The sequence below is a fragment of the Psittacula echo genome (assembly GCF_963264785.1).
Source record: "Psittacula echo genome assembly, chromosome: 3".
Classification (NCBI taxonomy): Eukaryota; Metazoa; Chordata; class Aves; order Psittaciformes; family Psittacidae; genus Psittacula; species Psittacula echo.
Genome location: NC_137736.1, coordinates 60962898 through 61034986, shown reverse-complemented (window position 1 = coordinate 61034986; position 72089 = coordinate 60962898). Strand labels below are relative to the sequence as shown.

The 72089-nt window shown below is 41.1% G+C and overlaps 2 protein-coding genes across 2 annotated transcripts; both read right to left on the bottom strand.

Moving 5' to 3' along the window:
- Positions 1–20548: 20548 nt before the first annotated feature.
- On the bottom strand, positions 20549–34649 carry LOC308218728 (interleukin-1 receptor type 1-like; the record flags this gene model as incomplete). The annotated part of the gene is made up of 11 exons (XM_080613091.1): positions 34106–34649; positions 31604–31673; positions 29016–29259; positions 28514–28700; positions 27584–27746; positions 26071–26136; positions 25420–25540; positions 23213–23361; positions 22769–22912; positions 21429–21590; positions 20549–20940 (listed from the first exon to the last, which is right to left on the bottom strand). The coding sequence occupies exons 1-11, from the start codon at positions 34151–34153 to the stop codon at positions 20549–20551; spliced, it is 1746 nt and encodes a 581-aa protein (XP_080469217.1). The 5' UTR covers positions 34154–34649.
- Positions 34650–46319: 11670 nt separating this feature from the next.
- Positions 46320–64152, bottom strand: LOC308218727 (interleukin-1 receptor type 1-like). Its single transcript, XM_080613090.1, has 12 exons — positions 64090–64152; positions 63212–63278; positions 62535–62766; positions 60723–60912; positions 59491–59665; positions 58236–58301; positions 55383–55503; positions 52263–52408; positions 50658–50801; positions 49431–49595; positions 47811–48546; positions 46320–46714 (listed from the first exon to the last, which is right to left on the bottom strand). Exons 2-11 carry the CDS (start codon positions 63270–63272, stop codon positions 48170–48172), a joined length of 1677 nt encoding a protein of 558 aa, XP_080469216.1. The 5' UTR covers positions 63273–63278; positions 64090–64152; the 3' UTR covers positions 46320–46714; positions 47811–48169.
- Between the last annotated feature and the right edge of the window lie 7937 nt (positions 64153–72089).

Sequence of the window (72089 nt, the reverse complement as noted above, 5' to 3'; positions counted from 1 at the left end):
AGCTGAATTCCAGAGGACAAATCAGCCTGTATATCTTAGCAGAATAACCCCTAAAGATGTTTTGGGAATCAACTCTTCATTCTCCCTTTAACAAAAACAGATTTTGTACTATAATCATTCTAACTTTTATTTTTCCCTGGCAGAGTTATGAATATCGTTTATCACTTCCAGTATTCATGGAACTCTGCTGTCAGCATGCAGCAACTCCACAACAATACACAAAGATGTAGCAATTATATGCCAGTATGCAAAAATCTTACTGATGTCACACCCATGCTTTCCCCAGTTCTTGGTACAGCTTTTCCTCTGAAGTGGTCTGGGGGCAGCACTTTACACATGACACAGAAAATGCAAAATCAAACCACACAACAATGAAATCTCACAATATTTTTGGCAACCAGTCAGTGTCAGCTCAGATCCCTCCCTTGAAAAGCTCACAAACCACTGAAGTTTTGTCTCAGGTAAGAAGTCTGGAGCAAGTGTCTACATTCACTGGTAGATGCAGCATCATCTCACAATGACATCTTCCTTACTTTAGGGAAAGGTTAAATATATTCAGGTCAAGCTAACTCCCATTGCCTGGACACACAATAAGTTCTTCTGTCATAAAGCCCACTGAAACTTAAATCAGAGACAGTCATTGTGCTGCTCCATAATTCAGCAGATCCCCTTCATCCTGTAGTCTGTTCCCCATGGCCAGGTTGTTTCCAGATCATAATGCGGGTGGGAAGCTGAGCTCCTGGCTAAAGGGGACAGTTTCCAGCTAAGCAAAAGCCATCTGCAGCTTTCTTAAGAAACTACAGTCAATGTAGAATACTTCTTAATTTTTAGCCCAGCTTCTAAATAATTTCTATTTGATAAGTATATGAAAAAATGTGCTAATGGAAATATGTCAAGAAATGTCTTTGATGAATTAGATGCTGCTTCCTTGGCAGCCCGCATGCATAATACTTCAGAAAACAGGAGAAACATGTTCTTCAAGCAAAAAGGTCAAGTATTAATGGGTTTAAACTGAAGTACAGAATAGTTAGACAAGATAGCAGGTAAAATCTTTTAACAAGAAAGGTAGTGAAGCGCTAGACGAGTTTTCTGGGAACTTAGTGGAGCTGCCACTAAGTGTTAGACCTTCAAGAATAATCCAGGATTGGCATCAAGAGGCTGTAGTTAGCCCCTCAGGTCCTTACCAGCACGAGGAGTCAATGGCCCAGAGACTCAGCTGCCTGTGTTGATGTGTCTGTGATGGCTGGTTTTGGTGCCGCACGGCTGTATGAACTTAACTCAGTTGTGCTGACAAAATGATTTCTGAACTGTGAAAAGTATGCAAGTTAAAGCCATGCAAAAAGACATAGATACAAAACCTGAAACCCCAGATTAAATGAAGTTATTTATAACAAGAGTTAGGAGTTCAAGCACTGAAGAGTAAAACTGATGACACAAAAAAGATAAAATCCTGAGATGAAAAGCAGAGATAGGAAAACAGCAGCTCAGCAACATCAGGGTTCACTCTAGTCCAAAAAACAGTGCTTAGCCTAGCAGAGTGTTAGTCCTGGCTGTCTAATACCTGCCTTTATTAGCCAGGAAATATTTGCTGTGTGCATTTTTTTGCACCCTGGTTGCAGACTGTCACTGCACACTATAGGGGACACCTGGACCAAAGCGATCCTGGCAGGAAAGGTTTCACTATCTACATTTGTTGAGGCCAACACTAGTGGAGCACTAGTGGAGTTAGCAGATGGTGGGATGGTGGGGGAAGCTGTTGCTGGGTGTACCCATAGGCATGGTAGGTCTAATGTTTCTTATCTGGTGGAGATCCACCCTACTGAGGTTGCAGTGCCCTTCCTGTTCCTCTGTGTTGTGATGCCTTACTTGTGGCTATCATAGGCACCTCTTGCTTTGTGCAAAATAAAAATCAAAAAAGTTTTTCAAGGGTTATAATGGGGATGGACTCCTCTTCCCTCAAGGTAAGAGTTGCCCCTGATTTTTAACATTAATCATGCAGTCCTATTACCACCCACATTGTGATAAAGACAAATTAGAAGGTCCCTAAATAGCTTTCTTGGTTCTTTTTATTGAGAAATTAGAGACAGTCATCGCAAGAAGAAACTGTTGAGGGGTATATGCCTAACCAGAGTTTACGGGGTCAATGCGGCAAGATCTGGGTTGGGGGCTACTGTAAGAAGAAGGAGCTGCCCCATGTTGGATTTAGCCAGTTTCAGCTGGCTCCAAGGCAGACTGCTGTCCAAAGTGGAGAGAGTAAAAGCTGCTGCACAGCAATTGTGACAGACAACTGAGAATAAGTGAGAGAAACAGCCCTGCAGACACTAGGTCAGTGCAGAAGGAGGAGAAGAGGTGCTCCAAGCACCAGAGCAGAGATTCCCCTGCAGCCCATGGTGCAGACCACGGTGAGGCAGGCTGTTTCCCTGGAGGGCTGTAGAAGAGTTGGGAATGAAGTTGAGCCTGGGGAAAAGGGAAGGGTGGGTGGAAGGCTGCTGGATCTGGGATTTGCCCTTGACTGTAATTGGTGAATCAGTGCCCTTACCTCAACCCGCACACTTTTCATAGTATTTCCTCTCCAGGTCCTGTTAAGGAGGGGGAGTGATAGAGCAGCTTGTTGGGCCCCTGGCAGCCAGCCAAAGTCAATTGGCATGACAGGGTCCCGCATAAGAGTAAATGAAAACATGCATGTGGACAGAAAAAGATAAACAAGAATTTTTAAGTGTTACAAAACCATCAATATTTTTGTTACACTCACCTTTCTCCTTCATTCCACCAAGGCAGAGATATTAAGTCTCTTATAGGTTTTCAGCTCCACTACAGTTGCCAGCTAGCACGCTAAAGTTCAGAGGATGCAAAATGGAGATGAGAACATCATGAAGGAAGAAATTGGCTAAAGTAACAGTAATTATATCTGCTCTTTTTAGTGTGGCTGTCATGTACTTTCCTTTGGGTTGCACATTGATATGTTGCTTGGAAAGCTATTTGATCACCAACAGTTTATAAAAGATCTTAACAATGATAGTTATGCTTCTCAGGCCAAGGCCAGTATTCAAATAAAAATCTTAATGTCATCACCAAAGTTGTTGTATCTTAAAATCAGATTCTCTTTCTAAAGAAATTCTCAATTTCTCTGCTCCATGCCATGCCCCAAAAGGAAAGCAGCTGCATTACCATCCCACAGAGGTTGGATACAGCCATCCAGAAGCAAAATAACAGCAGCTGCTCTGAATGTCACTGGGTCGACAGCAGGATCCCTATGGGGAGACCACAAAGCCCACCAGAGAGGGGACTGGTGCAGTACATCTGTTGCTGTTATGGAAATAAATACTCCACTGACTCTCCAGGACCTTCCAATCCCACAGGTGGTCCTGTCCTCAGACGCCAGAATCCCTTACAATACAGAGATGAGAATGAGTCCGAGCAGGCAAATGTCTTTGGGCAAGAAACCTATCCAAAGTTTATGCACAAAAGAAAAGCTGAATAAACCAGTCCTCCTGTGTCCAGCTTCAGGGCACAGATAAGATATGTCTAAGTGTAATGTTCCAAATTTTAATTCAAAGATCATTAGATCCAAGAGGTCACTGCATGGTGCAACAGCATAGACTAATTGCAAAAGTCCCAGCCCCTTACATTCAACCCTCCACTCATAGTGCACAGAAAGCTAACCTCCTCCTGTGCAGCAGCCACTCTATTTCCCATTACTGTGGAAACAGAAGATTATTTAGCACATCATTGTTATTCCTATCTGACCTCTTCCCTGAGAATTATGAGTTTCTTTTATAGGGTTTCTTAGGAATAAGCTTCTACAAGCACATGGCATTCTGGAAATCATAACTCAGACGTGAAAGACACAGTTCTTGTTAATTTACAAAACTAAAATGAATTGGGATTCTCCGAAAATTCATTGAAGAAAGTTAGCTGACAAAAGATGTTGTTTATAATGACTTCTTACTAAATAGTCTTGTTTGTTCCTTAATGGATATGAATTACGGGAAGTTAATATCTTACTGATTAAAGAGGGTCATGACATAGTGACAGCATGCAGGAGCACAGCTTTAGCTGCAAAAATTATTTATATTTTTGATAATATCACTATTTAAGAAAAAAATCTTGGTTTTTTCTATACTGGGTTTTTAGAATAACATTTTTTATGATAATTATCTCATTGTATTTACCATCAGATCTGGCTGCAACTTGGAGCTTGCATTCCCTGAAAGTTAAAAATATTTGGGGAAAAAATCAAGGCTTGTCATGAAAACTAGAATTTCTGAGCATTCTCCTATGAATGCCACTCAACTTATTTTTTCTAGAATAATAAAAAATATAATCTTTTTGTTAGTTTTTCTATAGCTGAATCAGACAGATGCCCCAAGGAGCCCCCTGCTAGAGTTCAGAAATCCTTACAGTGCCTAATCCTCAGACTTCAAAGCAGGGAAGGCTACCAGCATGAAAACCTTCTCTGGCCCTGAGTCCCAGCAGCTAGTTACATGGAAACAACGACAGAGGATGTCAGTAATTGGGGTATTTATTGTAGAATTATATGTATCCAGTTTGGCTACCTGCAAGAAATGTTGGGAATAGACACAGTTGCCTAACTGTAAGCTGCAGAGATACCAAATGGCATGCAAAGGTCCTATCAGCACCTACTACGTGATGCTTCGGACATGTTTCTTTCATCATGGAAATATAAACTCGACATAACTTTTTTCCTGTCTTCTCACTAACCAGTACTCTTCTATGGAAAACCTTGCAGCTCTACATATGATTTCCAGGAATCAAGCTTCGTTTCCCATCAATCTGAAATGAGCTATTTGTTCTTATCCCCCTGCATAACACAGTATTGATGTATTGATTGCTCACCCTTCTATTGTCCCCCAGGTCAAAGTCCTCATTTTTGTAGGATTCTACATGGAAAACAAACCTCTATATAACAATCGCCCACTGCAAACCCAGGCAGGTCTTCACTAGGGCTACTTCACATCTGAGAGGGTTTTGCGTCCAAATATTTGGCATGCCAGGCATTATTAAGAAGTAGCAGCTGCTGGGAAGACACAGAGAAGCTCTGCCTCATCTGCTTTCCCTGCAGGATGTGGGCAGTATAAGAGCAACCCACTACTACACAGGAATTCAGTGCTGAATGGTGGAGTCACTCCAAATTAGGCAAACATTTTTTAAAGGCATTTCTTCTTTGGAATTTGGATGACTTCTGGGAGGCAGCTCTCTGAGGTAGCGGAGCACAAGCTTCCCCAGTGCCCCCATGAAAAGTTTAACCCACAGCTAATCAATGCCTACACTAGAAATATGAGTCCTCAGCATGGATTCAGCCAGAAATTGAGGTCAGTTCATGTGTGGGTTTTTTACCCAAAAGCATTTGATTAGGAATATCTCTGTTCTACCTTATTTCCATGGCCAGCAGCAGAGCTTGCACATTCTGCTAGCAGCTCCTGAGGACCTGAGTGCATTCAAGAGCTACAGGCTTCAAGCACTCCTGCCCAATTGCTCTGAGTCCATGACCATAGCCCAAACTGTTCCTTGACCTATGCTCTGCAGCTAACAGGCTGCAGAAGCAAGCCTCTCCAAGACCTTCCACATTAGCAGTGAAGAGTCTGCTATGCATTGTACATCATGACCAAGTACATCTCCCTGTCCTCTCACCACATCACAGCCTTGCACACTAGAGCCCAACAGCCGGACTGCCTGTGGCTCCCAGACACACCAGTCCAGGACTGAGGCTCTAGGAAAGGACCCAAACGTTGGAAGCTTCCTAGACCACATGAAACTAATTGAAAAGCAAAGGCCACTCTGTAGCAGAATGATTGCTATTGGACAGTGGCTACCTTTTTGCAGGAAATCCCATGAGATCAGCTGTCCTCCAGCTTTCACTAGTTATTGTTAGCCATTGATCTACACAAAGCACTGTTCTTGGAGAAATAATCTTACCAACACACAGAAAGCGATCAGCTTTCATTACCTGGGAAAAATATCTTATGGTCATTTTTTATTTTCTCTGAAAGCAGCCTAATCTTCAGCAGCTGCCAAGGGGGCAAATAGATTGTGAGAAGTTATTAGCAAAAGAACAGAGAACAAAACAGGAAATGTTATTCTACTGATGCGACATACCCTTATCTTGAGCTCTGGGTACAATTCTGCTCACTGTTACTAAAAAGAGCAGAAAGGATATCAGAGGTACAGAGAGCTTTTGCTATAAGGATAAACCAAATTGACTGGCACTCTGCAGCTGAGGAAAGGGAGGACTTTAAGCACTAGGAAAAATTACATAGGGAACAGTTTTTCAGTACCAGTTAGGATAAAAGAAACAAGGAAACTAAATGATCAGGCACATGGTTAAAGCAAGGAACACCAATCTTTTGCATAAATAAAACCAGAAGCTAATTCCCACATGAAGGTGTCTAAAGTAGATGCAGAGTTGGGTTCAAAAGGCATGACACAAATTTAAGGAGAGATACATTGATCATCATTTTTGAAGCTGTTGGAAAAGCTGCTTTAAACTAAAGAATGTCCATCCCACATGATTGACACAGGCAGGGTTCATTATCCTCAGTTTTGCCTGGTTTTGATGGCTCATGCTTTTGGTTAGTCACAGGATAAAAAGCTGGGAATGTGGCATGGGGGAGGTTGTGCAAGCTGGTATGACAGTTCTTATTTTTTTTACATTAATAGGGAAACAGAGGAAACACAGAAGTGGAGGCAACTCTTATTTGAGTTTACATTTAGTCAGTCATTTCATTTCATCTCACAAGTATTATGATTGATAATTCTGCTAAATGTCAAAAGAGCAATTTTCTTTCCCTGAAAAAAGGAATTCCTGCAGAGCCTGGAGATCTGTTCACATAAGGTATCTAGTTGTGCTTTTTGAAAAGGTTCATTCCTTTTTTTTTTCCAAATCTGCTGGGGGGAAAAAACAGTCTTTGTGGCTCAGAAATAGAGAGAAAAGCAGATATATGGAAAAATGCTTCTCCAGAGAGGAAGCAATGAAACTGATGGATTTTGAGAATAAATGTAAGGTGTCAAATTTCATATTTCTAAGCAGAGAAACCCATTGTTTTATGCCAAGAGATGGTTTCCTGTTCTCTAAATCCCAGTTACAGTGACGTGTCAAAGCCCTTTTGGGAAGCAGACTTCCTGGTACTGTCTCTTCTATGGTGTTTCTTACTAACCGCTGAAATACCATAGCACTGAGCTCTGCTGAAACCTTACCTAGTTCACTCACGTGAGCATCCTGCTCAGCAGCACATGAGCTACAGTTCTGGAGCCATACTATAGCAGTCATGTATTTCCAGCAAAATACTGCCTGAATTGGGATTTAGAAAATAGGATTGACCCATACCTCAGGCAAAAATATCATACACATAATGTCCAGCACTGCCTGAATTCATCAAGATCTCTTCTGTGCTTAAGATAGGAACTCTACACACTCAGAACACCGTCCTCTGGAAAGGACAGGGAATTATTTCCAATATAAAATCATTTACAGCTTGGACTAAAGACAATCTGCAATGCCCAGAGAGCACTCATCCAGCAACCAGAAAACACAACTTATAAGGTCTCTAGAGGATTCTACAGCATGGGAAGAGCCCTCCACCCTGCCCACTGAAACTGGGATGCTACGTCTTGGGGTTTATAAATCATGGGGAAGCCAGAGAACACCCAAGAGTGAATTTGGCTCTAGCCAAATGTCCATGGGGTGGACATTAATAAGAAATTTGTATTCTGAGGCTCTTAACTCCTCTGAAGTGGAGGGCTCCCTGACATTTGCTTTCAACAAATAAAACTGTACTAGCAGGTGTAGATTGCCCCAGGTACCTCAGAAGCAGCAGAAAGTGTTCTAGGCAGAGTTGAAGGAACACGTTCTCTTATAGGACAAGAGAGGTCAGCAGTTTCCTGCTAACTGCTTTAACCACAAGGCCAGTGGGAGAATGAAGAGCTGAGAGGGGGTGTACTATGCACTCTCATTTTTTGTGCCATCAGAGCCTTTTCTGCTCCATTAGCATCTATTCTCAGAAGACAGCCAGCCAGCTTACACTATGACTGGGGGCGGAAGTAAGCATTTCTTATCAGTTTTCTCTACAGTAAGGGTCAAGAGTAGCCGATTTAGGGAGCAGAGCTCCCTCTGAAGGTCTTGGAGATTCCAGCTTTCTGCCCCTAACCAGATTAGACCATCCCTTTCCCTTTGGGTGTGTGTGTGTCTGAATTCCGGCAAAGACAGCGCCTATAGGAACTGACATTTCTAGCTCTGCAGGATATCACAGAAGCAATACAACATTCATGCAAATTAATCTGTCTTCATTTTCTGACACAGACAGAAGTTTTCTGAATGAGAGTGCATGTGTGAAGCGCTCTTTCCACAGACTGTTCCCCTGCTGCTATCACAAAGCTTACTGATACTGTAAAGTCAGCAGAAAGTTTCTGTCAGGTTGGTTTTCTGCCCCAGCAAAACCTCAGCTGTAAGATCTGACCTTTGGGTAACCACAAAGTTTGAATTTTCAGAGCTCAGCAGAAATGGCAGTCTATCATATAAAATAAACACATAAAATCAGTTTAATCTCTCTCCACATCACTAGCAAAAGCACTCTTTTTCTATGAATTCATATACTAAAGGATGGAAAGACAGTTTTAATGTAGTCATAAGTAGAAGAGCAATTCTGTCTGATAAGAAACATATCTGTAGAACAACTGCTACATTATATACTTTTTGAAAAATAGCTGGGAGATACTGAAGTCCTTGAGTTCTTATTAAAAATATTCAGTTCATCTTGTGAGGTCTGTCTGGAGTAGTTTATTATGAAGTTTCAGAAAGTACTGAAAGTACTGAATTACACAACAAGAATGTGTCTGACGCGAAAATCTGAATCCAAAAAAGAAAAACTAATTTTCTGCAAACACTTCTAATCTAGATGGAAACTACAGGCACTGAGCAAAAGAAATAGAAAATTAACAAGACTGTAACACGTTTTTTAGCATATTCATCACAACAGAAGATGAGCATAAAAGCACACACCTCAACTACATTTTTAAGAAACAGCATGAGGAAAGCAGAGGCACATCTCTAGATTTCAGAAGCAGCAGCTTTCAAATGAACAACTAAGTATTGTAGCAAATGTTACTGTAACCTCTTCTAGCTAACACGAAGAGGCATGAGATGATGTGCAAAAAACCCCTGAGACTGTACACTTCAGGGGTCATACCTCTCAGTTATGTTTCCTTTCAGTCAGTCAGCTTCCCACCTGTAGCCGTATTTTCCATCAACTTCACCTTTAACTCCTTTCTGAAAATTCCATTTGTCAGTAAATATTTCCGATGTTCCAGCTAAAGTGAAAATGAGTAATTCTGATTATCTGCATTTTATTTTTTGTCTTTTCCTTGTTGTTTCCTTTTTGAGCTGGAGAATAGAAAGCCTAGAATGGAACCTACTTAAATAACATCTGTGCATCACTGTCAGCGAACATCTCCACCTACCATCATAGCTAAAAAGGAGGAATTTAAGGAGGTTGTAAGTAGTATTTGCCATATCTATTCCAAGGCTCATATTGACTCCAGAAGTTCAACTCCAAATATACTGTTATAACAGCATTTATGTCTAGTCTGTGCATCTCCCTGCACCGTGCCAACAGAAAAGTCTGGGAGGTTCCAGGTACAGGGATTTTTTCTGCCAAAGTCAGCTGAATTTACTGTGTACCAGTGTGCTCAATTGTATTTGATTATTACTACCACTTATTTCTTCTGGTTTGGTCATTTGAGTTAAACAATGTTTGGAAAGAAGGAGCTAACTTCTTATGACTGAAATTCTGGGAAAATTAATGAGAAGAAAGAAGCATCCAGCAGTTTCAGTCAAAATATAATATCCAATAGGAAGCAGTAAAATTACCATCTGCATTAAGACAAAATAAATATTTATGTTCTAAAGACTAAGACAATATGATAGCAACAACAAAAGTAGAACCTGCTCTACCAAAATATTTCCAGGTGGATTTTACAAACAGAGTCCCTTCAGATGGTCCATTAAAGCTTGAAAAGGCAAAAACCAAAATAAATTTACTGTGACAAACAATGGAAATACTAGATCTTGAACCAACAAATAGTTGCAATTACTGAAATTGTGGCAAAATGACAGATTCTCAGCAGGGTAAAAAGCAACTGTGGAGCCTATTGAGGCAACGGAATGGACAATGACAACAAACTTTGTTGACATGAAGGAACAGGCAATGACAGACAAAAGAAGCAGGCAATGATGAACTTTGAAGAGTCTACAATTCAGACAAAACGATTCTTTCCAAGACTTGCCATTTATGGAATTAAACCATCAGTAAAAGACATGAAAAAAGATGTGATAGAATGCTTGTCATCAGCAGTGGTAAGCAAACTGATGGAATAGCTCCATCCTTGTATTGCTTTTATAGTTAAAATAATAGAAACATGACAACAGCTCTGCTGATTCAGACCATATAGCTCAGTACTTCTGTTGTAAGGACTAATAAGAAAAGTAAAGAGTAAGATCATATCCAACATAAAACATAACTCCATAGCAGTAATATCTGAGCCTCCAATTGCTCTCAGCACCAGGCATTTCTTGAGCCTGTTATGTTTTGTCTTTTTATTCACCTCCTATTGGATCTCTCCTCCAAGCCTAGTTTCCCCAGGAACCCGTGTGGACTTCCTGCTTCTGCAGTGTTCTCAGACAAGGAGAAACACAGGGCTGCTATTTCTTTCCTGAAGATTCAACATCTTTTTCTTTTTAATCTGCTGCATAGCCAGCACTGAGATTGTGCTTGGTAAAGGAACGGGTCCAAACATTAGAAAAATTGTGTTGGTTGCTGAAAATACCTGTCATCAGAAGTTGGTGTGTCAGATTGTGCTGCTTACTATGGGATATAACCTTTTTCGCTCAACTCCTTCACCAAAGCAACTGAAATTGATAGAGAAAAAAAATCCTTAAAACCCAAATAGGTGGCCAGAGAAGAGAGACATTATCTCAATGTGCTCCTAACGTGTACTGTAATCTACAGAGGGGGCTCCAAGGGCCCATACATCAGTGCTGGAAACAGTATAGCCACAAGAACACAGACCATCAAACAGCTTGCATAACCCTACCAAGGGTGTGCTAGAGGAGCAGTGCTTCTCATACCGTCCTAATCATCCACCCTTGTCTTCCCTGCTTCTTCTGTGTTCCTGGATGGCAAACAGTCCAGAAAACAGATCAGCCTAAGAGATAACCAGCAAAAGCTCATTTTTTCAGCTGGTTTGTTTCTTGGGCAGGATTCACAGACAGGCAGCTGTGCTGGCAAGGTAGAAGGGGTAACTATAGAGAGGGTGAGGGCAGGGCACAGTGAGCAAGATGGTCCAAACTAGTGAGGACAGGGAATAAGCATCTGTGAAACCATGGCAGAACAATAGCAAAGAAGTGTCACAACTTTCATGATATCCAGCAGCAATGGATGGCTTGGATGGCTGCACCAGCATGGTGCTGGTAGACATTTCTCCGGTAACTTCATGCTGCATGGGTGCTTGCTAACCAAGAACCAATGAAGAATGCTGTTTCCTGTTGAAGGTTGACTGTTTTAATACCTCCTAGGGTCCAGAGTTGCCTTAATAAGGAAAGGCAGCTTTATGGTTTATCTGGGGAATGGATGTGGTTGTGTTATGCAATAACAACAGACCAACTCGGCATTATTATATCTGAATGGAAATAAGCTGCTTCCGCTTAGTTTTCAAGGCTTACAGAACAGTGTTTAGGTTCTTTAGTGTCCCCCAGGATACTTCATCCCAGTGATTTTCTTTCCTACCAATAGCAAGGAAAACCAAAAACCTCTTTTTCACTCTCAAGAGAGAAAGTCAACAGCCTGCCTGAGTCTAAATACTTGCCTAGTAAGCATTATAAAAGCATCTTATTGTAGATGCACAACTTCATCTGACACCTATTGCTACAGGCAGTGGCAAAATGCCATGAAATACTAGAATGACACAGACCAAACACAAAACCCAGCAGGTTTCACATGGGGGTTTGTTTGTTGCTACAGAGGTGAAAAGGAAGCAAAATACTAAAGAAACTTCACGGTTCAGACACCAGAATGTTATCCTGATCCCAGGGTTCCAGCAGAGCTCAGATTTCATATCTTCAGTGCTGAAGATAAAATCCATGTAGTCTGAGATAGCCATTGCCCAGCAGCTGCAGATGTGACCAGCTCCATGCTGGCATTTGTAGGCAAACAGGAAGATGGGAGACCAAAGCACACTGAAAGCAAAGAGTACCCCAAGATTTCCAGGAGAGTTTCTATGACAATGTCACTCACTTCTGATCAACCATCACTGTGTTCTGAAAGTTACAACACTAAAATACCCCAGCTATTGGGGACAAAACCCATTATCCTGCCAGCACAAGGTATCTGTACAGACAATGCTGCAGCTTGGTAAGAAGAGCGAGGAGCACCTCTGGCTCTGTGCTGGAGGGCAGTGAGGTGAGAAGGTAGCAGTAACCTACCTGGCTGCCTTGGCAACTGGAGAGCCAAGCCGGTGGGCTTAGGGCAGCTGTTGAGATATCAGCTGGATTTTCAGCAGCTCCTTTCACAGCTGTAGAAGACAGAATGCCTGGCTTAGTCAGCTGCTGGCCTCATTCTGCAGAGGATTTATCATGCTGTTCTCCACTATTTATTGTTCTTTTTTTTTTTTTTTTTTTTCCCCAGCAGCCTTCAGAAGTAAACTGGGTCCTTTGGCTGTAAGACAGCTCTTGGCCCAAGAAATTGGTCAGCTGGAGCTGATGCAGCCTGCACATCTCCTTCCAGACCTCACAAGCCCCCAACTGGAGGAACATGTAGACTCACAGCATCTGTAACCAAACTTGATCACAAGTCAAAAGCCTCATTTACCTCCCCAAGGCATCTAGGATCACTTGCAGGTAGGTACATCCCACACTCTGTTGTGAAATACAAGTGCAGGTTTTCAGTGTAGGTCAAAAATAACAGTTCTCTTCAAAATTGCTCTGTATTCACTGCCTGAAAACACTTCACTGACAACAAACTGGGAGCTTTTAGGGGAATTAAAAAACAGCTCTGTATCTAAGGCAAAGGAATTTCCACAGCACTGGGTCTTGTGAAGGGAACATTGTGATCCAGGAGATGGCTTCACTCAGGAAATCAAAAGAAGATCATCAGGTTGATTGGAGTTATCTTCAAAGAGAAAAGCCAGAGCAGTAAAATATGCCCACAGTAAGTACATTTGTGGCTAGAGGTACATTTAAAGATAAAATGGCACTTCACTGCTTCACATGTCCCACAAGTAGCCCAAATACTATATATGATCTTAATCAGTAAGCACGTAGGGTGCTACTGGCTTTATTCCTCCTCATCTCTTCCGTTCTCCCCCAGGAGACCCACGAAGACTTTAATAAATGCTGCCAGGTCTAGATCAAGTTTGCTAAACACTTGTAAAGTATTACAAGGATTTTTTGCTTTATTTTTTTTTTTCCAATGAGCCTCTTACTCAGTTGGGATGGTTTGCAGCTGCTAAAGAAGTCATAGGGTTATTTTTAAAAATGGCATGCTTTCTTCTGCAAAACATGCACTTGGATATAACGCCTATCACAATATGGCCGAGAATTCTAATATCTATTTCCAGTTGTTGTGGTTTAAGCCCAGTCAGCCACACAGCTCACCCGCTCACTCCCCGCCCCCCACCCCACCCTTCATTCTCCTGCTCCTGAAGGGATGGGGAGGAGAATGGAAAGAATGTAACTCACACGGGTTGAGATAAGAACAGTTCAGTAACTAAGGTATAACACAAACCACTGCTGCTAACACCAATAATAATAAGGGAAATAACAAGGGAAGAGAATACAGTCGCTCACCACCCGCTGACCAATACCCAGCCCGACCCCGGCAATCTTCTAGCCCTTCCGGGTAACTGCCCCCAGTTCTACATCCTGGGCATGACGTGCTGTGGTATGGAATACCTCTTTGGCTAGTTCGGGTCAGGTGTCCTGTCTCTGCTTCCTCCTGGCTTCCCCTCCTCCCTGGCAGAGCATGAGACTTAGAAAGTCCTTGGTCAGACTAAACATTACTGAGCAGCAACTAAAAACATCGGTGTTATCAGTGCTGTTCCCAGGCTTAAAGTTAAAAACTCAGCACTGCACCAGCTACTAACAATGAGAAAAATGACTGCTACTGCTGAACCCGGGACACCTGTGAAAGACCATCTCATATTATCCATCAGGACCCTACTGCATAAATAGAAATAGCCCTGTATTATTCACATCCTTGAGAGAAATGTACATAGTGACCCCCTTTCAAGCACTCGAGCCCAATTCCAGCTAGGACCTGTTGTAACTCACAAGTGCAGGCATGTAAATATGGTGGTGCTTTTTTGTGGGAAGCAGCTGTATACCACTGAGTATAAGGAGAGCAAGAGGCAGCCCTTTTTGGTGGGTTTCAAGGAAGAGATATACTGAAGAAAAAGAGAAACAAGTCCATGGCCTGACTGTCCTATAACTCCCAGCCTCCACAAGCATACCAATGGCTGCTCACAACCTCCCCACAGCTGGAGCAGAATATTTAAGCTTTGGCAGCACTATGCATTTAGAATCACAGAATCACAGAATGATTTGGGTTGGAAGGGACCTTAAGATCATCCAGTTCCAACCTCCTTGCCATGGGCACACTAGACCAGGTTGCTCAAGGCCCATCCAACCTGGCTTGAACACTGCCTACACATGAAGGCATGCCTGGGGCAGCTTTTGGACCTTTCAGTCATCAGATGACATTCACGTACCCTAATGCATGTACTACCATAACGCTTTAAGTGTTACCATCTGAGTGCACACTACATAATCCAGCTACTACTGGGAGTTCCTTGATTTGATGACAGCATTACAAACCGCTCTGCCCCGGCAATCCTGTGCTAATTGCTTTAGTCACTTTCTGCAAAGTCTCATATTCACCATCAGTTCTGGAACTCAGAATAATTTCGCCTGAGCCATGGAAGGATTTTTTATTTGGCTGCATTTACTATTACTATTAAAATTACTATTAATATTGCTATTAATACTATTAAGACAGGCATTAATCCAAGTACAAAATTTGGCTCCACAGAGATTTTAGTAAAGGCTTTAGATAGCCTTTGAAACACCCACTCACTTTCTTTTTGCAAACTCTCTTCAACTTACAAACCATATGGCTTTAGATTAATTTAAAAAAAAAATAGCATATATATATATATATATACACACACACAAGTAAGAAAAATAGAGTTTGCAAGGTCCCTTGGGACTGGACACACCATCCAAGGCGAGGGCTGAGCACTGATCATTTCATTTAGCAGCGACAATGCCTGTGAAATTGGACTCACAAATTTGTCAGAGCCAGGGAAACTGGTCAGTGCTTCCAGCTCCCAGGAACACTGTGATAATTCAGTCTGAGATGTTTTTCATGACACGCCTGGCTGCTCTTCTCTGAGGGCAGCTCTTCTTCAAGGACTCCAGGGCTACTGAATCTTGCCTGCTGTCCATCTGCAGACTGAGCTCCTACAAACACTTCAGCATCCCAGACTCCAAGATTTTCTCACCATCTGACCACTGAATCCATTTGTTACCAGCTCAGTGGGCTAGATAGTTAAATTAGGCACAAATTGTCCATACTTCACCACGCCAAGTGAGCTGTGGGACTCTCAATTGGCTGGGGAGTACATGGTCCTCCAGCTGTCATACATGGCTGATTTCCTGGAGGGCAGATCCCAGATGAAGTGGTCTCCATTCATAGTCTTTTTCTTGGAATAAGCAATAGGAAGTGCTATGCAACATAAAGCAGCCAGATCTGACATATGCTGGACACTGATAGAAACACAACTCTATGGAGGACCACTCCTTTCGCTTTCCCAATTAATTCTGAGGCAGTGAATTAAGAGATGTACGGTCTCAAACGGCAAACTTCTCATTCTCCACTAAATTCCCTGTTAGTTCCTCAAAGGATGGGGAAAGCACTAAAAGTAATAATTACAGTATAATTCAGAACAGCAGTCATCAGAATATCTACTTTTTGAACTCCCTCTTGGTGGCTGGAGATTTTTTTGTGTTGTGGCTTGGCATCATTAGCAACAGAACTTTGTTAGGATCTTATGTAAACAGAGTGGTCTTTTATAAAAGGGGAGAGCTCCAGCATTAGGCATCACTAGGTGGAGGCTTTGCATAGCTCAGCACCAGTGCTCACTGCTTCAGGGTTTGGGGATCCCCACAGCCCCTTCCTATGGCAGATGTTATTATTCCCTCACCAGCCCTCACTCTAGGACCCCTAATTCTCTTCCCATCCACAGTTGTCTGCTCTCTTGTACATGATCTTTTCCTCAAAGGTAAGTTCATCTCCTAATTTAGGTACCCAGCTAACTTCATGGCCCAACCCTCCAAAAATGTCAAACACACCAAAGTTCGTAACTTTTTAAAACTGACAGCAGACATTCCTGGCACATCCTTGGCTCATTTACACACACACATGAACCAAGCCATTCAGATCTAGGCTGCAGAGACATATTTTTATGAAAAACTTGGCTTTTCTTGCAGAAGTCAGCGTGTGGTCTATTCTCTTCAGTCTCAGAGGAGAATCAAGTCTCATTTACTCTAAAAATACAGGAATTGGAGCCAGCTACCAAAGCAGAACCAGATGTCACGACCCAGAAGAGAGCATACACAGATGGTAGAGGGACATATGGCACACAAGTTCTTTCCCACTGTGAGTGTCTCTGTCAAGATAGCTCTGTAGTTTTTTCACTGTTTTTTCCTGGATGCAATATGTAGAAAAGTTAACTGCCAAATATTTTTTTCCTGTTTTAAAGGGAGAGGTAAATCTGATTTTTTTTGTAACTCCCAAATACCCTGCTTATTCACTGCTTCAGAAGCGGGAGAATACAGGAGTATAGCCTTCTGTACCTGCCTGTAACTTCTTTACTCCTACAAAGATGCATTTGTCATGTCACTTCCCCTAAGCTCCCTTTGAAACGATGCAGCTGTGCCACACCTTACCCAGAAGGTACAGACCTAGTTGATACAGTCTGCCTGTGCTTCCCTAGGAGCGAGAGGTAAGAGTAGATAGCTTAGATTTCTTTCCAAATTCATCTTCTTGGCCAAGTCACTCACTTCCATGGCACAGAAGAAATAGCTAGCTCTGCATATTTGAAAAACAGAAACCAAACAACATGGGATTAGAAACAATGTGCTCAAAGAGATCAAAAATACCTTCTTAAGGACTTGAATGTGACCTTTCCCATCTTTCAGGGAACCTGTATGTATTCACAGTATATAAAGTGAGCAAAAAAAGTGCAAAAGATCAAAACCAGCATTAGAGATTGAAGGAGACATGAGGCAGCAGTGGGGTGTGTTTCCATGGACAATGCAAGAAAAGGAAGCACTCTCCTGATAAATATTGCTGGTGAGATAAGTGAAAGAGAGACCACAGATTTCAGTAATTGCCAACAGAAATAAAGTCCATCAGGGTAGCTACTTAGTGAAGTAAAAAAAAAAAATTAAACTAATGAGACAGTGTTCAAAATTCCCCTTCTACTCCAGCCACTATCGCTGCTGAAAACAAATTTAGGTCAAGATCAAATGAGTGGCTGGGGGCAAAAATGAACCAGAAGGAGAATTTAAATCACCCAATCTGTAGCAGCAATTAAAAACCAACCTTTCAGGAGCAGAAAATTCACCTTCATGACTTGGTGAACTTTCTGCTTTTCCTCAGGGTGATATACCAAACTCTGATAGTCGCCATCACTGCCAAGCTGAGCTCTAGCTCCAGCTGTAACGCCACATCTACCAAGGTGGTCTCTCAGAGACAGTCTACACATGAGCTGCACTTTTTAGCTATGCCCATTGATGCCCAGCGGACATCAGACTCCTTTTTCCAAATCAATTTCAACATGGAAAGCACTCCTAGAGGGTACTGAGGACACAAGTGGTTTGTACTACTTTCTAGCTCACTTTTAGTGACTTAAGTTCAGTTTGTCTCAACAAATGCATCAGGTCCTGGTTAATATTACCCCATCTTAAAAGAGAACAAGCATACACATCAAGTGGTGTACTTTGCCTTTAGTCTCAGGAATAATGAGTCTAGGGATGAGTGGAAGAAACTGTTACTGCTGCTGTCCTGTGTTGTAGCATCCATTGAGTAAACCAGAGATCTGGGGAGTTCTCTGGGGTAGAGCTGATAGCCACTGATTTTACCTAGTTGTATTCTGAAGCTCTACAATGTAACACATCCTAAAGTATTGCTAGCGAAAAAACATCTCTCCTTAGCCCAGATTTTGTAAACATTAACTATACTCTGCCTGCTTCACCTTCAAGCAAACTGCAACTATGGAAGGAGGTACAGCAGAAAAACTACCATAGCATCTGAACAAAAGACAGAATAGGCTCCCCCCTATAGTAGAAGCTCAAGGCACCAAGGGGAAATGTAAAATCACCTTTGTGTTCTTCTACCCTCTAGGATCCAATACAGAGGTAAATTAAAAGGACTAGTCTGGGGCCACCGTGCAGATTCCACAAGGTTGTAACAATTTGTTTTGGGTTTGGGCTCAAAGCACATGCTCTTTCCCATCATATAAGCCTCTATTCATGAACTAATACAGTCACCAGACGTGTACATCAGAACACAAAACAGGCCTAGCTGTCACAAGAGTAAGAAAGCAGGATATGGGAGGAAAATTATTAAAGGAGTAAAGTCTCCCAGAAAAAAACTGGCCTCATAATATGGATGGAAAGACATAGTGGAACGAGAAAACTTGAAACAAGTTAATCACAAGGCAAGAAAGGAAAGCCGTCATCCGGAGTGACAAATAAATTGACAAGGACAAGCCAACAGAAGTAATACCATACAGTTATGGTTGAAAAGTAAACAATGGTGCAAAGAATGTTTTCAATGTGTCCTCCACCACATACCATTCAGACTCTTTTCTCTGTCAGCATAGACAGACAATAAACTGAGATGTACCTACTGCATCGTGGTGAACAAATACTTCTCAATGGATTACAATGCATTTGCCTTTTCCTTTTGAAGCTATCAGGTTTCCAGAAGCAGACCTCTTGCCAACTAATTGTTTGTGGAGGTTTTTTTAATAAAGAGCATCTTTATCTGTCATCATCACATCTGTCTCTATGGGATTTTTTTAATCTACCACAAAAAGTAGTGTGTTTTCCTATGTGAATTGCAAAAAAAAAGTTTCCAAGGGGAGAAAACAGAGATAAAATTCAACTTTAAAATAAAGTCCCATGATAAAAGGATAAGCCACTTCATGTCATGCTACATTCAAGTAGTTAGCTAACAATTAACCACAGTAACTGAAACCTTTCTCCCACACTCATTTTCACACCAGAATACTAAAATGCCTACATAGTCATACTAAACCATAGACTCAGAGATGGTTTGCGTTGGAAAGGGGAAAAAAAAAAAAAAAAAAGAATGCACGCATTCAGATGATACTCTTGGAGAGACATCAATTTGATGGGTGGGCCACTCAGTGGATAAAGAACTGGCTGGATGGCCGCACGCAAAGAGTTGTGGTCCATGGCTCAATGTCCAGCTGGAGACCGGTAACGAGTGGTGTCCCTCAGGGATCGGTGTTGGGACCGGTCTTGTTCAACATCTTTGTCAGTGACATGGACAGTGGGATTGAGTGCGCCCTCAGCAAGTTTGCCGATGACACCAAGCCGTGTGGTTCGGTTGATACGCCGGAAGGAAGGGATGCCATCCAGAGGGACCTTGACACGCTTGTGAGGTGGGCTGATGCCAACCTTATGAAGTTTAACCATGCCAAGTGCAAGGTCCTACACCTGGGTTGGAGCAATCCCAGGCACAGCTACCATTTCAAGAGACTAAGTTTAGAAACAGCCCATAGACCAGATATCATAGAATTATTCAGCAAATGTCTAAAAAGCCATGGATACCATTCCATTTGCTAAACACATCCGGTACCAACTGTTCAGCTGAAACGCATTTAGTGTTGTGAGGAGTTTCAAATATACCTGCTATATCATGTAATCCCCCAGTACCTTCAAGAAGCAAGGATAAGGCCTATTGCTCAGGAGGGGACCTCGAAGCTTGCACAGTGAAGGTTCTTGCAGTTATGAAGAATTCAGACAGTCACAGAGAGGCAGCAAGAAAAGAAACAGAATAACTAGGAAAATGCTTACAGAAACAGATTATCAACTGCAGTTTCAATTTTAAATAATTGATTTTGCAGCTGCTTCGTCAGTGGCTCTTACATTTATGTAGGCCACAACTATTTAATAGTCTACCACTATCAGCAACCTTTGCTTCTCATACCTGCTTGGGAGTAACACAACAAATTCGTGTCACTACCCAAAACCCAGAAGAGCAATAGGGTTGTAGAGAGCTTTTCTTTTAGGATGTAATTTGGGGAAGAGATCTGTAGTTTTTACTCCCTGAAGAAAACCTTTGCTTTTTAATGTAAAGAATTTGTATAAAACAAAACCAAACCAAAGTCCCCAAACAAAATATGCATTCCAGAATTACCTTCTCAGTACTATTTTAACAAGTACATCTTAATTTCCCTTTGCTGCAGAATGGTTCAAAGTCATGGGCAACAAATACACTTCAGAGTGAGATATCTTTTTCTTAGATGGCATCTGATAGCGCACATTTTTCCAGAATCGTGAATTTGCTGAACAAGATTTCTCTGAGAAGTCCCCTTCCCATTGGATAGCCCCATGTTTTTGCTTAATGTATCTGATTGATTCTGGCATGCTTGTATAGTCCGGTATTTCATCCATTTCTATAAGAATCACTTGAATCCCATCACGGATGAGAGCACTATACATAGCTAGTTGTTGCTCAGTGGTATCTTCTAACAGGCAGCAACCAGATGTTTCTGATCCCAAAATAATCATCAGTCTTCTGCTTTGCTTAAGGATTTCATCAGCAACACTGACCGCAGCTGGAAGCAATGAAGGAACAATCAAAGTTTGCATTAGAAACTTTACAATTGCTGTAAATTATTTCTTAATTTTAAAATTGCATGTATGTGCAGCAGTGGCTAAATCAGAGGACTTGTATGTTTAAGCTCTCCACACTGTCATTCATGATTCATCATCCATTGCATGAAATTACTGATAAAAATGGTTTTCTTCAGTTCCCAGGAGCAGATGCCATTCAAAAAAACCTCAACAATGTTATTAATAATGCAGCTCAATCCTCATCTGTTCATCAATAAAAAGAAAGTGTAGACTCTCATAACAGCAGAATAGAATTTTCGGTAAGAAACCAAAAAACTTAAAAAAATTGCCCATCGGACAAATTATCCATTAAAAACAAATACAGCTTTGCTTTCCAAAATCAGGCATTTTTTAATTGCATATGTAACCTTCTAACCTGAGAACAATGTGTCAAAAGACCACTTATTAAACTCTACTTATTAAAGCATACCTTCTCCTGGTAAATCGTCCCTTCCTAATATAAAGAGATTATATCCACATTGTTGTTCTAAAATATCAGGAAGTATTCTATGAACGAAGGTTTCCAAGTGATAGAAACTTTCTCTTCCACTGCTTTTTGTGTACAGGACATATGCATCGTAGACTTTCCCATCTAAAACAAACACAAATGTTTCCATTAAAAAAAACCCAAACAACAAAAAAACAAAACAAACAAACAAAACCCCCCAAACTAAAAATCAGCAATATATCTTTATTGCAAGGTTTCATTTAGGGCTGTTAAAACTTAGCAAGGGAAGGGGGGAGATAATTCGTTTGACAGAATAGCACCAAAGCACTAAAACGCTCTACAAATCAAAAGGACAATCAGTCACAGAATGTGGCCTCTTTTCCCATCACAAGGACAGATGTGCCAGCAACTGAGATGGATGCAGGACCTGGGACCTGCAAGAAGCAGCCCCCAACCCCAGAGGTGCCAGGGCATTCGGAAAATGTCCTCTTGAAGGACTTTCTTCACCCTCTCCTGAAACAAATTCAAGAGGAGTCATTCTTTGCTTCTGATTAACCACAAGAGAAAATAGCAATTCTTTCTTGCAATAATTCTGTGGGGGAAAGGCAGGTAGAAGAAAAGGCCAGAAGGCAGTGGAGGTTTTGAGAGTTAAAATTGCATAATAAACAGAAATTAAAAAAACAAACCAAAATCAGATTTAATTCAACAAGTTTAGCTCAACAAGCTACAAAACATAGTTTCTTTGATTTTTCTTTTTCTTTTTTTCATAGCATTTTCTCTCTTTAGGATGTAAACATACTAACTGGCAGCATTTAGAAGGAAAGGAGAAAGAGAGAGAAGTTGGAAAAAAGAAAAAAACATTAAAAACAAAGCCAGAAAAATTAATCTCTGAGAAAATAAGTCTTATTTTTAATATAATATAAAATATAATGCATATCTTTAAACAGCTAGTTTACAGGATGTAGCTCTGCTGACACCTATTGATCATCATCAGAGTGACCAGAAAACTACATATAAAGAAACTACTTTACAGAAAAGCAAAAAGCAACATGCTAATTCAGGAATAACCTGGGGTTCCTTTTGACTTATCTCACCATGACTGCCCTCCACGTTACACAGTGTTTATTACCTCGACTATGATTATGTATTTTACTCCTATGAATGAAAAAACTCCCCCCCCCAAAATGTCTTTGTGCATATCTGAAAATTCCTCAAGGAAATTGCACATACATTCTACTAAATAATCACATTGCTTAGAAGTAATGGCATGTGAAAAAGTCAATAGGCTAGTTACACAAACATACCTGGTCATACTCACATACCTTCCTTACTTGTAAAAGCACAGGCAGAACTACGGTACCAAAGCACCAAGTCAATCTTGAAAATCTTGTAGATTATGAAAGTGATACATGTTAAAATTAATAGAGAGAGAAGGCCTCCAGTCAGCCACCTCTGTACGTCAGGAGCTGCATAAAAATATAAGAAGATTGGGTTTTAAATGTCAAATTTTCCAAGTTTGATATTTCACACAAATGTAATACAAATTTCAGTATCATTTTTTCACTTCCATTTATCTTTTTTTTTTTTTTAATAATTATAAATACACTACTACAGGGACTTCTTCCCTACGCACAGGTACATGCATGCGTACTGCAAACCGCAATTCATCTCTCTTCTACTGACATGATATATAAGCATCTGATATCAAAACCTCTTCTGGGGAAGTTAAGAAAAACACAGGCCTCAAGAACAAAAGCATTTCTTACCTCTGTGTTTTAATATAATATAGGATGCAACCTGCCCAAAGGCATTTGAAGCTTGGCAGACAAACGGTTGTTCATAATCTTCACTATTCACTTCCAAAATTACTAGCTTCACAGAATGCACAGGGCGTCCATCATAAGAAGTTTCCTCCCTGTCCAAAAGGTGACAAATAGACCCGTAAAACTACAGCCCTCTCTGGAATGGCTTCATCACTAACAGCTGCAGCATGACAATAGTTGTCTCCATCTGCAAATATCAACCACAGTTCAGAACAGATGAACAATTACATTATATGAAGGAAAGCCAAACAACAGTTGGGCCTCTTACTGACAGTTAGCATAGACACTGGAAAACATCAAGATGTTAACTTATCTGGAGCGGTGGTTCCCCAAAGAATATAAGATTTCTATAGGCTGAAGTACAAAAATATACTTTACAAACCTAAGCAAACCCAGTCTCCCAGCCCCTATAAGAGTACGTGGAGAGAGAGAAATTCCACAATGTGATGTGACACAGAAAGAGGAGTCATCTTGTGGTAAGCAGCCTTGGGATAGAGAGGACATCAAAGGTGGTGACCTGCAGGAGACACCAGCAACTCAGTGCTATTTCAGCTGAAGGGAGTGGCGTCTAAACTGCTGCTTCACCCCATGGATCAAAGAGGACTCGTAATAGCTAGTGCCAGGCTTCATCATTAAAAGACATCCATTATCCCCCATACACTGCACAAGGACACAGAAATGCTCATTATGCTGCACATTCACCTCGTCATGTGTACCATGATCTGTGACCTTAACAACTTCTTAACCACCAGGAAAATGAGGAATTCCACTATCTTGTTAACAAGAGATTTCAAAAGCAAAATTAACCAACTACTTAGCCAAGCACTATACTTTCCTGAAAACTTATTCTAGTTACCATTTAAAATGCAAAATAAAAGCTTGAAATGTATCTTAAAGGCCATATATAGAACCACACTAATCACTTTCTAAGCAAAAAGTCACAGTAATTTAAACACTAACAAAAAACGAATTAATAAATATTATTAATGCAAATGACTAACGGTTGCGAAGATGACCACTTAAATGTTAGGAAGTACAAAAACTAACACTGCTTTTATGGTATCAATTCAGGGACCATGTGCTTCTGCATTATGGTCTAATGACATTACAATTCTTTATGACAGGACAATATGTTTGCATAAGGTTTTCTCTTCATGAGCATTCAATTCAGCATTTTATTTCCCCTCTTTGTTTTATGATGAGGACTTATTTCTCACAACTATATTCTTACTTTGAAGATAACATTCTCATTTCTTTGTCAGTTTCTGGATCATACATAGTGCTTGAGAATTTACAAAAACGTTCACATTTTGTCTTCATAGAACAACCATGAGATGGGAGCTGACAAAAAAACTACAATTTTTAGTTCCCAACCTGTCATATTTAAGAAATGCAGATTTCCTTCTGCTCCAATTTTAGTTGCTTTTTCAAATCAGGTCAATTTCTTCTCTCCTAACTCCACTTAATCTGCTTTTCACCACCCTCAATTTATCGCACAGTTGCCTTTCTCATACTTTACTCGGTCCACGCCCATTTTCTTCCCAAACCCCAACTCACCACTGGAAATCTGTCTCCCTTTTCTCCTCTCACCCCAACTAAGCTTCAGTACAAATATCCTCAACAAAGTCTTCCATTAACATTTCAGCTGCTCTCAGTTACACTTCTCTAACCCAAGGCTCTTAAACCTGGAAGTCTCAATTTCTCCTGTAATCTCTCTATATTTGGCTCTTTGCAATGTTTCAGAGAGGCAGATGGGAAGTGAAAGAAGGCAGAGGAAAGAGACAGTTTGAGTGCGTGGACATGCTTGATCCAATTGTAAGATGTCTCTGCCAGGCCACAGTGTGCTCAATAGAAATTGTAATACAGTTATGAGACTGTAAGTATACAAAAACCTTTTCCTGAGGTTGGCAATTAAGACAGATTTTTACAATGACCAAAAAAAGCACAATCACACATGTAGGCCATGTACTTACTATGTTTCAAGTTTCTACATTAAAGCATGAAGTGAACTGGAGGAGGCAAGTGTTAGAATTTTTAAAAAGAAAGCTATTTAAGCAAATGAAAACTGTTGTTAAATATTTTAATGTCAAAGGAAGAAAGTTCCACTTTGGTTGCCAACATGGTATTTTCTAATCTGAAAATATACTTACTCATAGGGACTTGCAAAAATTCTGTTCATAAAAAATACATCAATATACACACCACTGCTTGTCCAAAACACCTCATACCCATCAGCACCTGTTGTATTGCAATCCACTGTAACCTGTGAGCCTATAAAATTGTGTTACAAAGTGAAAAGTTAATTTTCATAATCTAATTAAACTCTTTACAATCCTGTTCACAGACTCTCACACAGATCAACTAAGGATGCCCCCACACCCTTTCAGAAAAGTTAATCTAGCACAGGATCTGTATACTCAGTGCTCTGCAGGTTCAGAAAGAGACTGGTAGGATGGAAGAGGCTAAATCCAAGAAGATGCCTCTCTCTGGGGCATCACTTTCCTTGCAGATTCCTTAGACTCTCTTCCAGAGAGATGGAAAGCAACAGATGTGACAGAGAATACTTGGGTACCCTACAGTTTTCCTTGTATCTGACAAATTTCCCTAGGACTTTGTAAGCAACATGCCTTGTCCCTCTCACTCCCAAACATTCCTCCTTCAGGAGGTCAACACAGGGAAACTGAACTGGTCGCTGAACAAGTTTGTGTCAAAAACCAAGAAAACACAAAACATGGCACTCAGAGTATAAATTTTCACTAGGATACAAAAATCATATTTTCTTAAAGAAAAAAAAGACTTACCAAGTTCCACTTCAATGGAGTTGTTTCTTGGGTAAGATATTTCAGGGGGCTTTTTCGGTGGGCTCACTAACCAAAAAAAAAAAAAAAGAAAGTGCTTTTCAGGAAACCCAGGGCACTTGCAGTTTGTTCTATGCTCTATAACCCAAGTACAAACTAAAACAAAAATGGAAAAAAATCTCACCCTGTCCTGTGAACAAGGTTGTCAGCAATTTTATAACAGACATTACTCAATTATTAAAAGAATTATATCACAGAATCACAGAATGGTTTGGGTTGGAAGGCACTTTAAAGACCATCAAGTTCCAATCCCCCTGCCATGGGCAGGGACACTTTCCACTAGACCAGGTTGCTCCAAGCCCCGTCCAACCTGGCATTGAACACTGCCAGGGATGGGGCAGCCACAGCTTCTCTGGGCAACCTGTGCCAGAGCCTCATCACCCTCACAGGGAAGAGTGGAGGTGGAGGGGTGGGCGTGCCGTGGGTTCGGAGGTGATGTGCTTATCAGTGGGTACGAGCGGGACTGGGAGCAGGGCGGTGCGGGGGCTGTAGGGGGTGCTGTGCTCTCGCCGCACCGGGGATCCCTGGTGGCAGAAAGGGAACGCCAACTGATAAGAGTTGCTTCCGGTTTCTAGCGTCCTAGATTCGAATTCGCCTTTACCCCACTCGGAGATCGCACAGAGGGCTTCTTCGTCCTCCATCCTCTCAGTCGCACACAGGCTGGGCCGGCACAGCCAGTTTTGCTTTTCCTCCTTGGAGTGTCTTCATCCCGGCATCTTTTTTGCCTTCCTTCTCTTTCCTCCCCTTCCAGCAGGAGAGGCTGGTAGCCATAGGCTGAGGGGTGTCTGGCCACTGTCCAGCTCACCCCTAGGCCAAAGGCCCAGGAAGGACTGACGTGGCAAAGAAAGGTGGCAGAAAGGAAAAGCAGAGCTGTGAGCACAGATGTAAACCCGTATCTCACAGATGAGGCACCTAGTGATATGGTTTAGTGGTGGACTTGGCAGTCTTGGGGTAGAGGTTGGACTTGATGATCTTAAAGGCCTTTTCCAACCAAGCTGATTCTACGATTCTATATCTCCCCTATATCTCAGGTAGTCAGTTACTTCTGACTTGAAGCTAAACTATTCTTCACCCCACCTCTTCCAAATCCCAATACACTCATGGTGGGCTGGCTGTCCCGTGGCATAAAAATCCTGCAAATATTGCATGCACAGGCGCTGAGGGTACAGGTAAGTATCTAGAGTATTACTCCTCTACAATCCAGATAGCCTGTGACCCAGCACCCCACAGTTACAAACTGGAGCCAAATACTTTCAGAGTACAATTCATCTATTTTAGACTTCTACTAAAGGGGATATTCCATTTCTGTACTCTAAACAATATATAAACTCTCAGTCAGCATTCCCTTCCCTCACCTTTAAGTGGAAACTAGTAGCCCTAAGTATGGGTCTTCTAAGCTTTAGTTCTGAGAAATTTGGACAAAATTTTCACAAAAAAGGTGAAATTATCTACTCACCTTCTACAGTCAGACTGACGTCTCGTGAAATGTTATACTGTTTTCCATTGTAGGTATATGTTGTTTCGCATGTATAGTTTCCTTGATCATGTACAGCCACGTCGAAAATTATAAGATCACTGTTTGAGAAGGCAAACCTTTCCCCTTCCAGCAGCTGGCAGTCCTAAACATGTGTAGAAAACTCCATTATTTCATATCACTATGTCTTTCTGTGTTTTGTCTCTAATAGAAGCAGAACTTTCAGTGGATCACACCATAAGGACGGATGCCTTGCAGAGGCTGATGAAGAGCAAGGGCAGTGGAATCAAAAGCAAACCATACTTCGTTTTGGCTCTGAGTTTTTAATTCAAAGATACTCCAAGTTCATTTCCCATAGAAAACAACTTTAATATTAGAGAAATAAGAAAGCAAAATGCAAGCGTCAGGATTTGTAAAAGTATTCACTAATGAAGAATCACTTAATAATCAGACTTATTTAAATGAGGTAGAAGGGCTGCAGAAGGCACTACCTTCTTATAATATAAAGAGCCTTTAAATAAGTATAAACAATATGAAATGTTATTTATTTAATGGAACAATATTGAGCACATAATGGATATGCCATCTCTCGCAAACGACATTCTAAATCTGTTTACACACACACAAAAAATCATGACAGGGTCTTTCAATAGCAGGCCAAAAGATGCCACCTGGTGGATATGTGGTCAACAGCTTTCCCACATCAAAACTGAATTTCTATCCCGTTAATCAAAAAACTTGTATACTCCTTTAAAAGACAAAAAGCCTTAATCCTTTTCCAGTTTGTTTTCAAAGATTTTTTCTAGTATTTACAGTAAATCTTTTTGTTTTCTCCTACAATTCACAAACATCAGTGATTCATGATTTATACAAAGGATAGTTATAAGACAGCACAAGGCACAGCATTCTCACCTTGTACCAACGAACAGGTTGAAAATTCTTCTCATTCCTGAAATGATCCAAGTGTGGGCACACAACCTTTGCAGATGATAACGTAAATATCAACTCCCCTACAGCAAATTTCTCATTTAAGCATAAACCATCAGTCCTCTCAAAAACTGTTACTTTTGTACACATTCTCCAGCAGCTTGTCAAGTTCCTGCAATTGATATAGCATAATTAAATTAACCTATTTGGCATATTTTCCAACTGAAAAATATATGTTAGTCTTTTTGGTGAAAAAAGAGAGGATGAGAAGTTTAGATTCTCTAATAGACTTACCTTTGTCTGCTAGGAAAAAGAACCCAAAACTAGACTTACTTTCCCCAACCTAAAGTTAGTTTTTGTGAACACAATCTCCTTTCTCCATCAGTATTTCTCTTACTCCCAAAATTCTACTTTCTTTATAAAAGTTATTCCCTTTGCAACTCATTTCTGTAACAATGTATTTAAAAAAAAAACCCAAAACTTTCACCTTATGACACATTCATAATCTCCAGAATCTTCTAACATGGCAGGAAGAAACCAAATTAAATTCTTCTGCTGATGAATTCTAGAAAGTTTGTCTCTAGGTACAGCTGTCTGGTTACCAACTTTATACCATGTTAAGTCGTAGTCTTCACTTCTCAAGCTCTTTTCCAGTGAACATTTAATAGCAAGAGGCTGCCCATTAAGCACAAGACTTTCCCTCAACATCACATCATAGGCTTCACATTTCTCTAAAGGGAAGAAATAAACATTTAAAAAAACCTCAAACACTGTAAAAGGATACACTGAACTCAGTTCTTGATTACATTTACAAAGTCCATTGGAGTTTTCACCTCTATTCTAAAGCCATCTACTAAAAATACAATTATAATCCCTTAGGCTTTACAGTTTAAAGTACACCTCAGTGATATCCAGAAATAGTTACACCACTGAAACAAAAGTTTTTTGAACACAAACTTTACACTGTGTAGAATCTTGTTTGCAGTAGACTGTTATTTTTATGTTTTAGTCCAGATGCAAATTACTGAAGTACCTGTATTTCTCCAGCCTGTTTCATGCCCACATACACACACACATGCACACACAAATTTCACATTCAGGGTCTTTGTTAATTTCACTTAACTGTGGTCAAAGTAAGCCTTCAAGACAGAGGATGCTTTCAGTACCCAAATGTCCTAAAGGAATACTGAAGTTAAAGTTACTGTTGCACAAATATTAAGTTTGCTATGGAAATTTAAACCAATCCTTCAATTTATGAGCATTCAGAGAGGAATTATTACATGTACTTATCAATGACCTCATTTCCTTTCCTTCTTCTAACACAAGGAGATTCATATGGAAGTATCACAAAAAAAGCACCAACTCCAGATACCATGGTTACAGTTCTGAGTCAGCATTGTATTTATCTACAATTTCTGGTTTGATTAGAATGTCAGAACAGCCACAGAGAGTCATGTAAGTGTCTCTCTAGCCCAAACCCCTGTCTCTGATAAAAACCCATAGCAAATATGTAAGAAAAAAGAGCAGAACACAGCAAGCAGAGGAATACTTTGCTTTTGGTCACTTTCTTTCCTCTTACTTTGTGCATGAAAAACCATTCACTGCTTTTTATTATTTCTCTGGGTATCATGCATTTCTTGTTATGAGAACTGGCAAAGTAAACTTTCCCTTACCTGCCTAGCTACTGGTCTCTGCTAGTGGAGGGAGGGCAGCCAATGATCACCTTTCCATAAGACTACTTCACAAAAAACAGACTATCCAATGGATTGGTGAACCTTGGAACTTGTTTATCCATGGGCAAAAAACCCAAACCCAAACCATTTCCAAACAAATGGCTTGCTAGAAACTCAAGGAACAGAAATTAATGAAGTTTTTCTTTTAACAGTCTGGCACTGCTGCAAGATTCCAGGTGGAATGACAAGATTATGACAGCAACTCATTTGAACCATCTGAAATGTTTTAAACATGAACCGGATTGTCAGTCAGCAGCTAAAGAGAAACAAGCAGTTGCAACTGAGTAGCCTAGCAATTTTACAAAAAACTAGATGTTACATTATTTTCAAATAGTTATATTTTCCACTATGAAAAAAAATCCTACGCACACATTCTATAAACTACAACTCATTTCATCAGTTTATATACCAAAGAGTGACGCTGCCGTTCAGGCAGACCTGACAGGCTGGAGAACTGAGCTGACAGGAACCTTATTAAGTTCAAAAGTCCTGCATCTGGTGAGGAATGATCGCAGGCACCAGCACATGCTAGAGATTATTCAGCTGGAAAGCAGATCTGCAGAGAATAACACTGGGGTCCTGATGGACAACAAACTGAACATGAGCCACCAACGCTCCCTCGCGGCAAAAAAAAAAGGCTAACAGTGTCCTGAGCTACATTAGAACCTGCCAGCAAGTCAAGGAATGCGATCCTTCCCTTATACTCAGCCCTGGTAAATCATTGTCTGTTGTACTCGCCAGTGACCTCACTAGAGAAATTCTAACACAGGGCCACAAAGATGATTAAGGGAGTGAAGCATCTCTCACATGAGAGGCTGAAAGAGCAGGGACACCGTTCAGCTCAGAGAAGGCTTAGGGAGTGTACTGGTGGATCTTACCAGTATGCGTAAATATCTGATGGGAGGGAAGGAAAAACAAAGAGCCAGACACAAAATGAAACACAGAAAAATTCCATCTGAACATAAGGAAACACTTTTTTACTGTGACAGGGATCAAACACTGGAACAAGTTGCCCAGAGGTGTTATGGAGTCTCAATTTGTGGAGATAATCAAAATCCAACTGGACATGATACCAGGCACCCTGCTCTAACTGACCCTGGGCAGATCAGGGAGGTTGGATTAGATGATCTCAAGAATTTGCTTCCAATCTAAATGATTTTGTGATAAGATAGTACACAAAATAGTACATATTATGTTTTATAGGTTCCTGCTTTTAGGACTGTTTAAAAGAACTCATTGGCATGCACATAAATTTATTTTTACAGCCATTTTCACAGAAAATTAGTGTTACTTGTGTGAATTAATTCAGAACAAGACCTTCAGTAGCCACCAACAAACTTACCTGCAATAATTAAAAGCAGAAATGCAGTTCTGATATTACACAAACCCAATGTTTTTGCTGTCATGTTTCCCTGCAGAAATGGAAAAAATTTTCAATTAGTGTCTTCCACAATTTAAAGTCAATGTTTGCAATACCCAGTTAATACAGGGAATGTAAGAATTGTCTTTGGCTTGGTTTAAGCCTGTTGCTTGTTTAATCTGACAGCTCCTAATCATTACAAGAAAAAAAAAAATAGAGTGAACATTTCCCATTCAACTTGTCCAGTATTCAGGATTTTTTACATCTCTAGCACACTCCCGAGCTCTTGCTTTCCCAAGCTATAGTTTTACTCTAACTGTCCCATAGATGGAATCCAATTTCATATTTCTGACCATCTTTGTCACCCTTTTCTGTACTGTCTCCAGTTATGCTACAGCCTGTCTGAAGTGGGGAGGGGAGAACAGAACTTGCATACAGTTTTCAAAACATAAGTGCGCTACAGATCTATAAGTTAAAACAATTATTTCCCCCACCCCCCAATAATTTCTAACAATCTATTTGTTGAGTTCTACTGAGTATTGACCTGATATTTCCACAGGCCTATGTAGTAAAACCCCAGGTTCTCATCACTGAGTGCTAAAAATCAGGTAAACGCAGACAGCTGCTAAACAAATTCTGCCACCACACCAGTTTTCCCCTGTCTAGATCATTAGAAATATATGCTGAGCAGAAGAGGATCGTTTGGGACTCTATTAGCAATCTTACTCCATCTGAAAAATGGAGCGTTCATCTTTTACTTACTTACACATGCAGGTGAGAATAAATATATTATGGCAGTCTGCCTTCATTACAGGCATTACAGCCTCTGCTGAATCAGACGTGTCTCCTGTATCCAGTGTGTTCACATACATGTGTACAATTCTAACACACTTCTAGTATTTGAGAGCCACAACATCCCTTTACAAAAGTCGCTGTTGACTCCTTCCCTGCATAATTTACCTTCATTTCCACTGGTTTCATTCTTTAAAGCAGTGTCTACCCAGCTGCCTGCTGCAAATACCAGACTCACTTGTCTCTATTTTCCTGGCTCTCTTTTGGTTACTTGGAGAGGATAAAGAACCCACTAATCACTTTCTGATCTGCTGATCCCAAGGCTTCTTTAAATGAGACATTTACAACAAGAGAACACAAAAGTATCAGCCAATCATGGTGCTTCATTACAGATCATTTTGTTCTGTAACTGCCAGTATTGACTCTTCAGTTTGAGACAGATCCTCCCATGGAAGACAAGCCGTAAGAAAAGGTACTGAAATCCACACTCTTCCAAGGTGAACACAAATGCAAAATTTTTTGGTTTTCCTTGCTATGTTCGTATCTTTCCATAGCCTATCCCATAGGGGTTTTTTTATACCCAAATTGTCTATTGGCTCTCCAGACTCGTTTTATAAAAGGGTCTATTAGTTGCATGCCTCTGACAAGTTGTTCCTTCCCTTGGCCTGCCTTACTGCTTCATTTTTTTTTCTCCCTATTCAGCCTACCAGTTCTTACAGCACTGTGAAAGGACAAATGCATTTATTCGAACTGAAGGATAAGCAGGAGAATCCTATCCTGTTGTGAAGAATCTTCAGCTGATCACCAATTTCTACAATAGTCAAAGACGACACTTCTGGCTGCTGTGTTACTTCACCAAATTCATCTGGAAGTGTGCCATATATTGAGTCATCTACACTGCTTCTTGCAGTGCGTGCTTTCTTCCTTCTTCCCCTTCTCTTCCCTCCTCCTCTGCAAATTTCGTTCAGACTACCAGGCAGGTCTTCTCTTGCCTAGCTGCAAGAAGGAATGAGTCCCTGCAGGAATGCTGAATGTAAGTAGAAATACATAAAACTTTAAGTTCGCTGGAGGGAGGTTATAGGTGTTTGTACAAAAGCTCCAGCTTTTGTCACTAATTGTGACAGACAGTAACTCTTAAAATCTCTGGTTTTCAATTTTAAAGGAGATTAAAACATTATAATAGAAATAATTTAAAGAGGAAACAGGACTGAACAAACTGCACTTATAACCAGGCATTTTCTTTATGACTTCTCCAAATCATTGTTTTTTCATTAGCTCTGTTCCATTACAGCATTACTCCAGTGTTCTGACTCACACATGCTCTCATCAAGCAGGTTTTTGCCCCAGAATTAGATCCAGGAAATGCAGCAGCAGTTACTTTGCCATGTTCTGAAGGAAAGCCTTCCAGAAACCTGCTTCTCTATAAATTCAATGTTCTTCCTATCTATTTAAACTTAGAACTTGTCCTTCTGCCAACATGGAAGACTTGCAAATATAAAAAGCCCTGTGTAAAACCACACACATTAACTGTTCCTGAAGGAAGAAATTCCTTCTTGTCTGACTTTTCATGATGAAAAAACCTCCAGCTCTGCAGAAGGTATACCCAACAGCAAAATTAGGCTCTGCTCTTCGCATGCATTCACATAACTGATGATGAAAATAACAAATATAGAGTGCAAATGTTTTTCCTACCATATTCTGCCATGGTAAACGAGTACATTTCTCCCTTTTCCCAGCCATTTTGTCCACATTTTGAGCCTGCAATCAACCTGTAGAGCGTTATCACTCAGGACAGAACTCGATTGGAGTTATCTTTGCCCAAATTTTCCAGAGAGGAAAAAGCTCCATGTATCATGTATCTGAGGTTATGTTCATAAAGCTTCACCCTGAAAGGAAATATTTTTATCAATATAAAATTTAATTAAAAAAAAAAAAAGAAAAACAAAAAAAGAGAGAGAAGACAAGCACCTGGAAGAGATCTTCAATGATAGATGCACCTCAATTACAATTACAGCATCCATGACAGCACATAATAAATCATAATTATTAAAATCCATCATTAAATTGGTACAGCCACCTTTTCCTCTGCTCTCTACTGCTTTTGAAGTTGACCTGGGCAATCAAAACAAAATCACAAGTCTCATCAGAACTTCGAAGAATCATGCCTTTCACTGATTTCTGCACACTTGTGGCACTTGCTTTTTGAGTGCCCTATTCAAAAACACAGACAGATTAAAATACACAACAGTCCTGTTCTCAGAACTGAAAGAACTGACAGAAAGTTGGAGCATCACACCATTTCTTTTACATAAGCCCATGAGCATTTTAAACCATAATATATATATATATTAATATTACCTTAAACACTTCTATTACCTGCAAGGTACACCGTGCCTCTTTAAGAGAGCTTAATCAAGTTTTGATCTAGGAAAAACGATCACAACAAATCCATACATTCCTCTGTTGCCGAGGCGTACCTAACTGGTGCTGGAGAGCTGGGCTAGGATGTAGTTACAGCGCCGAGAGTATCTTGACAGCCGTTTTTCTGCGAACCGCTGACATCCCTCACCGGTGACAGCAGGAAATCATTTCCCAATACTCTTCGTTGAAGTTCTTCACGAATGTCACTGGAAAGGGGCTGCAGCTCCCCAGAGGCGCAGGAACCGCGCTGCAGGGAAGCGGACGGAGATGGCGGGAGGGTGAGATGCCGCAGGAGACCCACCAGACCAAGGGACACGGCTTATCCTCGAGGAAACGGCACTGTCGGTTTCTCTCAGAACCTGATCCGCGCCAGGCGTAGGGGCAAACGCTGACCTGTCAAAACAGATTTCACCCCACCGCTGTGCCGTCTCCTGCTCTGGGCTTCCCTGGGAGACACCACTCGGACGGAGACATCTCACGGACAGGCCAGCTCCCAGGACACTCCCCGCCGCTGCCTACCTGCACGTACGTTGCCGGGGCGGGGCGAAGCGGGGGGGGCCTGCGCTGCTTCGTTCTAGAAAGCCCAGGCAGCCGCGGAGCCGTTGTCGGCTCTCGTCCCGTTGCAGCTGCTGCCGGCAGGGCCTCACCCTCCCTCGGCTGCAAACCTCAGTACCCCCGCGGTGGAGAGAGAGGCTCTCCTCTTCAGCCTGCCCCTTCCCGCCTCGGCGGCAGGTGTCCCAGCGCAGGCAGGCAAGCAGGCCGGCCTGCATTAAACCTGATTAAACCCAGGCCACGGAAAACAATGAGATTGAGCAAGAGCCACTTCGCGTTGAAAAGGCGGCGCCTCGCTTCAGCTGTCAGCCCCCTGCTGCCGCGGCCAGGGCTCGGCCTCCACAGCCGGGGGGCGCCGGCAGCAAAGCCTCCAGGTGTGGGGTGAGCGGCGTTTGTTTTGTCCTGTATCAGGGGCAGGCCTCCCCAGTGGACGAGAAAGTGCCGCTGGAAGAGAAGGATCCCCTCGCGTGTGTAGAGGCTGTTGGCAGGAGCATCTTGGAGACGTCAGCTGGTTTATTTGCTGTTTGACAGCTTGGCCCGAGTTCCCTGGACTGCCGCATGTTGCTGAGATGTTGGGCTCTGAAGCTTGAGCATACAGATTTAGTTCCACTTAGCCATAAGGTTTTACTTAGAGATTTAAAGTGCTATTAAGTAACCTGGCATTTTTTTTTAGAGGTTATTTAGCTTGTTCTGGGAACAGTATGTTCACTGTGTTCTGGTATTTCTTAGTTCTCTATGCTGTGGCTGGGGTCAGAGTTATTCCAAGTAGTTCTTCAAATGTAGTGTGATGAACACAGAATTGGATATGGGCTTTTTAAGGCAGTATTGTCACTGACTAAAATAGTTACTAAGGTAGAGGAAACCTCTTTCTTAGGTTCCTCCCACAGTAGGCAGCAATCATCAAACCCTAACCTTTTACAATTAACAAGGTAGATGTTCTCTTTATCATTAAAAAGACATCATAAACACATTTGTTAAGCAAGTTGCAAGCATTCTGCTAAAACTGTGGAGAATAATCCAAGCATGTCCTGCTTCTTCCACCCTGATTTTTCATTCTCCTTCTGTGGAGAAATGAAATGTGGGTACCCAGACTGAGCCTTCCCGCAGACATGTGGCCATGCAGGTCTCTGGCGGCAGTGAATGCCTGAGCCTGGCACTTGTATTGGAGGGAGCCAGTGACACCGCTTGTGTGCTGTGTGAGTGAATAAATGATCTGCTCAAGCAGGTGGTTGAACTGAGGGAGGAGGTAGAAAGGTTGAGAGCTGTCAGAGAATGCGAAAGTGAAATAGATTGGTAGAGCCACACCCTAAGGCAAGGGCAGAGGGAAGTGGTTGAACAAGTGATGGATCCCCTTCCCTCCAACCGTCAGATAGAAGAAGTGAACTTAAGGGACAAGGAGGTATGGAGGGAGGTCTCTCCTCAGAGAGGTAAGCAAAAACCCTCGCAATCCCTTCCTCCCTCCCAGTTGCCCTTGAATAACAGATATGAGGTCTTGGAACTACAAGGCCAGGTAAATGGAGATGAAGGGGTAGATCTATCTAGTGAGTCACCTAGGGCTTGTCACTCACCCCCATGCCTTAGAACTTCCTCAACCAAGAAGAAAAGAAGTGTAATTGTGGTGGGTGACTCCCTTCTGAGGGGAACAGAAGGGCTCATTTGTCAACCAGATCCATCCAACGGGGAAGTCTGCTGCCTACCTGGAGCCCAGATTAGAGATGTTAAAAGGAAACTCTCTCATCTGGTGCAGCCCTCTGACTACTATCCGCTGCTGGTTTTTCAGGTTGGCAGTGATGAAATTATTACAAGGAGGGCAAGGGCAATGAAGAGAGACTTCAGGGCCCTGGGACGGCTGGTTAGAGGGTCTGGAGCGCAAGTGGTGTTTGCCTCCATACCTGTTACAAGCAAGGGTGAAGAGATAAGTAGGAAGAGTCTGCAGATTAATGTATGGCTATGTGACTGGTGCCAAAGGCAGGGGTTTGGGTTTTTCAGTCATGGGCTGCTATATGAGACACCTGGTTTGCTGGTGACAGGTGGGATACACCAGTCCCAGAGGGGGAAAAGGTTTTTGGGGCAGGAGTTAGCAGGGCTCATTGACAGGGCTTTAAACTAGATATGAAGGGGGAAGGGGAGATAACTGGGCCTGTTGGGGACAAGCCCAAGAGAAATATGCTAGGGCTTGAAGGATGGCGGACTAGGGAGGACTCTCAATCTATTGTTTCATCTGAGAGAAAGGACAGTTGTTGTTTAGACCCTGTCCCGCAGGGTAAAAAGGGTACTAGGGCAAGAGTTAGCAGAGCTCACTCACAGAGCTTTAGGTTAGATTCAAAGTGCGAGGGGGTTGTAGCTGGGTTTGAACTAGTGGGGCATTGTTCTAGTATTAATGAAGACCAGAAGGCCTCCTGCCTCCCAAGGGTGCCATTAGCGTGCTCTGCTCGCTCCCTGAAATGCCTGTACACCAATGCACGCAGCAGGGGGAATAAACAGGAGGAGTTAGAAGTCTGTGTGTGATCTAAAGGTTATGATCTGGTGGCAATTACAGAGACATGGTGGGACAGCTCACATGACTGGAATGTGGTCATGGATGGCTGTGTCCTTTTTAGGAAAGATAAGTCAGCAAAACGAGGTGGTGGAGTTGCCCTTTATGTGAGAGAGCAACTAGAATGTATTGAGTTCTGTCCAGGGGCAGATGAGGGGCAAGTGGAAAGTCTGTGGGTACGAATTAAGGGACAGGCTGGTACGGGTGATACAGTTGTGGGGGTCTATTATAGACCTCCTGATCAGGACGAAGGAGTTGATGAGGCTTTCTACAGGCAACTGAAAGCAGCCTCGCAACTACACGCCTTGGTCCTCATGGGGGATTTTAACTACCCCGATATTTGCTGGAAGACTCACACAGCCAATCATTCACAGTCTAGGAGGTTCCTCCAGTGCATTGATGATAACTTCTTAATGCAAATGGTGGACAAACCAACTAGGAGAGGAGCGCTGCTGGATCTAGTACTCACCAAAAAGGAGGGTCTGGTTGAAGTGGTGATGGTCAATGGCAGCCTTGGCTGCAGTGACCATGAGATGGTGGAGTTTAGGATCCTGTGTGGGAGGAATAGAATACCTAGCAAGGCCACAATTCTGGATTTCCGAAGGGCCAACTTTGGCCTCTTCAATCAGTTGCTAAGGGAAGTCTCATGGGAAAGGGTACTAGGTGGTAAAGGGGCTCAGGATAGTTGATCAGCATTCAAGGACCACTTCTTCCAAGCTCAGGATCAGAGCGTCCCATGGGTAGGAAATCAAATAAGGGAGCCAGGAGACCAACATGGTTAAACAAGGAACTGCTGGGCAAACTCATGTGGAAAAAGAGCATCTATGGATTATGGAAGGAGGGGCTGGCCACTTGGGAGGAATATAGGACAGTTGTTAGAGGATGTAGGGAGGCAATTAGGACAGCTAAGGCCTCCTTGGAACTTAATCTTGCAGATCGGGTTAAGGACAATAGAAAGGGCTTCTTCAAATACATAGCAGATAAAACTAACACAAGAGGCAATATAGGCCCACTGCTGAATGAGGTGGGTGCCCTAGAGACAGAGGATATAAAGAAGGCAGAGGTGTTGAATGCCTTCTTTGCCTCTGCCTTTACTCCTGCAGACTCTCCCTGGGGGCCCCAGATTCCTATAGCCCCAGAATTAGTCAGGATAAAAGAGGAGTTTGCTTTGGTAGATGAGGATTGAGTTAGGGATCAGTTAAGCAATCTGGACATCTATAAATCGATGGGTCCGGATGGAATACACCCACGGGTGCTGAGGGAGCTGGCAGAGGTCATTGCTAGGCCACTCTCCATCATCTTTGGTAAGTCGTGGGAAACAGGAGAGGTGCCTGAGGATTGGAGGATGGCAAATGTCACGCCAGTCTATAAGAAGGGCAAGAAGGAGGACCCGGGTAATTACAGACCGGTCAGCCTTACCTCCATCCCTGGAAAGGTGATGGAACAACTTATTCTTGACACCATCTCTAGACATATCAAGGATGAGGGGGTCATTAAGAGTAGCCAACATGGTTTTACCAAGGGGAAGTCATGTTTGACCAACCTTATAGCCTTCTATGAGAAAGTAACTAGGTGGATGGATGATGGTAGAGCGATAGATGTGGTTTTTCTTGATTTCAGTAAGGCATTTGATACTGTCTCCCACAGCATCCTCATAGATAAGCTAAGGAAGTGTGGGCTTGATGATCAGGTAGTGAGGTGGATCAAGAACTGGTTGAAAGGAGGAAGGCAGAGAGTTGTGGTCAATGGGGCAGAATCTAGCTGGAGGTCTGTGACTAGTGGAGTCCCTCAGGGGTCGGTGCTGGGACCAGTGCTGTTTAATATTTTCATCAACGACCTGGATGAGGGAACTGAATGTACCCTCAGCAAGTTCGCTGATGACACTAAACTGGGAGGAGTGGCTGACACACCAGAAGGCTGTGTTGCCATTCAGCGAGACCTGGACAGGCTGGAGAGTTGGGCGGGGAGAAACTTGATGAAATTCAACAAGGGCAAGTGTAGAGTCTTGCATCTGGGGAGGAACAACCCCATGTACCAGTACAGGTTGGGGGTCGACCTGCTGGAAAGTAGTGAAGCGGAAAGGGACCTGGGGGTCCTGGTGGATAGCAGGATGACCATGAGCCAGCAATGTGCCCTTGTGGCCAAGAAGGCCAATGGCATCCTAGGGTGCATTAGAAAGAGTGTGGTTAGTAGGCCAAGAGAGGTTCTCCTCCCCCTCTACTCCACCTTGGTGAGGCCGCATCTGGAATATTGTGTCCAGTTCTGGGCCCCTCAGTTCAAGAAGGACAGGGAATTGCTTGAAAGAGTCCAGCGCAGAGCCACAAAGATGATTAAGGGAGTTGAACATCTCCCTTATGAGGAGAGGCTGAGGGAGCTGGGTCTCTTTAGCTTGGAGAAGAGGAGACTGAGGGGTGACCTCATCAATGTTTACAAATATGTAAAGGGTGAGTGTCAGGATGATGGAGCTAGGCTTTTCTCAGTGATGTCCAGTGATAGGACAAGGGGTAATGGGTGTAAACTGGAGCATAAGAGGTTCCATGTGAACATCAGGAAAAACTTCTTTACTGTGAGAGTGACAGAGCAGTGGAACAGGTTGCCCAGAGGGGTTGTGGAGTCTCCTACATTGGAGCTATTCAAGGCCCGGCTGGACAAGTTCCTGTGTGATGTACTCTAGGTTACCCTGCTCTTGCAGGCGGGTTGGACTAGATGATCTTTTGAGGTCCCTTCCAACCCTTGGGATTCTGTGATTCTGGTACTTCTTTCATTCCGCTTTCTGGTATGATTGTATTTACCAAATGGAAGCACATTCAATCAGCTGCCCACCACGTGGTAGCCACAGATAAGCAAAGATGAGAGATTACGTGCTGCTATGCCTGCATATCTTGTCCTCCAGTGACGCAAGGTGGAGTACTGACTCCTCCAGCCTCTAGTGCTGGCTGAAGGCACATTGTAGCAACTTCAGACATGATGCTGTTGGGAGGAACACAGAGACTGAATGCATTCCTGGCTTAGCAGAGACAGCAGGATTTGTGCAGTCAGCTAGCCTCTCTTTGATCAGCAATTATATCCATATTTCACTTTGGGAATGTTTCTTATGAACTCACTGTATTAGGTCACATCACTTTTATGCAACATTTCTGGCTGCTTTATTGCTGTTTTGCATCTCCAACAAATATCTGTGAGTTAAATCTGATTATCATAAATGCAAGTGAGGTGTTTCCTCACCTGCTCTACTACATTCTTCTAGAAGCAGTGATTTAAATAAATATATTTATGTATATTCAGAATTCTTTCTGAGACATACATTCTAGAAGTTCTAGTGTATGTGGTATTTTTTTTTTCTCCTATACTACTAATAGTGAAAAAAATGTTTTCAGTAAAAATGTTTCTGGTATAAAAGATGCTGTTAAATATTGCCAAAACAAATAAGTAAAATGGAAACTATTCAGTAATTCAAATATTCAGTGATTGATGTGAATAAGAATTGAGAAAAACCACATTATAGTAAAGCTGAAGGAGTACCAGCTGAAATGGCTGGATTTCACGAGACAGCAAAATACACAGAACATGGGTGTCACAAGACAAAACTTGCAGGGAAGAGCAGAGAAGTGGGTTGTCTGAGAAAAGTGGACATTGGCACAAGTCTGCAGGGACACTTCCCCAGGCTATGAATCACCAACTCCAGCAATGAAGGTGACACTAAGCAAAGAGTTATCCAAACACATGCTCCTGAGCAGATCTGCGCAGTGGAATTTCCTGGGCTTGGGGTTTTTTTTCTAATCTATACAAACATTCGGAGTATTTTGTCTCATAAAGCTCTGATATAGAGTAATATGTTGTTATTAGCACAGCGTGGGCTCTAATACAACTCATCAGTGCCATCTCTGAAAATGATTGCAGCAAAGCAGTGGTCATGATGTGGGTTATCTTTCTGCAGCTGAGTGCTCAAAAAGGCTATTTCTGTACAAAAGAAGAGACGTCTTGGAGGGGAGCTGGAGCAAAATCTTGGGGGTAGCATTTGATATATTACTTTTCCCAAAATGTATTTGCTAAATAAGGTATCACTGTGAAGCCCTTTTTCCATTGGATGGTGGCATGCATCTGCTTAATTTGTTTGATAAACATGACACAAGCTATGAAGAAGAACATTACCTGCAATAAATAATTCAATCATTTTGACTTATGCATAGAAGGAAATCAGAGTGAGACCATTGACTTAGCTAGGGATGGGATGGAAGTTGCCTGGGATGAATTTAGATCACTGCCTTTTATTACCATAAGCCTCCTGTTTTTCTGCATCCTCCGGTAGTTTTGTTCCAGCTTTCAAGATGACTTGGCTTCCCCGATTTACAATATTGACAACTTTCCCTTTTCACCTGTATCCATCTCCTTTGGGTGTATGCACGTGGCTGCATCAGCATTTTAATTTGGATCAGGATACCACTTTTAAAGCTGATCTCTTGCTCAACCGCACCTCCCATGCTTTGTATCACCAAACAGTCCTGTAGCCTTGTGAACAGGTTCCTTTCAGATGAGGTAAAACTTGAAGATAAGCTCCAACTACTTGGGCATGCTATCAACAGTACCTGACAGCAGTTAGTCTGAAATAAAGTCCCTTGAAACAGGCATCCGTGCCAACTGACTTAACCTGCAAAAATCAGGGCAACGCTTGCCCTGATTTTTTCTTTTGTACGACAAGTGACAATGACAAGCAAATGAAATTGCTACTTCTGTAAGGGAAATGATAGAATTCAGTAATCTTGTGCTTTACCTGCTCCTGGTAAATCATCCTTTGTACATGAAAAGAGCCTATAGTCATACCATGCCTCTAAGATATCCGGAAGCATATTTAGGGCTAACCTATGTGGTTTGTAGCCACAGTCTTAGGTTTTAGGTGCTATACATATTCATCGCATCTCTTTCTCATCTGCAAACTGAACGAGGCAAATCAAAACCTAACAGAATTTTCAAGCCCTTTATTGTGTATTTTCCTAACATTTCTACTTTAAGCTTCGTGGCACAAGAGAACTTCAATGAACACATAAATTGTTCTCAGTTACACTAGGGTAATTGGGGTAACTGTTGTTGCTAAGCAATGTACTCTGCAACATGGCCAGTATATCACACAAAGCAATGGTTGTAGCCTTGCATTTGCACTTTGGTGATGTTGAGCTTCACTGCAGAGAAGCAGCATCCATCAGGAAAAGAATCTTGTATGTAAAATGAAAGCAATGAAGTTGGTGCCAGGGAAATGGCTCTGTTCTGAGATCACAGTGGTAAAGACATGTTTTATCACCTCAGGTACTTGAAAGTCACTCAAATATCTACAAAACATACTGAAAACAGAGATGCAAGATTATGAATATTAAATGTTTTTATTACAGTAGTATACCCATGAGTAATTAACTGTGAGCAAAGCTTTTTGTGGATAGGTATTCAACAGAGGTACGTAGGCACTGTGCCAAACAGACTGCATTCAAAGTAGACAAAAACATGGTGGTATCATAGTCCAGTGAAGAAAGAGACTGAGGAACTGGCTTGTACAGCACTGACAATTCTTGGGATGTCAATACATGTCCAGGTCTTATAAATTTCATCCTTCTTTCAAAGACAACCAAATGTGCCTTCATCAGATGCATAGAAATAATCCAACTGAAAAGACGAGTGCTTTCTCTATCATTGAGGAAGACTTTCTGTTAGTAATTGTTCAAAGTTTGTAGTCATAGCAGAAGTTTGTTGGAAAAAATCCACAACACTGGAACTGTAACAATATTTATATTTATACTGGTAGCCTAGGCAGAACAGAGATTCCTCAGGAGAGAAAACAACATCCAAGACTCCTGGGTGAATAAGCAATAGCTGAGTCTGAAAAGGACTGACAAAAGAAGTACCAGCAGCTGACACAGTGGGTCTTTACTGATTATTCATTTGGGGCCAGCAGGAAACTTTATGTTTACTCAAGCGTTTGCACTAGAACATCCCATAATATTCAGTCTCTCAAAGCACTGTCTCTCTGTCACCTGAATGCCTGCTCGGGCTCTTTGGGGACCTCGGCAGAGCATGTTCATGACTCCTTTCTAGTTGTAGTCTGGGTTTTCTTCTGGGAAAAGTCATACAGCTGGTTTGAATCCATGTTACCTCCCAGTGTAGGGTCAGAATACAGCTGTGGTGTGTACCTAGACTCAACAGCACTAAAGAACTAACCTGTGAGACAGCTATAGCCATGGAGAGCTCTAAGGGTCTTGTTTATGCTTCTGCTTGTCCCCAGAAGACTTACCTGCCTGGACTTCCATTTCTTCCACTGCTAGAAAGGTGATCTACTCCCCATGTTCACACTCCACAGCCTGATGAACAGCCGCATACTGCAACCTGCCTGTACTCTGCACATTCCCTTCCAAGAATTTGTTGCAGTAACTTCCTACGCCAATGATTATCACCTCAAATTTTCACTCCTCCCTCATAACTGACATAATTTGACTAGGAAAGAGTGACTAATGACAAAACCATCAAATAAAGAGTAACTGGGTAGTAGCTGGGTTCCTGGGCTCTGAATTTGAAAATTAATATTCTTCTAAACACACAAATGCAAAACTATTACGGGACTGTTGGTAATTCTATTATAACTTTGTAGTTTAGAAAGAATTACTATCATTTAAGAAAATTGGTTTCTTGAGTGTTTCAATTCAACATTCCTCATGAATACAGAGAATTGCAATGTCAAACTTTTGGATTTAGGTAAAGCAATTATAGAAAAAAACCCCAACATAGAATCACACAATCAGTTTTTATTACACAAAAGACTGAAAAGTAGACTAGTAACTTTTATATAAATTTTATATTGTTTTCCCACGCAATTATATGTGAGTTTGCATAAGTAGTTCCCTCCATTCCTTTTAGAGTCATATCAGTTAGTACAACATCCTCTCTCAAACTAAGAAGCCTTATTTCTCTAAGCAGATTACATTCCTAAATGCAATCACAATTAATTATTTAAACCAGGACAGATAATACAAGTAAAGAACTTAATTCAAAATCTGTAATATTATTTCTCAGGAATGCAGAAAGTAACTCTGCTGATAACAATAAAATTCCTTTCACATTAAAACATCTCTGAAAACTTTCTTATTTTCTACTTTGCTCATTGTAGGTAGCTGAAGTTTTTTTATTTTTTGATTGGTTTGTTTTGTTTTCTTGCATTTAGGAACAAAATCCAAATCAGAGGGTAAGAGACATTCCTTCCTGAGTGACATTTGCACAGGTTCCCTAGTCTGCACCTGCAAGAACAAACCAAAGCAGCTTCTCACATGGATGGGCTCTGTACTGGCTCCCTGTCATCACAGGCATTTGGCTTCTACTTCTGTATCTCATTAAGCTAAAGTTCATTTGACAATGAGACATTTCACTACCTATCAGGACACAACATAGACTGGCAGCTCCCTCTCAGCCAGGGTCCTGCTTGCTGTTATTTAGTGAAGGAATAAGGAAAAAAAACCAACAACAAACAAACCCAGCAGTGCTGTAGGAAAGAAATATGTAGTGCTTTTATTGACTTTAAAAAATTACCTTTCTTCAAATTGCCTTTACATAACACATGAAAACTTTAACATCATTTGTATAAATATATCAAAAGGAACAAGTATTTTTTTTTAAAAAATAGTGTTTTGGCTCAGTAAAATAATGTTCCTATCCCTAAAGCTAGGTATAACAAGTAGCAGTTTTTCATTCAGTTTATTCCAGTCAGCAAAAATAATTCAGGAGGCCCAAGGTTGCTGGAACTCTGTTGGCTGGCCCATGTAGTGTCAGCTGTCAACGTGGAAGCGTAAAGTTAGTATTATACCCTAGATCTCAGACTACAAATACCGTACTTCTAGGGTCTAGTCTTCACATTTGATATAGGCATCTTCTTACAGGAGAGGTCTGTGAGCAAATCATATAGCTTCTGTCCTACCAAGTTCTTCTATCACTGAGAACTGAAACAACTATCCTTGCTCAGATGGATCTCAGTAACTTTAGATGTACCTCCAGGCTCTTTACCCTACAACAGGCTGTCACAGAATATACACCATACTTAAAAGCTGTGTGCGACAGATAGGCGAATGTGGCACATGACCACAACTGATCCACCCTTGACACTCCCATCTTCACCAAACTACGGAATGAGACTAGAATACAAGCATGCGCTTGTATATACATCCATGACATTCAGCAGTAAAACACTCCAGTACCATGACAGTTTGAAAGTCTCATGTTTCAAATGCATATTTCCCCCTCCTATCCTGAAATGAAGAGATTCTTATTCCATTCTTGCCAAACACACGCTCAATTCACAAAGCTCAGAAGGCACTGTCTCTCAGAAGCAGAGTTTCAAGTTTTCCAGCATACACCAAGGTAACCAAAGCACTTTAGGTGTGAGAGGAATCTATTTCTACTGGTTTTGTCACTTATCAGGCAGAACATGAGTCACACCATCCCACATTCACTAAGCAGTTCTTCCATGGGATGGCACCTCACACTTTCAGTCATGTTTGGTTGAGAATGGAAGCATAAGATGGTAAATGCTTGAGCCATGAAAGAAGAAAAGGCCAACACTGCAGTGTCAAAATGAAGAGACGAATTCTGAAGGATGTAGAATATGATATTTTTTTTTCAGATGAAAAAGTGGAGATATCACAGGATCAACTCAAAGGGAAAATTTCTGCCCAATACTCTATTAAGCAACAGCCTTCAAGGACAGGTTGGCAAGTGATGGAGTTTGACACAATAGTTAAGTTGGTTGTTCCAAGACAAGGGAGCTGTATGGAAAAAGACAGGCCACATTAAAAAAAAAAATAAATCCGTTTAAAATCAGTCAATTCCCTCCCCCAAAAAAAGAACTGAAAGTACCTCAGTAGTTACACTCAACATGCACACTTAAGTTTTAACAAGTTCGTTTCCCAAACAACTCTTTGGAAGGTGCAGCTCCAGCCCCACTTCAACTAGCCCCAGCCAAATTTAGTACCCAGTCATCTCAGATTCCTTGTATCAGGGCAGAGGGAAAGAAGAAAAACAAGCAGCTGCAAGGGCAACACAGGCCATCTCTTTCACTTTAGAGTACTAAGCAACAATATAATTTTAGCTCTATTTTCTAAACACAGCTGGAGCCAAAATACATGGTCCTACCAGCCCTTTTCTTCTCCCATATCACCCTGAACCCTCCAGGAGCCAGATAAGCTCACTAATCTGGGAGAAAACTATACCAAGGAAAAGAACGGTTTCTGCCACCATAGCTGATTCAGCCAGCTCCAGCTGTCAGAGCCGATAAATGCTGGAACCAACTCCCTGGCTAGGAACAGGAGAGAAAACCTGCTCTCCTTCAGCAAGAGCAACCCATTAGAAATGGGTGCCATGCAGCCCCTTGATCTGGTCCTTAAAGTAAGGCAGATGAAGCCAACCATCCTATACTCCTCACAAGACAGTCTGTATCATGAAGCTAATTGTTCCATTTGGGTAAAATAAGAACAAATATATTAAGCCATTTAACTGTGGGGGAGGAGATGAAGGGTTGTCACCGTAAAATCCTCTAGAGAGTAGTTTTTTGACTCAGTACAGCATTAAAGCGATATTTTTATGCTGCCTGCATGGGACAAGAGACTAAAAATGGTACAGTTCTTTACAATGTCAACAAGATCAGGGAAGAGTATTTATACTTTGTCAGGTTCAATAGCACTTTGAGGGGGCTGGGCTTGTCTTTTACCGTTTCTCTTGGATGGTAACACACTGATGCAGTAATGCACTGATGCAGTAACACAGAGGGATTTATCTTTCAGCAAACTGCGTAAGACAAGTAGCAAACTTCTAACGAAGTTTTGTGTCCTTTCCTTAAAAAAAAAATGAAAGAAAACCACTTACTGCCATCAGCCATCCCCATTACATAATATCATAAGTTGTAATTAATACAGTTCTCTTCATATTCAAACTTTAACTGTAAAAATTCCAGCAAATCACAATGCAATTCTTGGAAAAGGCTTCACGTACTTCCTACGTGATATCCATGTCATCTCTGTGCTACTGATGGCATTTCAAAGCATTTTGTTGTTGTGGACAGAAGAAAAAAGATTATTCACATCTGTAGATGAAGCTGTAGTACCTTCAATCCAGAAAATCTGGATAAGATTGTCTGCACAAAACAGATAAATGTGACCTTCAATCAATCCATCACCAACTATGTGAATGGAATCAGTCATTAAGTGTCATTCTTCTTTTGTTATTTAGGGAGAATTAAAGTCTTTTGGTAACAAATGCAGCCCTGATGAAGATCCATTTTTTCTCGACGGCATGTGGTAGCGCACTTTCTTCCAGAATCTAGTACTTGCCGAGTGAGACCTTTCTGAGAAGTCCCCTTTCCATCGGATCGCCCCATGCTTTTCCTTAACATACTTGATGGATTCTGGCATGGTTGCATAATCCTGTATTTTTTCCAGTTCAATGAGAATTACTTTAATGCCATCTTGGATAAGAGCACTATACATGGCTAGCTGCTTTTCAGATACATCTTCTAGAATACTGTAACAGGAGGGTTCTGGTATTAAAACAATTATCACTCTTCTACTTTGATGGATTTTTTCATCAGCAATGCTGATCACAGCTGTAGAGGAAAAGGTTGTACAAAATTAAGGGTTAATGTTTCTAATTTTTGTTACTAGTATGTTGCAGTTGGTACACTCACTGTTTGATAGGACAAGGGGGAATGGCTTTAAACTGAAAGAGGGTAGATTTAGATTAGATATCAGGAAAAAATTCTTCACTATGAGGATGGTGAGGCACTGGCACAGGCTGCCCAGAGAAGCTGTGGCTGCCCCATCCTCGGCAGTGTTCAAGGCCAGGTTGGGCAGGGCCTTGAGCAATGTGGTCTAGTGGAAGGTGGGTGCTCCTGCTCATGGCAGGGGGTTGGAACTAGATGATCTTTAAGGTAATTTCCAACCCAAACAATTCTGTGATTCTACAATTTTTGAGCCAACACACTTTACCTCACAAATAGGGACAGAGTAATAGCATGCAAGCAGTTACATTGTGTTAACCAACAAGTAGAAATTTGGCCAATGCTACACAATCTGACCCCATCAGCATGCACTTGCATATTCTTGTTTTGCATAAACAGAGGAAAGCTACCAATGATCAACTACTTGTTTTGCTAACGTCATTTTATCATCATCACAGGTGCAACAGCAAAAAAAAAACAAGTTTCAAAACCATAGGCCTAGATAAAACTCATCTCCAGATGCCTAGGCTAGCCAGACACTAAAAAAAACTGGAAGAGCTAAGCAATGTCAGGGGAAAGGCAAAGATAAACAGACTTCATAGAAGCACCTAGTGCCATATTTCTCATTGTCCAGCAGAGAAAATAGGAAAATAGCTCATTTGACGGTGGTTGATTTTTACAATCACATCTGATTGACTGGCTTTTCTGAGTTGTATTTGCAGCTGCCAATGAGAAAAAACTCGAGTGTAATTTGTCTTCAGGTAACTTACCTTCTCCTGGTAGATCATCCCTCCCAAATATGAAGAGGTTATACCCACACTGTCTTTCTAAGACCTCTGGTAGTATCTTCAGAGCAAAAATATCTGATGAATACAAGCAGCTCTCTCTGTTTTTTGGATACACAACATAAGCATCATAGATCTTCCCATCTGAAACTAAAGAGCAAGCAACAGAAGTAATACGAGAATGGATTCTAAAGACACAAAAGCAAGCAAGCAAACAAAAATCTCTAAACTCTGGGGTTTTTTTCCCCACTGGAATCTTTGTTTTAGGTCCTAACCCTGCCGTTAGCTAAGCATATATAATTATACTAAGCCTGAAATATTTGTAGAATCAGGCCTTCTAGAATTCAGCATACTGGATCTGAATAGGCAAAAGAGACATGCAAAATGAAGTTGGTTTTAATATTCTTTTTTAACTCCAAATTTAAAAAATGTTATCACCGAATTATTTGGGAAATAGGGGTTCTAGTAATACAACTGAATACTTAATATTACAGCTGCCATATAACTCAAAGGTAATTTTTGTAACCTGGAGTTTCAAAGCACAGCAACCACTTAGACATGAAAACAAAACCAAAGTATTTGGCAAAATTCAAGATCTGAATGGTATTAGGTATTCTGAAACAAACTTTTCAGAAAGATCAAATTTAAAAGACTTCAAAGAAATACAACAGAACCTCAATACCTCTAGAAAATACCTTCTGTTTCTCTAGCCAGGTATTCCCTCTGAGATGCCAGGAAATGACCCATGATTTACCATAGTCTCATAGACAGCACCCCTAGCAACATTTTTCTGAATGGCAGGAATTTACAAGAAGTAAAATAATTGGAAGTGCCTTCAAATAGAACATGAAAGCAGGTGAAATTTGTCCTGGTTCATCTATTGAAAGTAAGAAACACCCAACAATTCCACTGTATTACTCCTTTCTGTAAGAAGAGTAATTAAAAGAAATCTGCTTCAGAGCACCATTCAAACCACTGAAATATGAAATATGTCTTCAGAGAAAGGAATGATAGTTCTGGATTCCTGGAAAGTTGCTGATTTTATCCCCTGCAGATGCTTTTGTTTTCTGAACTAATTCTAAGCATCCTAAAAACATGTTATCCTTTCAAAAATCCCAAGGAAGACTGATTAAACTCCATTAGGTTAGCTCATTGCTTTGCAAGGGAATGTGGAGCCTTGTTACAATACAGAGTACTGTTACACGAACATACCTTTTTTACCCAGGAAAAGATGGCAGGAGTCCCGATACCAAAGCACAATATCAATTTTGAAGATCTTGTAGATGAAAAGAGTAAGAAACACTAAAAATACTAAAGAAACTCCTCCTCCAATTAAGTAACCTTGAATGTTCCGAGCTGCAGTAGGGTGGAATGAGAAGAGAGAAAACAAACAACACACAGTTATACACTAGAACCAGAGAGACAAAATTGTTTAGCCATTAAAATATTTTTTAATCAAGGAATTAATAAATAGGACTGGAAGTTTGTCATGTATTCCTTTCTGCAAATATTCAAAAAGCCTACTATTCCATTTCAGAGAATTACTTTAGCAATGTGACAAATGAGGCTACTCTTCAGCTGAAATATGAAAATATTGACATATAGACAAGGGCAGCAGTAGTGAGAATTCCTGTATAAAATCTTATCAGTCAGAAAGCAAGAAAATCAAAGGTGGGAAGGTGATTCCTGACCATGCTGTTCTCCCCAGCTTTCCATTGTCTCTAGCCTCTTTCAAGATCTGTCATCGAATTTACTAATTTTCTGTCCTAAAAAAAATCACTCCCCACAAACTGCATTTTTTAGTTCATGCATATTAAATTATTTGTGAGGTTAAATCCTGCCCTGACAATCTTTACGAAGAACTTAGTTACGTAACAAGCTAAAGCTCAGATCCGCTTTTTAGTCAATTACTTGTTTACAAAGTGGCCAGTTAAAGGCAAGTTTGAGAATAACTTCTGTCAAAGGATTGGCTCACAGCTGACAAAACCAGCTCAACTGAAGCTCAATAGACCAAAGGCTATTTTTCTTCAGCCCTGCATTTGAGTTTTCAAAGCCTGCTTTACCTTTAAGTTCACCTACTAAAAAGAAAATGTCCTGCTAGCTACCAATAGGTCAAACTTATCCGTGTCTCTGAGCACAAGACTGGGCACAAGACACATTCTCCAACAAGTGGCAGGATGCTCCCAATCAACATGCATGAGCCTATCTAGAAAGTGATAACACAGCACATGCATCAGTAATGGAAAGTCCATAACCTTTCCAAGCAATCTATTTCATTTCTTCATTATTATTATTACTGTTAGAGTTTCTCCTACTACGTAAGTAGGTTATTTTTTTTTTCTCCTTTCTCCTGGCGATCTGAAGTCTATTATTTGTTACTGAAGGATAGCACAACCAGGTCCAAATATACATTCATGGCCTTTTGACAGTCCACACTTAGTCGTCTCCCTTCCCAGCTTTTCAGAGAGCTGGCCATTTTCACTGCTCTTCTAGAAACACAATCTCCTCCAAATCACATGCTTCTTTAAGTACAAGTGTGTAAAATGAAGCACAGTATTCCACTGAGGTCTGATACTTGCTTCAAATAAATTGGAGTGTTTCAATAATATTTCCTAAAACACTGAATGAGAAAAGACAAATTAAAAGTGCTGTTTTCTTTAATTTTGCTAATAATACAACAAAAATTTCACTAAGAAAGGTATTGAGCTGCACTGCCCACTTTGCACCACAGTACATCATGCAGTTTTAGCTCTAAGTAGGGTGTTGTCAAATCGAGATCATCCTTGATAACAATATTATCAAGATTAGATCTCTTACCTGGGCTTTCCAATTTGATGTAGGCTGTAAATTGTTGAGAACCATATATGAAGTGACAGAAAAATTTATGTGCATAATCCTTTACTTTCACTTCTGAAATGTTAAATTTTGTTCCAGATACAGCAAGTCCATGAGGCATCCCCTTTCTGTCATTAAAAAATGGTAAAAAGTAAACATCTGTAGAGAAACTGAAATATCATTGGTTAATATGTGAAAGATTCATCTATCCACTATTACAAGAACATTCATTTTTTACCTCTGTAAACCTAAGAAGCCAGTGAAGCACAGTAAATATCACCCCTGTAACAAACAACTTCATGACCAGAGGTGACTTGGCGTTTTGCATACATATTAGGTTGCTGGCCTTTATTGCTGAGTGGGACAGAGTGTATCATTAGCAGTTTTGCAGATGACACAAAATTCAGAGGGATAGCTGATACACCCCAGGGTCATGCTGCCATCCAGAGGAACCTTCACAGGTGGGAGAAGTGGGCTGACAGGAACCCCATGAATTCCTAAGCAAAATGCAAATCCTGCACCTGAGGAGAAATACCCAGCCCCTGGACTACATTAGGAAAAGCACTGCCAGCAGGTTGAGGGACATGATCTTTCCTCTCTATTCAGCACTGGCAAGGTCACACCTGGAGTAGTAGGGCCAGTTCTAGGCTCCTCAGCATATGAGATTCCTGGAGCAAGTCCAGTGCAGGGCCATGAAAATGATTAAGGGAGTGGATCGTCTATCATACAAGAGAGAAGGGACTGTTCAGCCTGGAGAAGAGAAGGCTCCAGGGTAGGGGGTGGGTGGTGGATCTTATCAGTATGTTTAAATACCTTATGGGAGAGAGTGGAGAAGAGGGAGCCAGGCTCCTTTCAGTAGTGCCAACTGACAGGAGAAGAGGCAATGCGCACAAACTGAAACACTTTCCTATCTTAAATTCCAACTGAATTTTTTTTTTTTAACTGTCAGGGTGGTCAAACACTGGAACAGGTTGCCCAGAGAAATAGTAAAGTCTCCAACTGTGGACATATTCAAGACCCAGCTGGACAGAGGACCGAGCAACCTGCTCTGACCCTGCTTTAGCAGGGGGGTTGGATGGTTTGATTGGGGGTTGGATGAATCTCAAGAGGTTTCTTTCAACCTAAGTGATTCTGTGAATGAAAGACTATTCAAAACAGTAATAACTAGTAATAAAAGTGCCAGGATTCTTTGTACTGATGATAAAGCAGAGACCTTTCTATGCAAACTAATAGACTTCCCAAGCCCATATTGTCCACAGCCAATGGTGTAACCAACTTGTGAAATAATGATTCAAAGAATTCACAAAAGCTGAGTGACCATGGATCAAATGGCAATAAGAAGGCTGGAGATACAACATGCTATCATGCTAAATACCATCCTGCTCTAAGATTTACAAGTGTAAGGTGTGGAGGAACTGCAGTAGGAAGGCACCTATAAACTAGCATCCTACTCTATATACTGAAGTGACATCACCTTATACAACCAAGGAGGAAAACTCATTTTGCAGAACATCCTGAAGAACCAGTTTCTATTACTTAAATAATGGCCAGCAACTTCTGTCATGGGATGCCAATACAAACGTCACCATTTTGCAACATGTTCAGACTTATTCAAGTCAGCTTTAAGTTTCCTCCCAGCAAAGAGTTACCTCCCAGGTGTAAGCCTGAAGTCCGTAATGTTGGCCATGCCTGCACCATGGTTTGCTATCATCAAATGCTCCACAAATTTAATTGCTGAGAAATTGCTACTATTTTTTGAAATAAAACATTATTATTACAATTAGATTAATTTCTCTGATATTGGATAACTTGCTTTGCACTATTAATCCTAATTAGAACTTGCACAGGACATATTTTGCACATCTCTGCTTCTGGCATGAAAAAAATTATCGGGCAGGATAGCGATGAGTACTAGAGATCACTTCCAAGCAAGAAAAAAAAAAAACTTGAGAGAATTGCTTTGAGTGTAACATATCAAATACTTTTCAGGAAGTGTTTAATAGCAGCACCAAGTTGGCTTCAGAAGAAGCTGCAGTTACTGCAACTTTAAAACAGCTACACAGAGCTGCACATGTGTCTTAACTGGCGAAGCTGAGAAACTTCATGCCCTAAAGAATAATGGACTTAGTTATACCTTAAGAGACCACAAGCTGGGGTCCTATATTTATAAGCAAACAACCAAGCAGACAGATCTATAATGAAACTAATAATTCACTCTAAGGGAACTTTGGGACAAAGGAGAACTAAGATTCTTTCTGGAGGCCAGATAGGGATCAATGAAAAAGATAGTTTTAAAAGGAGTATGAAAGCTAATTCCCTTATTTTGCATTGATGATGGCACTTGGTGGAGATAGCAAAGCTTCTGCATGACTGTGAGCTGATCAGCTGAGAATTTCTATTTCTTTTCATACTATATTTTAAGGGTTGTATTTAACAGCAGTGACTGATAAACGAGAAAGCAAACAGTACATTCATACTGTGCTGTCATAGACCAGTCACTGAGTGAGAAAGGTCCTGCTCTCTCAAAAGAATTGCTGGTTTTATCAGCTTCAATTGTATTTAATTTTCCTGAAAAAAAAAACCAACAACAAAAACAAAAACAAAAACAAAACAAAACAAAACAAAACAAAAAAAAAACCACCAAAAACTAAATGTCCTGCAACAAGAGTTTCTGTGTCTGTCCTTAGAAAAGGACCAGCTTCACAAATAAAAATAAGTCAAGTGATTTTTGTTTGGAACAACCTATCCTTCCCACATTAATGCCAGAAGGCAGGCTTTAATCTATTAGCAAAAAAAGACTGCATAAGAACAGATGCCTAAATAAGCCTTACAAAATCATGTTTCACAACAGCATTATAAAAGCCTACGTATGATTGCTTTATTACATTTGTATCTGATACATCAGTATTTATAACAAAATGGTTTGGGGTTTTTTTTATCCCAAGCAATATGAATATTATGTACTTAATGTAGACTTCCAATCAGTTTTTCAATGACTACTGGCATCTAGGCAAATGCAGTCAACTTTACGGTGAATTCACTGCAAATTACTGCGTTTACGTCACCTACAAATGCATTTACAGTTCAAGGTATTATACTTACTCATAATACTGTTCCCTGTAGGTGCTATCAAAGATATCAACATCCTCATCGTCAACTTGCCAGAATGGAATCAAGCCATTTATGCCACTTGATATATTACATTCCATAACTACATGAGAACCTACAAAAAACATTCAAATATGGAAATTGAAGGTCTTGTAACAAGCAGGATCAAGTGATTGGGGAACAGCTTTGAAAAGGAGGGATACTGAAAAACCCACTTACCTTATGAAAAGCAGAGTCCTTAAAACTCATCCATTTGTAATCCACACCTGGGTGCCTCCGATCTGGATATAAACTCCACCCTAAATGTAGGTGTTCACATCTACATGTAAGCTAGATGTCTACGCTAGCAGCAGAGTTCACGTCTGCCCAAGTCCACTCACATACAAGTAGACACACCTGGACCTTATCAACTGAATGGCTCTCCAGACTCCACTGAAAGCTCTCCAGGGCTCAAATCAGTTGCATGTATGCAGTGTGGTGACATCTGAGATGCTCTCCAGCATCTAAGACATCTGTATGGAGCCGGCAGATAGGACTTCAGATCTTCAAGAAACCTGTACTGCTAGAATAGCCAGACCACTCAAACCAGCACTAGACATTTATGCGTAGGCAACTGAATTGAGCCCCCATTGATAACAGCATGACTTAAGGATCCTAACTCATATGCGGATACTCATGCGTAGATAACTACACCCTGCAGCTGAATCCCATGTTTGCGAACACACACATCTTTACTCCAGATCAGAGTCTTTTGGCCAACACTGTCTACTGGGATGGTTTCTGAATACTCTCACACTTTGCTCACAGAATAAGCTCACCTGTCACTCCTTTGCCACCAAGAGTCCAGATCTTACAGAATACTTCAGTATTAAGAAAGCAAGCCAAGTTGCAGAATTGCCAATGTACCTCAAAGTTTCATTTACAGGAAGGTAAGCAGCTTTCTCGGAGTCCTTTCCTTCTGTATTTTACCCATGGAAGTCATGATTTGATAGCAGAAGGTGGGCTCTCAGATCTATGTAAAGATCTCGGTGTTTCGTTTCCTAGAACCACATCAGATCTAGATGCTTCCACCAAGGAATGGTGTCTATCAAAAGTATGGAATAAACCTTTAGCTCACACGCAAAGCAGTTACCTGAACAAGAGTTCACATAGAAACCACAGATGCTCCCCCATTTCTCCCCTGACAATAATGAATTTTTCTAAAGATGGGGTTTAGTGCATTTCACAGCTCTTGGGAAGGAAGAAAAACCCTTAAATGTTCCATGCCCTCCATTTCCATACATTCGTGAATGTACTGTTAAGTAGCTACACAGCCTTCTCCTGCAATTTCTCATCCAAAAAGCATACAAATGTTTCTAGGTTCATGCAGGTGTTTCCACGTTATGCCCCACAACCAGGCATTTAATGGGAGCAAAGATTTTTCTTTTTTTTTTTTCATTAAAAAATAGAAGTCACATTAAAGGTACAGAACAGAGAATACTTTTGAATGGCAGTGCCCTTTTTAAAGAAAATAGAACAAAAACCCTATCAAAACAAAAACCTTCACCAACTTCCTTTAAAGGATCCCCTGTAGTAGAGAACTGTTTGTAGTTGTTCACTAGCCCACAGTAAACCCACTTTGTGGGTTTGTTCAGTAGCCACAATAAACCAACTTTGTGGGTGGAGCCACTATGTCTCCTTTTAGTTTCACGTGTGACTGCTTCGGTCCCTATGTGGAGCCAGAATCTCAACACAACCTTTCCTCAGAACTTAATTACCTAATTGGTAATAACCCTTCCTCAAAAGATTACAAGATAGCTTAGATGCTGCATTAGGAAATTCTAGTAAATAACAAATCACACTTCTCCAAAATCAGTTAATGCCCTTTCTAATCAAATACTTTGTTCAAAACAGTTCCCTCTTAGTGCACAATCAGGAAAAAAACCCCATTACAGTTCAAGCAGCTCCAAATATCATTCTTCTGGACTACATCAGTACAACACAACTCTGTCCAATATATGGTGCAATTTAAACATGTATAGGTTTGCTTAGAACGACTTGCCTACCATATACTTGGCCCACAGAATCACATAAAATAACTGAGGTTGGAAGGGACTTTGGGCAGTCTCCAATCCAATTTCCAGCTCAAAGCAGGACCAGCTCTGAGAACAGACCTGCTGAAAGATTTATCCAGTCAGGTCCCGAAACCTCCAAGGACAGAGACTGCATATCTTCTCTGGGCAGCCTGCTGCACTGCCTGGCTGACCTCACTGGAAATAAGTTATTCCTTATATCCAGAATCTCCTATTTAAGAAATTTCTAAGATAAACAATGCATGGGATATCCATCAACTAGCAGCTCACTGTTTCACAAAAGATCAGAAAGCTTTCAATACCCTAGAAAGAGGAATAAAATCCAAGTTGTGGAGAGGGAAAGGAGACAGGAAACAGAGGAGGAAAAACTACTGAACTCGTCAACTGGTAACTATCCTAAGATGTTATATATGTGTAACCATATTTCTATGGATACTGAAGATATGTCAAGACATGGACACTGGGAAGTGGTACAAAGGACAGATGGCAAGAATAAAATAAATACATAAATGCATCCTACCCAACACTGCTGGTCAAGAGACTCCAATCTTAGGCCCACAGTCATCATGTCATGTCTGTGTGCCACCTCCTCCCTCACGCCCCAGTTACTCGCAGGAATCATATTCTATTATCTGTCTTCCAGATATTCTCAATCCACATGCCTATCTCCCACTCTTGCTGAAGTCAATGGAACTGTTTATGTGTTATTTCTGACAGACCAGTGGCTTATTGGTTTCACTGAATGTTAATGACTTCTTAAATAGCCACTACTTACCAAGTTCTACTTCAACTGTATTATTCTTTGGATAAATAAACTCTGGCCTCATCTGCAGTGGTCTTTCTAACAGAAACAAAGAGAAAAATAAATCTTCAGGCAAGAAATTTTCCACAACTTACTTCAACTGATAGTTTTACAATGGTTTTATTTTATTGTCTGGTACTATTGTAGCTCCATACTTAGTACCACTTTCAAATTTCCAACAGAAGTATCTCATGAGTTTTGCTGTACTCTATCCAAATTATTCTATTGTAGCTTCCAAATTAACAAAAGGCTTTAGTTTACCTTAAAAATACTTTTTTAAAACAAATCAGATTTACTGATAGCTGATATCAAAGTAATATAAAAACCAGAAAACAAAACAAAAACATATGATTAGCTTTGTCAGACAGATGGATAAGTAAGAGGGATTGTATCAACAAACTCCTAGACCAGGTGAATATCTATTTAAGTAAAAGAATAAGCAAGCACACACTTAAGCTGGGCTGCATGATATACAGACTCACTGGTAGTAACCCACTGTTCTTGTATTACCTATCTAAAGTCTGAATTTGGATTTTATCTAAAAAATGAACACCTTGCATGCAGCTAACTTTTCTGATAGGATACTATCATGGTACTGGCAAGGTCATCAGCAATGCTACCTACAAAGATGCAATCACAATGATCACAGCAATAAATGACAGTACTGGGACAGTAAGGCAGCCAGTTCTGAGCCCTGTGTGCAGAAGAGCACAACGAAGTGACAACAAGTAAAGCCAATCCTTTCCAGAGGAAGATTTATTAACTTCATAATATTTATACAGCTTGTCACATCTCCTTTCCCATCAGTTGAGATTCTACTGAACTTTGTAAGCAAGCTCACCAACAGGGCCACAAGCAGGTGTTTTACTGTGATGGTCTCAGAAAAAAAATTCTTCTTTTTATTTAATTTAACAGTGGATTATTTGTTTTAGCAAAAATACACATCCACTCAATCCCCCTAGTAATCACTGCTTCCTCCTAATTCTCATTCCTAACCCTGCATTTCTCACTGCTCCATGACAATTCCCCCTCAGAGCAATGCTCAAAATGCATCAAGAATTAACATGCACCACTGCATTTCAATTTTCCGTTCAGGGAAAAATTAATTGAAGGTGATTACAACTCTAATTTCACAGAGCTGAAAAGTAACATGCCAAATAGTTTATGCCTTCATACAAATATTTACAGCAGAGCCAAAAAGAGAAGAGAGTAACCTCAATGCACTCACCTTTAACCTCTAGACTCACGGTTCTTGAAACATTATATTGCTTTCCCATGTATGTGTACACCATACGGCATGTGTAATTTCCTCTGTCTTGTACAGTTACGTTGCGAATTAAGATAGCATTTTCACCCTCCGCCAAAAGAAGTCGCTTGTCTTCAAGAAATCCAGGCTTACACTCCTAAACATATCAAAAGTACCTGTGATTTAAGGGAACTAATAATCTGATAATATTTAATAAGTTACTGAACTCTACTGATTATTAAAATATTTGACAAATACTGATTTATTTTTTCTGCAAGACACGATATGGGTTCTTATCCAAGTATCATTACACTCCAACATGAAGTCTGATGATGCCTTGTTGCATTTGCACTTTCTAAAAATCACTGCAGCCAACCCTATAAGGTTTCAAATGCTGTGTTTTAGTTCACTGCTTTCATCTAATAGCTTGACAGTTAGATATCTCAAGTGCAACAGAAGTTATTACACATGTTTATGAGAATATATGCCTGCATTGCCACTTCACCAAGATGAATGAGAACTGCTGTAGCAGTGCCTCGTGCTGTCGAGTGTATTACTGTTTCTGTGGCAGTGCAAATGCAGTGAAAAACTTCCTTCTCTTTCCTGACCTATAAGCAGTATAGAATCATTTCATCTCAAAAGATGTAAAATAACCTTGGTGCTGCACCTATACATGTACAGGCCCAGAATCAGAATTAAGCTACTTTAGAATTTTACCTTAATACAAAATACATGTTTCTAAGCTTGCATAGTCTACAGAGTATTCTAGCAAAAACTGAACAAGAGGCATAATAATACCACACCATGATCACTAGACAGGACAAGCCGAATATTCTGAAAAACTGAAATTAATTAAGCAAAGCCCTGTATATAAAGAAACATGTAAGTTTTTAAACTTACTATCTAAGCTTTTAAACTTATTATCTACAAGAAATAATCAAAGGATAAACTAGATTTTCATAAATCAACAAGCCAAAATATATGTTTTTCACTCTGAAAAAAACTTGCAATCCAAAAATGGACAATTGGATTTTTAATATTCTTCCTATACCTCCTTACGCCTCCCCAATAGTGTAGCAAGATAGATACCTTACTCAAACTGCAGAGGAAATTAAACCTCTCTTTCCAAAAGCTGCTTTTACACAGTTATTTTATAACACATTTTAAATAGATTATTTTGTATTCTGTATATATGAAAAACACATGCACAATACCTTATACCAGTGTACGTCAGGCTGATTATTGTCTTCATCTTTAAAATGTTCTAGATCAGGACATATTATCTTTCCAGTATTTCTGCTTGTCACTTTTTGTTCAAACCTCATTTTTCCATTAAAACACAAACCGTTATCATTCTTAAAAACCGCTAAATTTATAGTTTTTTTCTTAGAGTAGTTCAGGCTCCTGTAAGGAGAACAGCAGAGAAGTCACACCATTGACAATATGGTTCCTTGTTTCCACCAAGTCATTAGCAATAAGGTTCTTTGTTTCCAGCAAGTCAGGGATATTTCAAAGACAGAGATTTCCACATCTCCACCAGCCTTGCCTCTAACACCCCTGCTACATGTCCCCTAGCTCTTAAACATCCCCCTCAGCTCCTCACCCCCTGTTCCAGATTGAGACATGCAAATAAGCTCTGATTTTGTGTTGTGAGCAGAAGTAAGGTCTGCTCTGGAAGCATCACAGGGGATGCAAGGATTCCTCAGAGCTGATGCTCTTCAGAGCCTCCAGCACCAGCTTACCCTTGCCATTTTCAACACTACATTTGCCAAAACACAGTAGTGCAGGGTAACCTAAAACGTATCTGCATTGGAACATCCTCTGCCAAATAAGCAGAAGACAGGTTTACCTCAGCATTCCTTGGAGAGACATATCAAGAAAAACAGGCTGTAAATCTCAGCAAAAGAGAAGCAGAGCTTTTGAATAACATACACATCAAGGTGAAAGTATCATTTCACAGCAATAGCTCACAATAACCTGTAGTACAGTAGCTCTGCAGAGGACCAATGGCACTAGAAACCAGAAGCTGATGCCAGAAGTAAAGGAATACTCTCTAATAATTTTTTGTTCAACTCTTCATTTCTCAATGCTATGCTAAGGGAGAAGTTGCCAGAAGAGTGAACTACATGTCTGGACAGCCCTGGCATTAACTTCAATACACTGATTTATATACTATACTATTTACATACTGCACCTTGACAAGCTCTGTAATTAAGGTTTAAGTGAATGATGCACAAAATGTAGCCTACAATTAACACAACTGAACTTCAAGTTTTCTGTCCTGCTGACCTTTATGCAGGCCAGGGATGTGAGGTGTCCACGGGAATACATCTCATAGCTAGAGTAACTAGAAACAGCAGGAAAGACTAAATCAAAATTATTTAACTGGGTAGCTTCGAAAGGATTACATTTCTTCTGACTTCCAATTTTAGCTTCATTATCAACACTGGAGCAAGAAGGTGCAAAGGCCTGAGACACTGGAAGTTTTTGTTGATCACTGTTAGTACACTCACAACCCAAACGCCTTCAGTATAGCTGTATGCACACCAATACACATAACTGTCTAGCACATTGCTTTGCTCTTCAGACACATTCTCAGTTTTGATCAGGAACATTTGGTAATGTTTTAAAACAAAACATAAGAATAATTTTCTGCCTTTTAGTTTAGATTTTCTAGAAGGGCTCCCCAAAAGCCGCTATGCTCCTCAAAAAGTCTGTATATGGTGATACTGCATGCAAAACAAATAAACAAAGCAACCCACCCACACAAACCACTGTTAATATTATCACGCTTTAAGATGAAGAGTCTTCTGTATGAACCACTTCTGCAGTCTGCAGTGCTACATGCGTGGAAGGAAAGAAAACAAGGCAGCACACAGAAACAAAAAATATGGCCAAAACAGTACTTTTAACTCTACAGTGCTTTAAGCTCTCTACCTAAAACAAAAATTCTGTACATTCAAGTTCCACAAATGTATTATCACACCTGTATTAGCACTCAGCTGTTGCCCTCCTTCCTTCCTTACCTTACATTACATTCATAAAGTCCAGAATCTTCCAGTGTTGCAGGAATAAACCAAAGCAAGTCCTCTCGCTGATGGATCCTGGCCCATCTCTCTGTGGTTACTGGTGTAGAACTACCATTTTTATACCATGTCAGATTGTAATCAAATTGAAGGGCTGGCAATATAAATATTGGGCAACTAATAGCTGTAGGCTCTCCAACAAGTACAAAGTAATCACAAATAATGCATTCTTCTATTGAAAAAGAAAGAAAAAAAATGAAAAAATTATCAATGCTTTTAATATATATACTTTTAAAAATATTAATTATAAAGGAAACTGAGTCCTAACTGCTTTCAGGACTAGAGCTACAGCATGTCTCTTGAAGGTGGCATTCCACAGCTACCTTTAAGTTCCAGAAACCAATCTCTTTGGACTTTCTTCATAGGAATCAGAGAGAAGCTCGAGTACTCTAAATTTATGTGGCTAGATTTAAGAATATTTATGTTGATTTGTTCATTCCATCCCCAACTTCAACCCAAGAAGAGGCATTCAGCATATGTTCAATATGCGGAAGAAACACCAAACCCCAAATCCACTACCTTGCTCTCAGTAGCAGTTTTCTGCTAAATACACAGAGCTCATCTCTCGCAGGTGTTCTTTTTTTAAAATGGTGATTTCAACAATGCATTTAACTTACCAGCACTGAGGAGAGGTATCAGTAGAATGAGACTGCCAATAAGCAAAAACCTAGATGTCATCTTTTGCTGCAAAGAAGAATATTTTCCATTAGTGTAGTAAGAGCGTTCAAGCTGTGCTGTTCTCTGCACCCTGCATTACTTCTTAATAAGAAGCATTAGTCATCTACTCCTCTTTCCACATGTTTACAAGAGACACAGCTACTGATATGCAGAGACGCGTAAGGTTTCATTCTTCAAAATGTTCTTGTACAGTTGAGGAAACACTGCTCTTAAGTGCAGATGAACTTGTAGCTTTTTGAAGGAGGACAAGCACACTATAACTCCAGTGTGACCTGGCACTTAAAGTCAAGTGTGTGGAAACAGCAGCTAATACGAATTGCTGTGGTCAGACACAAAACAAAGCATTTAGAATTGTAATTTCACTTCACATCTCAGGACTTCTTTGCAGCTTTCTCCAACAAAGATGTGACTGAGCAGACACCCACTGCCTTCATGGCCTGCAAATGGCTTCCACAAAGCATCTAAATCTCAACCAAGTCCTGCTCCCCTCTCAGATGTGGCTACTTTTTCTTGGGAAGACATCATCAGAGCCCTTGCAAAGCCTTCTGCTATCAACCACCTGGAAAACACTTAACTCCTTTGCCTTCTGACAGCTCCTTATCAGTTAAGGTCTGCATTTACCTGTTTTGCCTTTCCTCAGTTCCTGCCTTTTACATGCTGCTCCCTCCCACCCTAAAGCAATCTGTTTTCCCACATAAGTGGCTCATTGCAAAACATTCATTGCACAGGTCCTAGTTAATATGTGGCTTCTACTCAGCTAGAAATGGCTGAAAGAAGAGATGGTGTTCCCTGAAAAACACTCATGGCCTTGACTTACTTTTATATCCAGTGTAGATCACTTTAGTGACAAATAAGCCACACCAGCTCCTTCTTTTGAAACATTTCATACGCAGATATGTTGGGGTAGTAGGGAGGGAAACACAAAGCAGAGTTCAACACTTTAGTGTAACAGCTTCTGAGTATGTACTTCTTCTGGACAGTTTATCTGACAAAGCACTGATAGCATAGTTTTTATATAGTTGCCTTGTATGTGGTTTTCCTTTAACTTGCAAATGAGCTGACACTTCATTCTTGGAGTTTCAATTTACCTGTAAAGAGTGGAGAAGAGGTAAAAAATGGATTTTACAAAACACATCATCTGGACAGCAACATACCCATACAACCCCAAATTTTCCACATACATCCTAAATGTAAAAGCAAGAGCATCCCTCTGCCTACACTAGAGATGACTGAAAACAAAAGAGTAAGAACAAAACTTGCAGTTTTGACCAAGAATTCTAGCAAAGGCCTTTGGAAAATAAAGTTTCTGTCAAAAATAGCATAAGATTACACAGGTGTCAAGCACACACCAAAACCAGGCATAAAGAGCTACTTTATAAGATAGCTTTAACTACTAAAAGGAAACAAAGAATACTTAAATTTAGGGCAAGAGAAAAATAGCTAAGCAATCCAACAGGTTAAGCTTGACATTTTGCATCCATTACTGGTCTTCAGTACCACGTGTGGCCATCTTTATAATATTGTATGCTAAAGCCCAATTTTTTATAAGTTCTACTCTTCCAAAATTCACACACACACCACCTTCAAATATTGCAGCAGTAAAGCTTGAGAACTCTAGAAAGAAGAAAAAAAGGCTCTAGCCATTTGTAGTTACAATACCTCACAGCATATAGAGCATTTCTGTTTTGGTCAGGTAGTTTCAAGTGAGCACACAAGGTTTTTACACTTTTTCTTAAGCAGACCATACAGAGAAACACTACCAAAATCCAGAAATGTGAAACAGCAAAACTGATGTAAAAAGCAGATGTTTGTTAAGATACCTAACAACTTTAGCCTTGTAGTGCCTTCTATCCCAGTCTCAGCAATATGAAATGGCCTTGTGATACAACCATAGAAGCTCAAAAATCTCACTTATGTAGAGAGAATGGCAATTTCATTGATGACACTGCCTACAGACTTAGTCTGGAACACTGCTTCAGCTCAAAATTTGCTGGGCTCAAAGGAAAAATATATGTGAAGTCTTTTAAGAAACAGGCAAGGGGAAAGACAACCAATAACAAACAAACCCCTGCACCACCGATCATGTTTGTGGTTCAAGCTACTAAAAATTAAAAGGTTTGATTTCCAAGTTACTTTCCTAATATTTATCTTCCCACAGTTAAAATACAACTTACTACTGCTCCTTCAGTTGTCTAAAATTATCATCTTGAAAACAGAAGCAGAAAACATGTTGACCTAATTTAGGATATTGGCATTTTGTTCTCTGAAGGATGCCTATCTTCACAGAACTTGCCCTTTTACTTGCCTTAGGTACATTGCCAACTTTAAATGCCATAAAAATAGGTTTATAGACATACCGGGTCCCTAAGTCTGCATGCAGCAGAATTTACTTGTAAATATTTTATAAATACATGGACATGACAGATCCTTGCAGAGGCTGGCACAATGAAAAAATGCTCAAGACAGTAGCATAAAAAGCATCTAAGCCCCTCGAATGTGTATCAGCACATCACTGTTAAGTGGCTCTAGATATTGATCACTGTCTATGTGGGCTCACTGCAGCAAGGCTCAGATCCTGAGCCTTTGAGCCAGACAGAACAACACAGAAATTGTGCTTAAAAGGCAACTCATTGCCACCTTTGCAAATAACAGCACAGAAGTGGAAAATACCTCAATTTAGTAGCCTACCTATATAACACAACTGAATTCACTTTTTAAGTAACACTTCAATACAGTTTAATTGAAACAGGGCAGGGAGGGTGTGAAGAACCAAACATGTGTGGCCACATGCTCCAAAGTACAAGCATCAAACTGAGGTTCAACCTACCACAACAATTCATACAGCTCACACCTCGTTCCTTGTGCTTGCTGCGGTCAACAGGAGTAAGCTGTTAAGCTGCCTACCAGGGTTAAACTACAACAGCAAAGCAAGATCAAATTTCTAACAGCCTATACCTTGTTTCCAGTCTACCACTTTCCCAAGGTCCCAACTTTCCGGTCTTAACACACTGAACATTTAAACAAAATGCAGCTAACCATTCTGTGTCCCTGACCATAGCAGGAGGGTTGGAATTAGATGATCTTTCAGATCCCTTCCAACCCAAGCCATTCTATGGTTCTGTGATTTCACAGGGGCATGTGTGAACCCTGAGTCACACGAAATGATGCAGAAGTACCCTCTAAAAGTGGATCTGGTTATCCACTGTGGTATTCTGACAGCAAAGTGACGACCACAAACTTTCGACCTCAAATGCCTCTTTTCCAGACAATCCTGCAAGTTGCACGATTACACAAAAGCATTACCCTTATGGAAAACCCATTATACAAGACATTATGTTGAAGCTACATCAAATGAAGACACAGAAGTTAAAGAATATTTGCAAAGAAGCCTGCAATAGTTAAATCTTTATAAGCTAAATTCCAGTTGAACTTTGTCTCAAAGTTCACTGCTCTAAATGTGACTCTGAACCAAGTGCTTGTTACAGGTACTGCCCCAACTTCTACCAAAGCATAGGAGAGTTAAAAAACATCTGTATCTCTACATAACTGTACAGATACCTATAGCTCTTCATAACCAACCAGCACCAGTTGATTCTAGTACAGTGAAAAGCTACTTATCCTCCCACTTCAACCTCATATCAAACTGGAAGCAATGGCAGCACCCAGATCACCTTGAAAAAAGTGATTTTTTCAGTGTTCAATTCAAAACAGTACCTCCTTTCAGCATGAAGTGGAAGGAGCTCATTTCGCAGTCAGCGCTTTGAAGACTTTTCTATGTCATTTCACCCGCTGCTACCTGTCAATATGAAGTAATGTGGAGTTTAGTGTGGAATATTTCTTACTTAAGTCCAAAGTAAGCTATTACTTTTCCACTAACATTTTGAAAGTACAATTAAGAGGCGTTTAAAAGGACCAGAAGGGTTCATGCAGATAAAACTGTATCAAACCCACAATGATGCAAAGTATTAAAAAATAAATGTACTCTCGGAGGAAGGAAATCAGTAATACTATTAAAAAAAAAAAAAGTAATGGCTATTTAAGGATTAATTTAAAATATCTGAATTAAAGATTCTGCATTATAAAACAATTTTTATACAAGGGTTTTATGCCAATCTCTTGGCTTTTACAGCATTCTAATTTCACAATCTCTATGAAAGGTAAGCATGTTCATTTAGTAACTCCAACCTGGTTTTTAAGAATCCAGGCACATACAAACAGTCTAAGTCAAACAAGTGTGCTGTTGCCGAATTTACAAAGGAAAACAAAACACATCCAGCATTTTGCTCAAGTTCCTGATGAAAATTCTTCAAACTTAACAGCTGCTGCTGGAAACCAACCAGAACCTTGATCCATCTCAGTAGCTTTGGATAGCTTGCTCCTACCAAGCTCTGGCTCCACATGCTGCTGCCAACCATCTCAGCACAGGTCCAGGACTACCACAGCAGGAACTCCTTGCTAGGTTTGGTACTGCTGTTTCTGCAGACACCTCCTTCACACAAAGCCTTGCTCTTGTCATATGAACAGTTTAAAAGCTTGGACAGATGATCCTTGAGGTCTCTTCCCACCTGGTATTCTATGCTTCTATTCTAGGATTCTAAACAAGAGACCCTATTTTATTATGGTTATGCAATAAATACTTTCTGTAGTGGTTTACTGGGTCAAGAAAATTTATGCCAAGCTTTATCCTGCTTCCTGTTACAAGTACTTTAAAAAATATGGTTCAGCACTCCTAGTCCTCATTTTTATACCACACTTCCTATCCTGTTTGTACAACACAATACATAACAAAGAAACAGACAGAAATGAAAAAACAAAAAACATGACTTCTAAGGAAGCTATTTGGTGGCAAATCAGCAGCCATACACCGCGTATCAAAACACGTCTGAAATTAACAGAAAACAAGGGTTTCGGGGTTTTGTGAATTACCAGCACTTCAGTCTACCTGACAAAGAGTTGATCCTGCCTTCAACTGGACACCCTGACCGGTCTGGGGACGATGGAGAGTACCCCCCGCCACCGCCCGCAACCCACACTGCCAAACGGGCCGCGGAGAGGCGGAAGGAAAAGCCCGGCTGCCTCTGCCGCTGCCGGACACCCCGCTCCGGGAAGAAGCGAGGCGGCTGTCCCGACACTTCCCGCTACCCTTCCTCACCTCCATCCGCTCTCTGCGCTGACCCAGCCAACCTGATCCCCGCCACATACCGCGCGAGCTGCCAGCAGGCCCCGCCTCGCCCGGCCAGCCGGAGACCCAGCCGGAGACCCAGCCGGCGCCTCGCCCCGCCCAACGGCCCGGCCCGGCCCGGCCCGCCCCGCCGCCTGCTGCTCGCCGGGGCTGGGTGGCTGCTGCTGGTGGCGGTGGGAGCTCCTCCGGCGGCAGGGTGGGCTGAAGGGATGTGGGGAACACGGGGAGCTGACCAGAGCCAAGTGACCCCCGGGGGCCTGCGGTACCTGGTGCGGGCGGGCGGGCGGGCTGGCCTTCACGGTGGTGTCCCGTGTGGCCTCCTTTGGAGCATCCCCCCGAAGTTCGGGCTAATCGTGTTTTCTCTGGCAGCAACCCACTTCCTATAGCCGCCACGCCTGGGTTTCGCTCCCCTTCCTGACTTCAGCACTATGTGGACACCCGTTTTCCAACAGCTGCCTTCGAGGCTCTTGGCGAGCCCTGGCCAGCCTGATCTTGGAAACCGGGAGAGCCCTGTGGCCAGCTGGGCGTGCGGGGTTGGCCGTCATGCAGGGATAACACCCATTTGGAGTGGAGACGTTTCATGTCTTCAAAGAAACAGATTCTACCTGTGCACCATGATGCATCCTGGACACACCAGACATAACCATACCTACCCTGGGGACCTGCGTAGCACACATGAAAGCAGCTCTTGGTGAATCCGGCACCTCACTGATGCAAGTGAGCGCAGGGACTCACGTCAGGTATTTACCAGAATGGTCATGTGAGTGCCTGATGCCACTATTCCAGTATTCCATCACCTGAAGTTGCTCAACCTCTCTATTTGGAGCAGAGCTTTGTTTGCTTTCCAAAAGTCTTTACTTTCTATCTGGTTTGATCAGCTGCCCCTTCTGCTCTGCCAGGGCATCACTTTTCCAGTTCAAACAATAGTTTTCTTCCTTCAGGGTTTGGGTAGTAATTCTATATAGTTCTCATTCTGAAGTTTGATGGAGAAATTAAATATGTTCAAACATAGAAATGCAAATTTTTCCAGACAGGGAGAAGTGTAGTTTCTCACTACTTGTGTGGTGAGGGACGGAAGCACTAGTTCCCTCCGAACTAGGGCTGAGACATAGAGCATTCACGGAATGCGGGTCGTCAACAGATTTATTGCGCAGTTAGAATTCCTTATATTTGCCGCTCAAGCACCTTCCCAGAGTCAGCTGGTTCCTGTCCCTCCTAGCAGCTTCCCATCCATGCACCAATCCCTACAAGAAGTTCCTCTGAAATTGTTTCCTTGTCCATCATTTTCAATTCACTGTCTCTTCCCCCCGAGTTTGCCTTCACCTCCTTCATTTTGGTTCCCATAAGCTTACTGTTGGTCACTCCTCCAAGACATGACTGTAGGGTACTCAGAGTGATTCTTTACCTCTGTCTCCATTTTTACTCAACATCCACATGTATTTACTTTGAAGTAAACATAATGTAAGTAAATAATAATTAATGTAAGTAAATAATAAATAATAAACATAATGAAGTAAACATAATGTAAGAAGAAGCTTCATCTTGGGGTTTGAACAATCTCCAAACCAATGTGAAGGGACTGTCAACTTGGTTAAGGGTTTGGAAAAATGTGGGAAGGCATGGTTTTAACTTACTAAATGGTAGAGGGGATCTTTGTTCCAGACACACACTTTCCCAAGTTGGAAGCTCGGGTTTTTAAGGTAGAAGGGCTAGTTTGCTTCCCTCTTAGTTTCATTAATGCTAATTGGAGGAAAGAAGGGATTCCCATTCTGGCCGTCTTCCATGTTGACAATATCAGGATGAAGAGCTGGCTCGAGCCACGGAACTCTCAGAGAAGAAAGCTGTGAAATGTTTACCAGTTTATCCAATGATATAAGGAGGAGAAAACACTCTGTGACCTGGATGAGTAAATTTCTACTCCTGTTGCTGTGTATGATTATAATAAGCCTTTGCAAGCTCTCATGTCTATTTTAGCCATTCAGAATGCTTTTATCCGCTTTTGCCTTCATTGCGTCTGAGTCAAGGGTGCTGTTAAGCTGAGTGGCTAAACTGAGGGAACTTCATAGGCCATAGCAATATTAAGAACAAAGATATTAGAGTGCTCTAATTGTTTATCTGCCCAGTATTTTATTCCACAATATCCAAAGTTTGAAAGCCGGTGACTTGGGGATTCAGAAAAGAAGTGTCTCCCAGTAGCTAGCAATGACCAGGAAAGCTCTCCAATCATGTAGCAAGAGATTAGTGAGCATACCAGAAACCCAGCAGTCTCAAGTAAGAATAACAATTATATATTGGATGTATGTAATACTTGATAACACTGAAGATAAAATGGTCATATGTAGAATCTGGCACACATCACTATTTCCATAATTCTGATACCCCGTATCTGTCATGACCACACTTTCAAAATGAAAACCGCACATATTCTGTGTCACTCATTTTAGAGAAACTAATCACTCCAAACCAAAAGTATGCTTCCAAAAGAACACGCGCAAGTGTCAGCACTGCCAAATTGTGATTCAGGAGCCAAGTATGCACTTTTCTCAGAGCAGAGGGTGCTTCCTAGTGTTTCCTAAGAATGTTGTGAATTTGATAGTGAAACATCTAGTAAGACTCTATGTAGAGAGGAGCAATTTTGCAAATTTGTGTTCTTATTCCACTGTAGAGCTGTGTCCCCAAGTGACTTTTACAACTAAACCTGTTACCTCGATTATACAGTCAACCGTGTGAGTGGGCTAAAGTGCCAAGTTCACATGTAATTGAGAAAAGCCTGTCATTGTTTCCAACTGCCAACTGCAGGCCTCTGAGGCATGTTTCAGGGCTCAAGCCTCTGGGCTGATGCCAGGTTGCTGCTAGGGAGACTGCATTCTTCAGAAATCAGTCAACACCAAGAACCCGCACAGAGGTTTGTGTCTTTCAGTATCCTGGAGTAACTGACCAGAGCAACACAGTAAGTTGTTCCAGTTGGCCCTGAAAGGTACAGCTTCTGGCACATCAATCACTGGTGTTGGAAGTGATGGCTGTGTCGCACTAGTTAAAGCAAAGGCAGTTTGGTATTTCACTGAAGTTCTCCACAAGGCTTGTACTTTAATGTAGATTAATGTGGAAAGCAAGCAAAACCAGGAATTTATACCAGAGAGTTTATTTATACTGAATTACGTCTTGCTACAGCTTGATGCAGCACCAAAAGCTGTAGATCTTATAAAACACAAACCAGTCACAAGTCTTCTAGAGTCTGAGCACACTTGTTTTAGCACAACAACAAAGCTTGTGCCCACCAAGATCATTATTGCAGAAAATCTTAAATGTGAGAGTGGTTGAATTTCTGGTAAGCCATGTCCAAAGTCCAAATCAAAACTGAGTAGCTGTGTATCCTACTAGATCTCTTCCCTTAATGCCCTCTTGTACAAAGCTCCCTCTTCTTTGAAAGGATAGGGTAGCAACAGAAACGTAAGGACACAGACGTCACATTGAACTCACCGTAGTGGTTATATAGTGTTACTTTTTCCAAGGCATATCAGGCCTATTTGGTACACATGGCAGTAACCTGAAACAGGTTTTCATGTACTGAAGCTTGTTCAGTCACACTGCTGAGCATTTCCACACCTAAGAGAGTTTGTATTTTATGAGGTATA

Coding starts and splice junctions, on each gene's coding strand:
- LOC308218727 (XM_080613090.1), bottom strand. CDS start 63,272: ATGACATCTAGGTTTTTGCTTATTGGCAGTCTCATTCTACTGATACCT. Junction 59,666..60,722: donor CTGACGTACACTGGTATAAG/GTATTGTGCATG, acceptor TGATATGTTTAG/GAGTGTAAGCCTGGATTTCT. Junction 55,504..58,235: donor TACAGTTGAAGTAGAACTTG/GTAAGTAGTGGC, acceptor TGTTTTTTGTAG/GTTCTCATGTAGTTATGGAA.